Consider the following 69,631-nt stretch of genomic DNA (forward strand, 5'->3'; position numbering starts at 1 on the left):
TAATGGATGTGGAAGAAATTTAGGCTTTGGAGGGGGATGCGTGATGACCTTTTGAGAATAGGTGCTGGAGGAGCAGGAGGGTGTTCTGTTGGGAAGATTTGTAGGAGGGGCTATAAAGTAGAAGGTTGTTAAAATATTCAATAAGATGAGAAGCAGATGGATGGAAAGAAAGTAAATAATGAGAAAGGGCTTTACTGAAGTAATGGGGGCTGTCCATGAAGCCTTGTTGTGGCAGTATAGGCCAGGTAAGTTGCTAAGACTGATGGGTGTCAGGGTCAGACTAAGTGAAAGCAAAGACAGGCTGGGATGAACGATGTAAAGGAATAGTAAAGAAAGCATGTTTGAGATTTAGAACAGAGTAATGGGTTGTGGGGGGGTTGTGGAGGTAGGTATTGAGGCTAGGAGAGTATACGGGTTTGGCACCATGGGGTGGATAGGCAAGACAATTTGGTCGATAAGGTGCAGATCCTGAACTAACCTGTAAGACTTGTCTGGTTTTGGACAGGTAAAATGGGGGAATTGTAAAGACAGTTTATAGGCTTTAGAAGCCTATGCTGTAGCAGGTGAGTGATAACAGGATTTAACCTTTTTAAAGCCTGCTGTGGGATGGGATATTCACGTTGAATGGGGTAAGGGTGATTAGGTTTTAATGGGATGATAAGAGGTGCATGATCAGCCACCAATGTAAGAGTAGAGGTGTCTCATACTTGTGGATTAAGGTGGGGAGATACAAGAGGAGGATGTGAAGGAGGCTGTGAACTGGATAAAAGGGCGGCAATGAGGTGTGGCTGTAGTCTAGGAATAGTCAGGGAAGCAGATAATTTAGTTAAAATGCCTAGACCTAACAAGGGAACTGGGCAGGTGGGGATAACTAAAAAGGAGTGCATAAAAGAATACTGTCTAAGTTAGCTCCAGAGTTGGGGAGTTTTAAGAGGTTTAGAAGCCTGGCTGTCAATACCTACAACAGTTATAGAGGCAAGGGAAACAGGCCCTTGAAAAGAAGGTAATGTGGAATGGGTAGCCTCTTATTGATTAAGAAGGGGATGGACTTACCCTCCACTGTTAAGAAGTACCCAAAGTGTCTGTGATGGCCCAGCAGGCTTCCCAGGTGACTGGGCAACATCAGTCTTCAGCTGCTAAGCTGAGAAGATCTGGGAAGGAGTCAGTCAGAGAGCCTTGGACCAGAGTTCCAGGGGCTCTGGGAGTGTCTGCCAGGCGAGTTTGATAGTCCGATTTCCAGTGGGGTCCCGCACAGATGGGACATGGCTTAAGAGGAATCCCAGGTCATGTGCATTCCTTGACCCAGTGGCCAGATTTCCAGCACTTGAAGCAAGATCCTGGGGAAGGAGCTCCTAAAGGAATGCCTGACTGCTGTGGCTTAGGCGTTTTCAAGTTCTTGTGTGCGGGTGATGTGGCTGGGGTTTCTCTCACAGCAGAGACAAGTAATTGCAACTCTATTATTGTACACGTTGAAGGTGAGGTTAATTAAGTCCTATTGTGGAGTTTGAGGGCTGGAATCTAATTTTTGGAGCTTTATTTAATGTTGGAAGCAGACTGAGTAATAAAATGCATATTGAGAATAAGATGGCCTTCTGGCCCCTCTGGGGTATAGTGTCTAAGGGTTGTTGCCAAACAGGCTGTGAACTGGACTGGGCTTTTATATTTGATGAAAAAGAGCCTAAATGCTAACTGATTTGGGAGAGGTTGGATAAAGAAAAAGGAGCATTAACCTTGACTATGCCTTCAACTCCAGCCACCTCTTTAAGAGGAAATTGTTGGGCAGTTGGGGGATGGCTAGTCACGGAATGAAACTGAATGGACTGGGTGTGAGGAGGGGAGGTGATAAAAGGATTATAGGGTGGAAGAGCAGAAGCTGAGGAAGAATTGGAGCCTGATTCAGCCTGGCGGGGAACGACCTGAGGAGGAGCAGTCTGGGGATGAGGGCGGATTTGGGAAGAGTTGCATTGGGAACAGATACTAGGGAGGGACTGATGTGTAAAAGAACGTCAGGCACCTCAGACCATTTGCCCATTTTACGACACAAATTATCTAGATCTTGTAGGATGGAGAAATTGAAAGTGCTGTTTTCTGGCTATTTGGAACCATTGTCGAGTTTGTATTGGGGTCAAGTGGTATTGCAGAAGAAAATAAGGCATTTAGGTTTTAGGTCATGTGTGAGTTGAAGAGGTTTTGAGTTCTTGAGAACACAAGCTAAAGGAGAAGAAGGAGGAATGGAGGGTGGAAGGTTGCCTATAGTGAAGGAGACAAACCTAGAGAAAAGAGAGGGTAGAGACCTGGAGAGAAGGGGTGGAGGGTACTTGCCCCCCAGGGGAGGTGGTGCTTGCCACCCAGGGGAGGTGGTACTTGCCACCAAGGTGAAGGCACAAGGCAGGCATACCCGTGGTGATCAGACACCTCTGAAACGTGGGTGAATAATCAGGCAGGCATCCCTGCAGTGATTAAACACCAAGGGAAGACTGTCTTCCCGAGTCCATGACTGGCAGCGGAGTTTTGGGTTCACAGATAAAACACATCTCCTTAGTCTACCAGAAAGGGAAAGGAACTGAAATTAAGGGAAGGGAGAGATTGAAGGGTGGTGCCAAAATCGAAAGGAGAAAGAGGTTGAGGCATAGTGAGAGTGGCTGGAGAAGAGAGTAAAAAGAGGCTGCTTACCCAATTTAAAATTGGTGAGATATTCTTTGGGCTGGTTGGTCTGAGGAGGAGAGGTCATAGTTGGATCTTTCTCATGGAGCAAAGAACAGGAGGACAGGGGATTGATCTCCCAAGGGAGGTCCCCCGATCCGAGTCACAGCTCCAAATGTCACATGCATCCATGTGAAGAGACCACCAAACAGGCTTTGTGTGAGCAATAAAGCTTTTTAATCGCCTGGGTGCAGGTGGGCTGAGTCTGAAAAGAGAGTCAACAAAGGGAGTTAGGAGTGGGACAGTTTTATAGGATTTGGGTAGATAGTGGAAAATTACAGTCAAAGGGTGTTGTTCACTTGTGGGCAGGGGTGGGGGTCATGAGGTGCTCAGTGGGGGCGCTTCTGAGCCAGGAGAAGGAATTTCACAAGGTAATGTCATCAGTTAAGGCAGGAACTAGCCATTTTCACTTCTTTTGTGGTTCTTCAGTTGCCTCAGGCCATCTGGATGTGTATGTGCAGGCTTGGGCTCAGAGGCCTGACAGTTTAGATAGCTAAATGTACATCATGTGGTACAAAGAGAATGTATGGTGAGCTAGAGGGAAATTAAAAATGGATTTATTTGCCAATTGAACATAAAATTATAGAAATTTATCATTTTATTTAGATACTAACTACCTTTTTTTTTTTTTAACTGGATCTCTGAGTTCTGGGCAGAACCCACACTGAATCCTGGGTCTCCAAAAAGGGAGAATTATTATGAGGCTAGAACATGTGATGCTTTTATAGTACACTTAAAATATTTTTTTTTTAATCAAAGACATGTCTAAGTGTCTAAACTACATTCTTCCTTAACTCAAGAGTAGCCTCCGTTACAGTAAATATTTTAGTTAAAAAATCAGGTGGCTGGGCGTGGTGGCTCACGCCTGTAATCCCAGCACTTTGGGAGGCCGAGGTGGGCGGATCACAAGGTCAGGAGATGGAGACCATCCTGGCTAACATGGTGAAACCCCATCTCTACTAAAAATAAAAAAAATTTGCCAGGCATGGTGGCGGACGCCTGTAGTCCCAGCTACTCGGGAGGCTGAGGCAGAAGAATGGCATGAACCTGGGAGGCGGAGCTTGCAGTGAGCCGAGATCGCGCCACTGCACTCCAGCCTGGGCGACAGAGCAAGACTCTGTCGCAAAAAAAAAAAAAAAAAAAAAAAAAAAAAATCAGGTGAAACAAAATTCAGTCAACTCAGAAGAAAAAATCTTTTGCTCAAAAAATACAAGGTCCTAGAAGAGAAAAACAAAAACAAAAAGGCCTTTTAAATACATATATGCACTCATGCACACACACACACACATATCTTGGATGATAGCTTTTAATTAAGCTGACATTTAACCATCGAGCTCCTTTTTAAAAAATGTTTTAAAATCTCATTACTATATTTCAGCTAGGACAAATTGCTGCTATTTCAGAAGTACCAAGCATCAAACCAGCAAGGGCTTGATTTAGGAACCAAATGTGTCATAGTAGAAAAAAAGAAGGCAGAACCTTAGCCATCGAACTGCAATGTGGGGGGCAGCCAATTCTTTCAATTTGGGCTGGCTGGCAAAAAGGTGGCCTTGTTATGTAATAAAGTCCCTTTAGTAGTCAAAATAAAAAATCTTTCCTCTTTTTTTATTTCCTTTTATCTTTCCTCTTTTTTTGTTCCCTTTTGCTGGCCATTTTTCTACCCCCACCATATCTAACCTTTTTTTTTTTTTTTTTTTTTTGAGATGGAGTCTCGCTCTGTTGCCAGACTGGAGTGCAGTAGCATGATCTCGGCTCACTGCAACCTCTACCTCCCAGGTTCAAGCAATTCTCTTGCCTCAGCCTCCTGAGTAGCTAGGACTACAGATGTGCACCACTACACCCGGGTAATTTTTATATTTTTAGTAGAGATGGGGGGGTCTCACCATGTTGGCCAGGATGGTCTTGATCTCTTGACCTTGTGATCTGCCTGCCTCGGCCTCCCAAAGTGCTGGGATTACAGGTATGAGCCATCACGCCTGGCCCATACCACGTTTTTGTGTGTGTATGGGTATTTTAGCCACTTTGGAGGCTTGTTACCCATATTTTGGAGTTCCCCTTTGGATTTGACCCAAGTCAGGATGTGTGTTGGACCCAAAATGTGCTGCTTGCAGACCTAGCTTTTCAGGGCCGTTACACCCTGAACCAGTTTGGTCTACCAAACTGTGTTGCAGCTACCTGGCACAGTGTGCCAGGGGCTCAAGGTGCGGGCAGGGTCAGCTCCTTATATGCACCTGCTGGCTGAGATTAGACCCTAAGTATATTCTCCTGAGGAGAAAACCTATTTGAAGCCACTGCAGGTCTTAGGGAGTGTTCCTCCCAGATGCGCTTATGTGATCTCAGTTGCCTGAGAATGCCCCGAAAGGCTAAGGGGAGCAAGGTGCTCTTATTTCTTCAGAATGGAAGATTCCACACTCATGAGCTACAGTGTTTGGAGTTGGTCAAATCTGGTAAGGAAAGGACCGAAACATATATGCAAACAAACAAACAAACAAACAAAAAAACCCAACAAGACAGAAACAAACAACAAAATAGTTAAGCAAAACTAACAATGATCACACAAATTATATGATTTCTGAATGCTCTAAGTGTAAGCAGAAATTAACACCAGCTGGTCGTTAATGCTAACTTTAGTCATTTAAAAATAATTTGCCAGACAGAATCCCAAACCAGTTTCTTACCTAGTAGACTGCTCTCTACAATCCTAGAAGCAGGAAAAAGACTCATCTTCCCTGTTAGAAGCTAGCTCAAACTCCATTAAGGAGTTTCCTGCCTTCCATTATCATGGAAGCAGGAAAACTTGCCTTCCTTGTTGGAAGCAAGTAAAATTCCAAAGAAAAGAGGAGTTGTACAGGAAAATAAACTTTAGATCTCGACCAAATTTTTGGAAACCAGGGATTCTCTGCAGGGGTGCCCTCAGACCTCAGCAAATTGTCCTGTTGGTTTGAGTCATAAAGTTAGCTCATGCTGGTACCAAGCACCAATAGGAGATTTGTCAAAGGTCAGGGGCATCTCCACCCAGAATCCCTTCATGGTTACCAAACTGTAAACCCAGAAAATCTGAGACAGATCTCAGTTAATTCAGAAAGTCTATTTTGCCAAGGTTGAGGGCGTGTGTCTGTGACACGGCCTCAGGAAGCCCTGATGATATGTGCCCCAGGTGGTCGGGGCACAGCTTAGTTTTACACATTTTAGGGTGACATGAGACGTTAATCAATATATGTAAGTTGTACATTGGTTCCATCCAGAAAGGTGGGGACAACTCAAAGCAGAGGGGAGGGAGTTGGGCGTCCAGGTCACAGGTAAGTGAGAGACAAATGGTTGCCTTCTTTTGAGTTTCTGATAGGCCTTTCCAAAGGAGGCGATCAGAATATGCATCTATTTCAATGAGCAGAGGGATGGCTTTGAATAGCATGGGAGGCAGGTTTACCCTAAGCAGTTTCCAGCTTGAATTTTCTTTTTAGCTTACTGATTTTAGGGGCCCAATATATTTTCCTTTCACAAACTCACATAACCTACTCTCCAGCCTCAGTGTCTTGCTGATCCTCTGAGACCTCCCTGAACATGAACTTCAGTTCTGACTCCAAGCACTTCTACCTGAACTCTCTCCGTTTTAAGAACAGGGCATTTTGTTTTTCTGAGTTCTCTCAGTCAAAACAAAGAGGAATTTTTTAAAGTTCCTTGAGGGCATTAGGCACTTATGTATCAAGCAAACTATTCTTTTTTTCTTCCAATTCTCAGTAAATGACAGGAATCAGTGCATAGTTGTGAGTGCCTACTTTGTGTCAGACTCTGTGCAAGCACTAAATATAAAATTTTGCATAAGACACAGTCTCTGCTCTCAGGCAACTTATAATTTAGCAGCAGAGACTAACATCTAAATGAACAACGAGTTGTGTGTTAAGTCCTGATCGAGGAAAGCATTGTACCCTGTGGGAACAAAAATTTAAAATACGTGCATTTAAATTAGCCTGTGGGAAGTAGAGAAATGTCAGTCAGGATAAACCAAATCCTAGTGGCTTAATACACGCTTTTTTCTTACTTACCCTTCATGTCGGATGTGATCAACAGGGGCCCTGCTCTTTGTAGTCTGTTAGAGACCTAGGCTGATGGAGGCTTTAACTTGGCACCTGCTCTGAGTCTAGACCACTGCGGTAGTCAGATACGGTGACTTACTCACTGGCTCTTAAAACTTCTACCTGGAAAATGTGTGTAATTTCTATTTGTGTTTAATTGGCCAAACAAGTCAGGAGACCACATTTAAGTTAAAGAGTGTCATGAAGGTTTCCCAATGGGAAAACAATCAGAAATCTTTGGTGACCATCACCACAGGGATTACCAGATGTGGCTTCAAATATGATTTGAAGGCTAAGGGAGGTGGGGGAAAAGCAAGAGGCAGAGGGGACAGCATGAATTAAAGTGTGAAAATATGAAAGTGAATGTGGTGCTTTTTGGCAATTTATATTTATAAATTTATGCAACATTTATCTGTTTCAAGTGCTCTAAAATATATATATTTTTTGAGACAGAGTCTCGCTGTGTCAGCTAGGCTGGAGTGCAGTGGCATGATCTCGGCTCACAGCAATCTCTGCCTCCCAGATTCAAATGATTCCCTTGTCTCAGCCTCCTGAGTAGCTGGGATTACAGGCATGCATCACCATGCCTAGCTAATTTTTTTATTTCTAGTAGAGATGGGGTTTTGCCATGTTAACCAGTCTGGTCTTGAACCCCTGATCTCAAGTGATCCACCTGCCTCCACCTCCCAAAGTGCTGGAATTATAGGCGTGAGCCACCACACCTGGCCCAAGTGCTCTAGAAATATTGACTGGCCGGGCGCGGTGGCTCAAGCCTGTAATCCCAGCACTTTGGGAGGCCGAGGCGGGTGGATCACGAGGTCAGGAGATCGAGACTATCCTGGCTAACATGGTGAAACCCCGTCTCTACTAAAAATACAAAAAACTAGCCGGGCGTGGTGGTGGGCGCCTGTAGTCTCAGCTACTTGGGAGGCTGAGGTGGGAGAATGGCGTGAACCCGGGAGGCGGAGCTTGCAGTGAGCCGAGACCACGCCACTGCACTCCAGCCTGGGAGACACAGCGAGACTCCGTCTCAAAAAAAAAAAAAAAAAAAAAATTCTGTCCCTTTTAAGGGTTTACGACTCTAAGGGGGTCCGTGTGAGAGGGTCATGATCGATTGAGCAAGTAGGGGGTACGTGACTGGGGGCTGCATGCGCTAGTAATCAGAACAAACAGAACAGGACAGGGATTTTCACAGTGCTTTTCCATACAATGTCTGGAATCTATAGATAACAGAACCAGTTAGGTCAGGAGTTAACTACCAGGCCTGGAATGCAGTGCAGGGCTGTCTGACTACTGATTTCATTTCTGTCTTTTCTTTAAGGCAGAAACTTTTTCTTCAAGGCAGAAATTGGGCATAAGACAATATGAGGGGTGGTCTCCTCCCTTATTGCCCCACTTTGAGAACTTCACTCATTAGTGGGAGTTCTCACTTTCATCCTCATTACCCATGTCTTCTTGCAAGACAGATCAATAGTGATTCATATAGTACACTTGTGCTGAAGCATTTTGGTGGACTAAGGTAGTGATGAAGCTTTTTATCATTTGAAGAAGTACAGGTAGCAAACAAGGGAGCAGTAAAGAGGTTCCTATTACTATTGTAACTCCTATGATAAGAGTTTTAAATCCTCCTAGTGCTGGGAACCATTTTCCAAACATGGTCCCAGGATCAAATCTATGCCGCACTTGCATGGGCACATGTGCCAGGTTTGTCATATCTCTAACTATGTCTTCAGCTACTTGCCCTTGATTATCTATGTGTAGACAGCAATTAGTAAGGTTAAATTTCCCACAGACCCATCCTTCAGCTGCTAGCAAGTAGTCAAGAGACAATCTATTTTGATAGATAGCATTTCTCATCTGAGTTTCTTGCTGGGCCAGAATAGTCAAGGCTCTGCCAGTTTTATTAGTGATTATTTCTGAGACAGCTTGTAACCGTATGATTTGGTTGAGCATGTAAATGGGAGTCTGGTATCCCCATGAGCCATCTTGTGCCCAAGTAGCAGGCCCATAATATTGTATGATTCTCTCAGGGGGGACATTCATCATCTTTCCCATTTCCTATAGCTATGCTTCTTTTTTTGTGGGAAGCATAGACAGGGAAGCCCAGGAGCTCGCCTATTTTTATGGGCAGTAGGAAGAAAGATGGTTTAATAGTGCCAATAGCACAACTACTTGCCCACTGGTCAGGTAATTTGGTGTAAGCTCTATGCCCACATATCCAGTATAATCCAGTGGGGGCTGTCCAGTCCCGACAGGACTCTGGGTGGGTCCACATGGCTTGCAACTTTGGGAATTTACTAAGCAAATTTCTTTCAGTGTGGTTTGAACTCCACCAAGTGGCTGTTTTTGTAGTACTATACAGTTTTTGCCCAAGGTAGCTGAGTCTTCCCAAAGGAAGGGTGAACTCCTTCCTCACCCTTGCACTATTGTCTAATAATTGAGGTTTTTCAGGTCCCAGAAGTTGCCAGTCTCTCAATTTATTTTAAAAACAGTAGTCATAGGGGGCTCAGATGGATTATAGCACACAACAGGCTGGTCACTTCCTGGGCTACATACCTTGTATAGCATTATACAAATAAGTTCCTTTTAGAGTCCTGTTACGCTTATAATAACCATAAAATAATAGGGCTGTAGCAACCTTTTGTTCTACCTCAATGACTTGATGTATATACTGGGAAGGGTCCTCAGTCTGAGGAAGGTCAGTTGAAGTCCTTACTGTACAAGTCCAAATTTTAAGGAAAATGAGTCCCATGATAATTCTTCTCATACTTCAGCCGTGCATGGACCAGTCAGCTTCCAGGTATGACTGGAGCAGGGCTTGTCGTCCTCCTCAGAGTCACTTTGCAGGGGTTGTCCAGGCTCGGTTTTGCCTCCCAGGTTTCAGGGGCTACAGGTTTCACACAGCTGTGGTGGATCCAGGATGGGATTTCTTCTACCTTTACAGCCGTGGGGGTGGTCAGGATGATGGTCTGAGGTTCTTTCTACCGTGGCTGCAAAGGGACTACATTCCAGTCCCTGATTCACAGGTGATCACCTGGAGAGAAAGGGTGAACTGGGGAGAATAAGCTAATGGGACCCCTCTCATTTACCCAAGTTGAGATTGTCTGTGTAATTTTTCCCAAAGCCTGTAGCTGTCGCTGTAACTCAATTTCACCTGACTCTCAGGGAGTGCCTGGAAGTCCCCATAGTATAGAAGGAGGCCTATGATACAGTATTTCGTAAGGTGAGTATCCTGTTTTCTTAGAAGGGGTCCATCTAATTTTAAACAATACCATAGGAAGGGCCTGTATCCATTTTAATCCTGTTTCCTGACATACTTTCCCTAAACTAATTTTGATGGTTTGATTCATTCGCTCCACCTTTCCGGAACTCTGAGGTCGGTAGGCAGCATGTAGCTTCCAAGTGATTCCTAATGCCTTTGCTGTCTTCTGTACCAAGTCAGCCACAAATGCTGGCCTGTTATCTGAGCCAATTCATAAGGGCATTCCAAACCTAGGAATAAGATCTTGAAGAAGCACACGGGTTGCTTTGTAGGCCTTTTCAGTTTGTGTTGGATAAGCCTCCACCCACCCAGAGTAAGTACAGGCAAGAACCAGCAAATACTTGTTACCTCCACATTTCAGCATTTCTGTGAAATCCACCTGAAGAGCCTCAAAAGGAGCTGCTCCATAAGCTTGTATGCCGGGTGGAACAGTGGGACCTTGCCTCGCATCGTGCTGTTGGCAAGTAATGCACCGCTGTGCTACTGCTTTGGCAAGGGCTGGCTAGTGTGAGATGTAGAAGTACCAGCCTAACAACTTTTCAACTGACTCTTGACCTAGATGAGTGGTTTCGTGCACGGCCAGTACGATTGTGGTTCCCAGCAACTGCGGCACAGCTACCCTCCCATCTGGCAGTCTGATCATCTTTCTTTTATTACTTGCCCCACTTCTGCATGGAATGTCTTTTTCTTCCTTAGAATAGGTAGGTACCAGGTCAGGTGTTTGACGGAGTAAGGGGCCTGCTACTGATGCCCAGTAAGGGGTAGATGCTGCTTTTCGAGCTTGTGAGTCAGTTCAGGAATTTCCTAAGGCCACTGAGGTGGAGTCTCGCTGAAGTCCCCTGCAGTGCATGACTGCCCACCTTCTGAGGTTTCCACACTGCCTCTAATAATTGTAGAATTTCTTGTTGATATTTTATGTCCTTTCCCCCAGAGTTTAATGGCCCTTTTCCTTATATAATGCTCCATGCACTTGGAGGATTAGAAAGGCATATCGAGAGTCAGTGTAGATGTTTACAGCCTTACCTTCACTGAGTTCTAGAGCCTGAGTTAAAGCAATGAGCTCAGCCTTCTGGGCTGAAGTGTCCTGTGGCAACGATTTGGCTTCAATGACAACATCCAAAGTTACCACCGCATATCCTGCACATCTTTCTCCTTGTGGGTTGATGAAGCTGCTCCTGTCCACGTATAACTCCCAGTCTACTGATGCCCATGGCTGGTCCCAAAGGTCAGGTCTGCTAGAATAAATTGAGTCCAACACTTCTACAGTTATGCTCGAACAGGCTTTCTGATACTGGAAGCAGGGTGGTGGGATTTAGGGTGTTACAGACTTCAATGATTATGCGGGGATTTTCACATAGCAAGCTTTGGTACTTGGTTAATCTAGCATTTGTTAGGCAATGATGTCCTTTGGTATTCATCAAAGTTACCACAGCATGGGGGGCCTTTATATTCAGGTTTTGCCCAAGGGTTAGCTTATCTACTTCTTGTGCTAACAGGGCCACCGCTGCCAGGGTGCTTAGACATGGGGGCCAGCCTTTGGAAACCCCATCTAGTTGTTTTGAGAGATACGCCACTGGCCTTGGCCAGGGCCCTACAGTCTGGGTTAAAACTCCAACTGCCATTTTTTTCTCTTTCTGACACATTGAGTGTAAAGGGCTTTGCCAAATCTGGTAGTCCTAGGGCTGGGGCCAACGTAAGTTTTTCCTTTAACTCACAAAAGGCTTGCTGTTGTAGAGGCCCCCATTCAAAGGGCTCCCAGTCACCCCCCTTTGTAACCCTGTACAAAGGCTTGGCTAGTACTGCAGTTTGGAATCCATAATCCACAAAACCTCACAGCTCCTAGGAATTCCCTTACTTACCTTCTGGTTTTAGGTTCCGGTAGGCTGCAGGTGACCTGCTTTCTTTCTGACCCCAGGCTACACTCCCCTTTCCGAATAGTGAATCCCAGGTAGCGTACCTGTTATCTGCAGATCTGAGCTTTCTTCCTGGACACCTTATACCCACAGTCCTCCAGGTGCCAAAGCAGGGCATCCATCCCTTTTGTGCACCCGACTGCCATGGAGTGTCCCAGCAGAAGGTCGTCTGCTTACTGGAGCAAGACGCAGCCTAGGTCTTTAGCAGGCAACTTTTGCAGGTCTCAAGCCAGGGCCTCCCTGAAGATAGTAGGGGAGTTCTTGAACCCTTGGGGAAGCCAGGTCCAACTGTCCTGAGTAGTGACACCTGACTCTGGATCTTCCCACTGAAACGCAAACAGCTTCTGGCTCTCAGGAGCTAGTCTGATGCTATAGAAGGCATCTTTTAAGTCCAGACAGGTAAACCAGCTGTCCTCAGTCAGCGGCAACCCTAACAATTTGTAAGGCATAGGAACTGTTGGGTGTAGAGTCACTGTAGCTTGGTTGACCAAGCACAAGTCCTGTACTGGCTATTAGTGCTTGGGGGACAGGCAGGAGTAGGGTGTTCCATGGAGACTGGCAAGGGACTATAATTCCAAAGGCTTTTAAGTGCCTGAGATGAACTTGGATTCCTTCTAGAGCTTCTCTGGGAACTGGATACTGCTTTTGTCTAATTGACTGGGCCCCAGGTTTAACTTCTATGAGTACAGGGACTTGGTTGACCGCCAGTCCTGGAGGATTATCCTCTGCCCATCCTCCGGGCCATCACTTAGCCAGAGTTGGTTTTATCTCTTGGCCTGGCTCAGTTAGAAAAAGTCTCCATTCTTCTTCCCGGGGGACCATAAGGGCCATGATAACTCCTATTTCCAGTAACTTTAGCTGTAAAGAGCCCTGTTTTGTAAAGGAGATGGTGGCTCTCAGCTTGCTAAGCAAGTCTCTTCCCAGCAAAGGCAAGGGACAGTCAGGCATGTACAAGAACTGGTGAACTATTTCACGTCCCCCCACTGAGCAGGTCCGCAGTAGACAGAAAGCCTGCTTAGTGGAAACTCCTGTTGCTTCGATTATATCTACAGTTTTCTTGGATAAGGGGGCAGCCGGGGTGGTCACTACTGAATGTTCAGCACCAGTATCGACCAAAAACTTAATGTCCTTGCCCCCAGTTGTAATCCTGACTGTGGGCTCCTTGGGGGCACTTAAGTGTAGAGGACTATGTGCTAACGAGATGTTCCCGATAAGTCCTGCTCTTGCAAACAAAGCAGGGTGTTCCTTCCCTGCAAACAGGGAGGACAAAGGAGCCAGCTGCAAACAGCAGACCCTGGGGGCTGGTTTATGTGTAAACATCTTGAAAATCCAGAAAGTCAGGGAAAGGTGAGAAAAACAACAATGTGTCTTATGACTTGGCAACATTCCACAAACGACTGTATAAAATAAAGCAGAGCATGTCGTTTGGGGCAGCCGCCATGTTTGTCTCATCCTGTGTTGTCTTGTGTGTTCATTCCTTTGTTTAGGAAACACGTGGACCCCAACACGTAAACCCAGTCCCCTTCAGTCTAATAGTCCTTCAGCCAGATTGTACAAAACTCCCTTGTCTTTATCTGAGGTCTTTTGCTCTGAATCACCTTGCTTTTTCCTTCAGTTGAGGACACTTATCTTTTCAATGTCCTATTTCCTTACAATAGGCACATTGGTTACAATGCAAGTGTGGGCTATTAGACTGCTTGTTCTTCCCAGACCCCCCCTTTCCGTCTCCTTTCGGGGGAATTCCCCTAATGGCCGTGGCCAGTAAGTCGGCGTTTTGCCTGGCCTGGCATTCACCTTCCTTCACGACTTTCTCTGCAGCTTATTGCATCTCTATTCACTAACATTTGATTGGCTATTTCCAGTAACTGCAGGGTATTCATATCCACAAACCCAGCCTGTTTCTGCAATTTTCTCCTGCTGTCTTCCACGCTTTGACTAACTAAGGCCATGTTAATCATGAGCTGATTTTCAGGGCTATTTGGATCAAAAGGAGTGTACATATGGTAAGCCTCACACAGTCTTTCATAGAATTGCGCTGGACTCTCTTTTCCTTGGATGACCTCAGAGACCTTATTTACATTTGTAGTCTTTTGAGCCCCTTTCTTTAGGCCTTCTGTCAATGCCTCATGGTACCATCTTAGCCTCTCTATGTCTGGTCCCTCATTTGGGTCCCACTGGGGGTCTGTTCCTGGCAGCTGAATTCTTATATATTCTTGGGGGTTTTGGTAATCTGCTGGGACATGCTCCTCTAGCCACTTAGTTGATGCCTGGAGCACCCTTCGCCTTTCGTCTGTATTAAAGAGGTACATGAGCAGCTGGTGGCAATCAGCCCAAGTAGGATTATGAGTCTGTATAATAGTTTAGAGCAAGTCAATTAAAGCTTGAGGCTTTTCAGTGTAAGATGGAGTATTATTTTTCCAATTGAGGTCAGCAGAGGAGAAAGGTTGATACACAAAGGCACGCCTTTCCACCAGGTGTCTGTCCTCATCTACCCCAGTATATTGCTGTTCTCTCAGGGGCATTTGGATTCCACTCTTGGGCCATAAGTGAGCTGCCACGGGAGGAGTTTCTCCCACAGCTTCACTTCCTCTTTTGTCTACTCTGGGTGGTCTAGGAGTGGATATCTGGTGGAGATGTAGGTACTGTGGACTCAGGAGTGGGAAGCCCTTGCTCTCAATAAGTAAGGGTCACTGCTGGTACCAATTCCTGCCATGATTCTTCTTTTGTGGTGTGTGTGGTGTGAGTATGGTGTTTTGTCTCAAGGAAATATGGGTCAGGCACAAAGTAAGCCCACCCCACTAGGAACTAAGTTGGGTCGGACAGGACTTTTGGCATTGACTTCCCTCAGCAGGTGGAGCGAGAACCTTCTTTAACTAACTGTCCCTTTGCTACTAGTACTGCTGCTGCCTGTCCTCTTAACCACTGTGGGGGATCTAAAACTAGCTGTAACCAAGAATCTATATACGGGAACTGATCTGGGTGCCCTGGCTTACAGGTTACCCTGTGCAATACCTTCGAGACAAGGGACCTGTCCAGGCTTCCTTCTGATGGCCAACCCACCTCTAATGCTAGCCAGTATATCTCACACAAAATTCTAAGTTTTCCTGGTGTCATAGTAACTCCATAGTCTCCCTTAAATTCCTTTTTGAAAATTTTCAACATAGTTCCTAGTGGGGTGGGCTTACTTTGTGCCTGACCCATGTTTCCTTGAGACAAAACATCACACTCACACCACATGCATACCACGAAACAAAGAATGGGTAAAGAGGGACACACACACTTTTTCAGTTTACACCAAACCAGAATCAAAACCAAAATCAGAGTATCAAGAAATCCAAGTCAGGTCAAAACCAAAACCAAAGTATCAAGCAATCCAAGTCAAGTCAAAAACAAAAACCAAAGTGCTGGTACAGGCACATCATGGGTGATCAGGCCACGCTTCCACTCAAATGGCATGGGCAAGTTCCAAAGACCAGTCTTACCAAGTTTCAGATGTCTGGACCCCAAGTGCCAGTTCCTTCCCGGTGTTCAGCCACTGCGTTGATCCTCCATGGGGGCCTGTCATGTGCTTCTCTGGTGAGGTGTTCCACTGGGGCAATTGCCTGCCCTCAGGGAGCACTCTCAGGATCTGCATCTTTCAAGCTGGCTGGAGTCCCCCACAGGGATGCTCCACAGGGTAGCCTAAGCTGCCTAAGGAGCTGCTTCGACCGTCCATTAATCACCTCAATTCCTGGTCAGAGAACCAAGAAATGTAGTAGGATGAGCCGCAGACAAGAACCCCTCAGACACCAAGTTGTGGAAGGAAAGGGCTTTATTCAGCTGGGAGCACTGGTGGACTCACGTCTCCAAAACCCAAGCTTCCCAAGTGAGCAATTCCTGTCCCTTTTAAGGGCTTACAACTGTAAGGGGGTCCATGTGAGAGGATCATGATCAATTGAGCAAGCGGGGGGTATGTGACTGGGGGCTACATGCACCGGTAATCAGAACGGAAAAGAACAGCACAGGGATTTTCACATTGCTTTTCCATACAATGTCTAGAATCTATAGATAACAGAACTAGTTAGATCAGGGGTTGATCTTTAACTACCAGGCCTGGAATGCAGCGCCAGGCTGTCTGACTACTGATTTCATTTCTGTCTTTTCTTTAACTCCTACTTTTTCTTTGAGGCAGAAATTGGGCACAAGACAATATGAGGGGTGGTCTCCTCCCTTATCATAACAACCTTGTGAGAGAGGGTTCATTTAACAAAGAAGACACTGAGCACAGGAGGCCACCATTTACCTGGGGCAAAGCCAGGATCTGAACCCAGATGGCCTGGCTCTGGAGTCCATGCTTCTGAGCACCATATAGTGCTGCTCCCTTGGAAATTCATAAAGGGAGGACTGGACCCAGTTCTCCAGGACAGCAGGGGGAGGGCACATGCCAAGGATGCCACTGGAAAGTGAGCAGAGGTGAGGTTGTGAAGGTAAGCCTGAGAAGACAGTTTCCTCCCCCGCCCCCCCAGGTCTTAGAAGCCACTAAACATCTTTAAGCAGGGGAGTGATGTGAACAAATTTACACATTAGAAAAATCACCCACTGAATTTTATTTCTTCCCTTCCCCCACCAACCATCTGAACTTTCTAAGTCCTCTTTTTCTGTGTGGCTCATTTGCTCCACCTGTACTGCAGTTGAAGGATAAGGAATGTGCAATTTCTATACACAGTCCAAGTGTTTTCATAAGTGCTTCTTAAACTGGCTTTAAAGGCAGATCTGTGTCCATGACTACACCTGTCCCTCTCTCCCTATAACAGTGAAAAAACTCTAAAACAAACTTTCCTTTAATCACATAAGCTATTTCTTTCTGAATTAGAAATGCCCAGTTGCTCAACCTGCAACAATGAATACAAATGAGTTTCCCTAACACTTTGGGGAACTGCTCCACCAAATCTAATGCACCTGTTTCAAGTTTTCTTTTAAGCCCTTACTGATGCTACTTGTATAAACCCATCACTATTGTGCCTCTGTGCCTTGGATATGCTCCCAGCCACTCCCCTACCTCTGCCACTTGCTTGAAGGCAGCCATTGTGACAGCATTCTTTTCTTGGCCCATATTAGAGTTAGAACTGGGAGCTTATTGAGAACTGGGGATCCACCTCTCTTGTGGAAAGGGTCTGTTCCTCTCAGTGTTCCCTGTTCCCTGCATTCTGGACCAGTAAGGTCCAGGTTTTACATAACTGTTGAGTGGATTTTCACTAACAAACATAATAATTAAAAAAAATTGAAACATGTGATTTGCCTACGTGATCTGTCTATCTGGAATTCATGTGAAATACATTTCACCTGCAGACTTGAATTTTTAAAACTTCTCCCTTGCAAATTGCTCATTCCCTACCTTGCTGCTTTCTCTTGTCATCTGTCTTTCCCGGGATATTTTTCTCACAGGACTGCAGGACCAATCTCCCGTTTCCTTCCTTCTTCTCTTGTGGTGAGCAGACTCTAAGATGACCCCCATGATCCCACCTCCTAGTACTCATGCCCTTGAGTGTGGGTGGGGCCAGTGACTTGCTTCTAATAGAATAAGAACAGGTGATGGGATGTCACTGCTGTGATTAGAATACATAGGACTGTAGTGTTCCTTCTTCCAGGAGACGCCTTTAACTAGCTTTGGTGAAATGGGTGGTCATGTTGAGGAGGCCCCTTTTGCAAGGAGCTGAAGGTGGCTCTAGCTGACAGCCAATGATAAATGGAGGACCTCTGTCCCACAAGAAACAAAGAACTGATGCTATCAATAATTACACAAACTTGGAGGCAGATCTTTCCCCCACTGAGCATGGGGGTGAGATCAAAGCTCTGGCTGACCCACTGAGTGCAGTTTTCAGATGAGACCCTGAGCAGAGGACCCAGTTCAGCTGTGCCCAGACTCCTAATCCACAAAACTTGGAGACGATCAACATGTATTGTTTTAGGCTGCTACATCTGTAGGAATAGTTTAGAAGTCTTCCTTTGCCCCTGGAGTATGGCAAGGTTCAGGCTCTTGTCCCATGACCATGAAAAATTAGGCACATGGACGTGGAGAGTGAGTAGGGCAGAGTAGAATCTACTGGGAAAAAGGAAAGCTCTCAGCAAAGACAGGGGTCTTGAAAGCAGGTTGTCAGTAAGACATCTGTGTTCTGTGTCTTTTATGTGGCAGAAGCCAGGAAGTCTTCTGTGGGTTTTGCCCAGATGGGAGAGGTAACATTTTCTCCTTGGGGTACTATAGCTGTGCATGCCTAAGGTTTGCCAAAGTGACTCCATCTTGGTTATTACCCATGAGTGCCTAAGCAAAACCCATGGGGGTGCTAAAACCACAATGCTAATGTCATGTTTAATGACATTATAATGAGCTGGGTTAAATTAGGGAAATTTAGGTTGATTTATTGTGCCTGCACCAAAGTTGGGATGGTCACTTCTGAGCAACATCCTAGCTTAAGGGTAAGTTCTTACATTTTTCCTGTTAACTGTAGAGGCAGTATAGGGGCTGTCCCATAGCTGTTCTTGTGAACATAGTTCCTTTCTATCCCTTCTCCTGAGACCCTCCCTCTCTATGTGCCTATCCATCCCTTAACTACCTCCTCTCTCAATAGTGTTACACAGCAATAAATAATGCATTCCCTTTTTGATTTCTGGTCATAGCACTGATCTAGCCCCAGGGACATCCTCAATTTCTCTGGCCTCCCTTAAATACACAAGGCCTTTCCTTAAAGCATACCACTCCCTCACACTATGAAAATTATATCAATAGTTATCAGAATGAAAAACTTCTGAGCTTTATACCTCTTCTGGCCAAAGGCTCCCCATGCCCAAGAAACTGGCCTGAACACCTAATCCCTGCTCACAGGGGGTGGCAAAACATGGCAGTTGAACTGTCTGCTTAGCACCTTCTGTCTGTACTATTCCTCCTGACATCACTGGGTATCCCTGCCATTTGGGCCCTCTAACCATCACTAGAAAGATCCTTGGCTTCTGGTCCATAGGGGATGACAATTTGGCCTACAGGCCTGTCTCTGAAGACTATTCGGACTCTGCTCTGTGAACGGAGAGTGGTGCCAAGTCATCTCCAAAGGAGTCAGTGTTTCTTAAGTTTGCTTTCTTTTCTTAAAACTAGTTTCTACTACACAAGCAATGCATAAGTACATTCTCTTAGTTAGAAAAGCAAGTCTTAGCCTTAACTTGGAAATGCCCTTTAACTTCCACCATGGAGTCTGGGCCTTTATCCCACTTGCCTACAGTAAGCCTGTTATGAGTTTGGTGTTTTCCTCCAGACTCTTCTCTATGCCTGGAGATCTTTTTTATTTTTTTAAGAGATAGCGTCTTGCTCAGTCACCCAGGTTGGAGTGCAGTGGCAAGAACACAGCTCACTGCAGCTTCAAATTCCTGGGCTCAAGCAATCCTCCCACCTCAGCCTCCTGAGTAGCTGGGACTATGCATGAGCAACTGTGCCCAGCTAAAAAAATTTTTTTTGGGAGACACGGGTCTCACTATGTTGCCCAGGCTGGTCTTAAAACTCCTGGCCTCAAGTGATCTTCCCACCTCAGCCTCTGAAAGTGTGGTTATTACAGCTGTGAGCAACCACAACTGGCCTGTTTTGGGGATCTTTGCATGTTAGTTCACAGTTCAGTCTCATTCTTCCACTGCCACGTGGTACTCCATAGTATTGACAGGTATTTACATGGTTTCCGCTTATCTGTCATTACAAATAATGCCACAGTGAACATCTTAGTATATGCCTCTTTGAATGAGGTTTTTTATTTTTTTGAGACAGAGTCTCACTCTGTAGCCAGGTTGGAGTGCAGTGGCGTGATCTCAGCTCACTGCAAACTCTGCCTCCTGGGTTCAAGCAATCCTCCTGCCTTAGCCTCCTGAGTAGCTGGGACTATAGGCACATGCCACCATGCCCAGCTAATTTTTATATTTTTAGTAGAAACGGAGTTTCACCATGTTGGCCAGGATGGTCTCGATCTCTTGACCTCGTGATCCTCCCACCTCAGCCTCCCAAAGTGCTGGGATTACAGGTGTAAGCCACCAAGCCCAGCCATGGATGAGTTTTTATAGCATGGAATTGCTGGGTCATAGGATATGATTTAAATTTTAGCAGATGTTGCTAAATTGTCCTCCAAAGTAGCTATACTAATTTACAAGTTGACCAGCAGGAAATGCATATCACTTTCCCAAGCCTTGCCAACACTTTAGAAACTTTTTACTCATCGGATAGAAGGAAATATGGTTTCTCACTGTTGTAATTTATAGTTCCTTGCATTATAAACATCTTTTAGATGTTTTTGGTCACATTTCTACTTTACAAATTATTCATTGATTTTGTCCATTTTTAAGAACTCAGTTGTCTTAATGATTTACAGGTCTTTATATAATCTTTATACTAGTGCTCTTTGTCTCACTTGTCATTTATTGTGTGTGCCTTAGGAAAAGTTGTAGAATTTGACCCTATTCAATTGGTAAATCTTTCCTTTGTGATTTTGTTATTATTTAAAAAAGTAAAAGAATAAAGAATGGCTACTCCACAGGCAGAGCAGCCTATGGTTTTTTCTTATGTCTTTAAAGAAACTTCTCCTACCCCACAATCACAAAAATTCTTACATTTTCATCAATACTTCAACAGCTCTGTGTTTAATGTTGGGCCTTAAATTCCAGATTTTAGTGAATAGTGTCAAGTGGGGGGTCTATTATTTTTAATGAGTAAGCAATTGTCCCAACTCTACTGGCTAGACCACCAGTCTGAAATACTACCTTTATCACACTAAACTCCCATGTGTACACAGGATGGTTTTTGAACTCCAGTTAAGTCCATCAGTACCACAGTTTTACTTCACCCAGTCTTCACAGGGACTCCAGTCCCATTTAACATACCTGCTCTCTCCAACTGTGCAATCTTTTTCTAGTACCCACTCTCAAGGCTTGGGCATGAACCTACAGTGCTTGAACTCAGCTGGGGAGTAGGGGGATGCCAGTGTTGCAGTGATTCAATTCATATCTTGATGATTCTCCACATATTCTTTATCCCTTTTAGCCTTTATACCCAAGAGAAATTCAGCTGGACACCAGTAACCTAAATGCTATTTATTGAAAAGAGCAAAGAAAGAGTGCTGACCCCTTAGGGACAGGATGAAACAAAACAAGCTCTGCAAGTCTACCTCCTGCTCAGCATACAGGCTTGTTGCCCCACTGGGCCATCTTGTTGTTGATGGGCATCTTGAAGAACTGATCAGACTGTATATAGGCAGCGATTTTCTCCAAAGCCTGAAAGGAAAATACACCAAATCTTATAAAGACCCCAATCCAGTCCAACAGATGCATACCAAAACAGCAACATTCACATGTTGCCTATGTCTACCTCCTCCACTTTTTGTAGACAGTGCCTTCAAGGTGTAGAAGTCAGGCTTTTCCCAAGACTTAAAGGTCTAGAGGTGTCCAACCATTGATCCCTTTAGGCAAAAGCCAGGCAAGAATCCACCACAACGGGATCCTACAGGGCCCAGGGAAGCCTGTGAGTGTTTTTATAAGAGAAAGGTGCAGGAAACATCACCTCAAAACGGCACATAAAAGCCTTCAGGTTTGGGAACTCATCCAGGCACTTGGGCTCAAATATACGGTTCTGATCCAAGATATCATAGGTGAGAAAATCCACAAAGGTGAGCTAGAAGAAAAGCAATAAGATGCTTGGATCTGAGGAGTAGTAGACTGCAGAGATAGAAGGTATGCTCTTCTTTTCCCTTCTTCCTACCTTTTCCCCTGCAAACCATGAGAATTTCCCCAGAAACACGGAGAATTGTTTCAGTTGTCCAGGTAGCTCTTCCAAGTACTGAGGCTTCAGTTTTTCCTAAGAGGAAAAAACAGAATGAGAATAGTGGTGATCACTTTTGTAGTTAATCAGGGCACAGGCCAGTGATGGACATTTAGTAGCCCCTTCTCTAGGTGGCTTCTCATTGCCTTCACTTGAGGATGGCAGGGTGGGAAGGAGGAGTTTGGAAAGAGGCACCAGAACCGGAATTACATGACAAAACAAACCAAAAATTATAAGTTCTGTTTCTTATTCTAATAATCTGGGTTGGTGGGAAGGTAGCAGCAGCAGAATGAAACAGAGATAACCCTTGGGTTCCTAAATACCCCTTTTTCTGATACTCCATTCAGCAGATGTGTGCTAAAGAAACTCACGTGCTCAGAGCTGTAACACAGCCTTATCAGTTGTGTGCGGAAATCCATTACTTGGTTTTCTATGATGTCCACTCGAATCTTTTCTTCCTCAGTCTCACCACCTGTAGGCCAAATGATAACAAATCACCCTTGGCATTGTCCACTCTCAGACAAACTACCAGCCTGGGGTCCCTCCCCAGCCCTACCCCACTCACACATGTTGTGCTTGCGAGCGATGTAGCGCAAGATGGCATTGCTCTGGGTGATCTTGTTCTTCCCATCCATGAGGTAGGGCAGCTGAAAGGAAAAGGACAGGCCAGATGAACAACCTACCTCTCTCTTGATTCCCTACCTCTCTCTCCTGGGGAAAAGAATACTTGCAGGGCAGTGAACAAGAAAGAGAAGATGCTGCATTAGGAGAAAAAAGAAAATAAGTAGAAGGCAGCAACTGGGTCCACGAGATTCTAGACAGGGGTTCTTAAATCAGTGTGTGTATGTGTGGGTGTATGTGCATGCCATGGACCTTTTCTCAGAATAAAGTTGTTAAAAGCATGAAGCAAAATATTTACACAACCAAAAAATATTTTTAAAAATTCAAATAGCGTAACATGCCTATTAATGCATTAAATAGTAAGCAGATGTAATGACTAACATAGTCTCAAAGTAAATAACATATGTATATATTTATTTACACGTATATAAATATCACTTAAAATATCTGCAATGCATTTAATAGAATATAAAACTACCTGATTTCAGGCTGGCCACAGTGGCTCACGCCTATAATCCCAACACTTTGGAAGGCCAAGGTGGGAGGATTGTTTGAGCCCAGGAGTTCAGGATCGGCCTGGGTAACATGGCAAAACCCCATCTCTAACAAAAATACGAAAATTAGCTGGGCATGGTGGCCTGTGCCTGTAGTCCCAGCTCCTTGGGAGGCTGAGGTGGGAGGACTGCTTGAGCCTGGGAGGTTGAGGCTGCAGTGAGCTGCGATTGTGCCACTGCACTCCAGCCTAAGCAACAGAGACCCTGTCTCAAAACAAAAGAACAAAAAACACACAAAAAAGAAAATACCTGATTTCTACTAGTGACAAAGTGACAGACATGGCTAATAACCAATGTCACTTATTGTCTCTCTTCACAATAAAAGGAAATCACTGTTGCTAGTGGTTAATGGGAATGAAAATACATATCCATCCAGTTGAAGGACCCCTGAATTCTATTTATTCTATCCAGGTTAAGATCCCCTATTTTGCATCCTTCTGTACCAGGCAGGAAAGAGGCAAGGATGGATACACTTGAAGGCTTTCCCTTCTGCCCGCCACCTCTACTAAAGCCACTTACATTAGGAAAGTCCAGGTCCAGCTTGAATTTCACATCCAGCCATTGGCTTCGATCATAGTCAGGAGCTGTAAGAGACAGAATTAAGTGGGACCCAACCTCCTTAATACCTCACCTGACAAGAGCGAAAGATCTAAAGAAATGACTTAGTCCCAATACCTCAAATTCCCGGGCCCCAAACGCATAACCATTGAGCCTCTGAGCCCTATTTGGTTAAGCATTAAGATGCGGTTGGGCTATGTTAAAGAGAGAACTCCGAGTTCCAGATAAAGGATGTGTCGCTATCCATCCAGACTGGGGCAGACGTCCCACCCGGCCTTGACGCGACGCCACCACCCTCTGGGCCTAAGAAGACCTGGGCAGGTGGAGGGCCAGCTTGGCTACAAGGGCACGCAGAGCGGCATTACCTTCCCCACACGTGTATCGTTTCTCCTCATAGGAGGTATCCGTGAACTCCAGGAGCAGGCGGATGGCGTGCGCCAGCTGGGGGAAACAGCGGTTCAGCGACTGCGCAGCTCCCACCCATTCCCAACGCCCGCCCGCTAACGTCCCCGGCTCCAGGGCTGCCGAGCCCCTGCATCCTGCCGGGCCGGTGGTTAAGCTGCCCCCCAAGCCCGACCCCGGCGTGGTCTCCTCGGCCCCTCCCCACAGGGCCCGCCATCCTAGAGGCTGGGCAGGGGTCGACGTCTGTGGCTCGGCAGCTCGAAAATGCTCCCGCGTAGAGCTGCTCCTACCGGAGACCCCGAACCCAGAGACCCGCCGTCTCCGCGTCCGTCTCTTCGACCGAGCGGCTCTACCGTTGAGACAGCACTCACCCCACGAATATCCCAGTACCCCAAAACCATAGACGACTCGCACGACATGGTGAAGGGTTTCCGAGCCTTGGCGGACTGGGGAAACCGTGAGCGGGAGGGGCTTTATACCCGACATAAGGGGGCGGGGCCCACGCGCTGGCGTCCTGACTCCGCCTCCGCCCCGTTCTCCGTCCCCTCCCTCCGCGGCTCCACAGGGCCGTGCGCAGGCGCGACTTCTGTCGGTGTTGGGGTTCAGGGCCTCGCAAGCCGAGGCGGGACACGGGCGGGAGCGCTGGAGGCGAGCAAGCGGACCGGAGGTTGAGGCTCCTCCCTTCCCCACGGGTGGGAGCCAGACTTCATTCATTAATGGTGTCAGTGAAGACGCGAAAAGCAACACTAGCCAGGCAGTTGGGACCCTAGTTACCCAGGGAGAGCGAGATTCGCGCCGTTTTTACCGAGCCAGCCGGGGCTGCAATGTGGGATAGGGAGACTGGGGCAAGGCGGGAGAGTCGGACCAGCTTCTGACCACACAGAGCAGAGGATTCCCCACAGACCAAGCTCCCCTCTCTGTCAGTCAAGGACCTCTGCAACCTGACCCCAACGCGCTTTTCCAGTCCTATCTCGCCGTCAGCCCCTCACAACTTCATAAGCCAGCCCAACCCAAAAATGCTTGCTGTTCCTTCTACACACACTTGCATTTCCCGTCTTGGAGTGTTTGCCCTGTGATCCTCCTGCCTGCAGCCTAATATCCACAGCCTATTCTTCCTTAGCAGCCTTGCTCAAATGTCTGCCTTCTCCTTGAAGTCTTCTGAGAACCAACCTCTATCCTGGCCAGAAGAGGTCTCTTATCTTGAATGTTTCCTACCTTTGTTTCATGGGCTTAAGTAGTTTATGGTTTCCTTATTATAATTGCCTCCTTCTCCAACCCCTCCCACTTCCTAATGCTCACGCATTTAGAGAAATTAATCTTGCCTCTTTGTGTAGCATGGACTGGAGGAGGAAAAGTACTACCATTTTTCATTCACTCATTCATCTGTCCAACAATGTTTAACATGCCCGTTATGGACAGGCACTGTTTTAGGTACTGGGGATACAGAATTGAACTCAACAGACAAAATCCCTGCCCTCAGGAAGTTTACATTCTAATGGGGAATAAATAAACTAATATATAGTAAATATCTAGTAAGTCAGATGGTGATACACATTCTATAGAGAGAAATAAAATCGAGAAGGGGGGGTCTCAGGGTGGGAATTGGGGGAGTCCTAGTAGGAAGGGGATTTGTGTTTTTAAAGGACATGTTCATAGAAGGCCTCATGAAGAAGTTAATCTTTAAACAAAGACCTGAAGGAGGTGAGAGATCAAGCCACTCTGCTGTAGGGGCCACCATGGGCTGATATAAATATAAAACAGAATAATTGCTGTTCCTTTTACAAGCATGTTTGCTCTGCTCCTGCCTGCACCCTAATGTCCACGGCCTACCCTTCCTCAAGTAGCCTTGCTCAAAAGCTCACCTATTCCTTGAAGCCTTCTCAGAATCACCCTCTATCCTGGCCAGAAGAGCTCTCTCCATCTCTTATCTTGAATCACTTCCTACCTGCAGGAGGCAGGGAGAACTCCAGGAAAAGGGAAACAGCAAGTACAGGAGTGATCACTCTGTAGATTGCGTTTGAAACCAGAGACTAAATGAGATCACCATGGGAGCGCGAGTAGCAGAGATGAGGTCTAAGGGTTTGAGGTGCTCTGGCATATCAACATGTAAAGATTAGGGAAAAATGAGAGTGAATCAGCAAAGTAGTCTGAAAAGGAATCGCCAGGGAGGTAGGAGGAAAACAAAGGGCCTCGGAAGCCAAGTGAAGATGTTTAAAGGGAGAAGTGATCAACTGTGTCAAGTGTGGCTGATGAAGTAAGATGAAGATGGAGAATCAATGGTTGAATTTAGGAAAGTAGAGGTTTTGACCTTGACAGAGCAAGAGACCTGCAGGAGGCCCCTATAGTCATGGGAAGAACTAAGCTTCTGAATTTCAGCAGGGCCCATGCAAATGAAACAGGGCACAGATTTGCAGCAGGGGCAACTCGGGAGAGATAGGGTTCTAGTTGACTGTGGAGGAGTGACAGAGGAAGGAGTCCTGAGCAGCTCTGAGGGTTCTGGCCAGGCCTCCACAGCACAGCCCTCAGGGCACTCTGAGCTCCTAGATCCCCTAGCTTGGGTGTGGGAAATCACATTTGCCCATCAGTTCAACTGAAGCAGGGTTGGGACTTTTAAAAAGGGCATTTTGCTAAACAGAAGAAAGGAAAAGAGTACAAACCACAGGGACAGGTGAAATTTATAATGCCTGTGTCTCTCATTCCCAAGAAAGCAAAAGGCCAGTCACAAATTCACCTGAGGTTTAAGATTAGTGTTTATTGAGTACCTATCACATGCCAGGCAATATCTAAGTGTTTACATATGTTAGCTAATTTATTCCAATTTAAGCTGCACAACTTTAGGAAGTAGGTGTTATGCCCATTTTCTAGAAGAAACTTCCTGGAGCGGTTAGGGGAGTTGCTCCTCTAAGCTTGAGGTCCCACAGATGATCTGGGATTCAAACCTAGATCTGTCTAATAACACAGTTGGTGCTAGTTTCCCTGCACTTGGCCATCTAAACAGCCTCTCGCTGCAAGGCAGTCTTCTTGGGAAGTCTGGGGAACACCAGGTGAAAACACTTTTTTCTGGTCATGAACAGTTTCCCTGCTTCTAGGCTCCTTTAGCTCTGGGAGGCAATGGAGGGTGATGGGTTAATACCTCCTCCCTCATCCCAAGAAATTAACTTTTCTGGGTAACTTTTGCCCTTGACAAGTCACACCCAAAGGGTCTCACCTTTTCTCTCTTTTGTGAAGGAAAATTGTTGCTTTCCTATTCTGTTAACAGCTATGAGAGATGATTTTCTGAGGCCAGGAACTTAAGGGAATGACATAGGCAGTCTAAAAATAGGGCAGTCTGGGGCCCAGACAATGTTAGGGTCATGGACAAATTCAGCTAAGAGAGATTTAAGGGAACATCTTAAGAACCCTCAAATCCATAAGTACATTGGGCCTTATCTGTTGACTAAATCAATACAAGTATAGCTACTGGTATGTAGAGAGGGGACTCCTTTGAAATTAAAGAAAGCTACTTTTACTAAAAAATATACAAAGCTATGGACAGTCCAGATTCTTTGCTTAACCCTTGAGAAAACAGGGTCCCAAAGAGTGGAATGACTTGCTGGAGTTCACCCAGCCAGCTGGTGCAACTGACCAAAGCCCACAGCTGTCGGTCCTTGTGCTCTTTGCTACTGTGAAGTGGTGTGCCTGCAGCTGTGCTGGGTACCTTGGAATATACTGAGAGACGCGTGTGTGAAAAAGATGGTGAGCATAGCTTTATTTTGGAGTTTGTTTGGAAAGACAGTGAGGAGAGCTTGGACCATGATTCTCAAATTCTGATTCCCAGCTCCAGGTTGCTGTGTGAATGTCCACTCACATTCAAACAATCTGGCTCAGTGATGGATGTAGGCTTGCTGCTGTTTTCATGCCAAGTGTTCCAGCCCTTCCTGCTTCCCTGCCTTTGGTCTCCCTCAGGCCCAGAAGAAGCCGCGAGGGAGGCACATGACAAGCTTGAAGATGCTTTTATTGAGAAGGAGAGGGACTGAACAGATTCTTGACAAGCCTAGGCATAAATGCTCCAGGTTTGGGAAAGAGATAAAATAAATAGGTGGTTACTGGGGAGACTCCAACACAGCCAGAATTGGCACTGTTTGCTTCAGCCTCTGGGCCTGTCCATTGTTTTCGCTGTGTGAGCTGGGGCGTGGGGTTTGCTGCAAACTGGGATCCAGAAGAGGAATTCTCGGGGCTCTAATGGGTATCAGATCTGCCATCTTGCATCAGCAGGGCCTGGTTCTTGGAGGTGTCTAAGCTGGTGCCTAAGGGCTTATCTGAGGAAAGAAAAAGATTCAGATGAGGCTGGTGGCAGGTGAGGGATCTGCAGAGCTTATGCCACCAATAAGCTTGGAGCCTCAAGGTAAGCCTGAATGCATGAAGCTAAGCCCCTGGGGGAATATCCTGTGCCCAGCACCCGCCACACTCAGTTCTGCCCCAGGGCTGGGCCAGCAGGCTTGTCAACTTCGCACTCTCTCTCACCCAGGAGCACCAGACAGTCCCAATGGGTGTCAGGACCCCCAGGTGTCCTCACCCCCAGCATCCTTCTGACAGCCTCCAGCCGGGACAGGATTCGTGGGGCCTCCTGTGGACATAGCATCTGTAGCTCCCCAGGTCTCATGTGAAGTAGCTGGCTCCCCGTCAGGGACCCAAGTGTCCTCACCGTGCTGTGAAAAAACGGCAAAAGCCATCAGTGGTGCGCTGGAAGCACTCTAGGCCTGAGCATTTGGGTAGAAAAGGGGCTCTTTGGGCTTGGAGGTTGGAGTTACAGAAAAATTCATGGAGTAGGCTGTCTGGGAGTGAAGGAGTAAAGTCAGCATTTGGCTTCAGCCAATTTCAGAACTTCCAGGCTTGAAAGAAGTGCTCTGGGAGAGAATCTTCTGGCTGGGGAGGGGCGACTGAGCTGGCAGCTGGGGTTCTTCCTGAGTCCACTCCCCTGATCCTTGCTGCCTTTGCCACAGCAGGGTTCCCCACTTAATCTCTAATCTAGGCTTGAACACGCCTCTGCTCTGTCCTCTAACTCAGCAGAGACAGTGCTGGATCGGGGTCATGTACAATGTAGGCCAGGTTGTATGTTCTGGGTCTCTGGGTTTCCTTGGTTAGCCCTTTATTAAAGTTTCTCCCTCCACATCCGGTAGGGCCAGGCACTCACACAACAGAGAAGTTCTCTGCCTGCAGCCAGGCTGTGACCTCTTCAGGCCTCGAGCTAAGTCGAAGCATTGGAACCTAGAATCAGGGGGAACCAGGGGTCAGAGTCCATCTCATCTCACAGTCAACCACAGCCCCTAACATCTGGGTCCCTTCTCTAGGTTCCCATCAAATCACTTCTCTTACTCTGTGGCTTTCTGGTCTGGCGGGGAGCTGGTCTTATTCTCTGCTCTGGCCCCATGATAAAGTTGGCACACACTAAGCATGCAATAATACAGTCTAAATCAAACCAAGACTATCTCCTCCACTTGCCCCTGAATCCTCCTCACCCCCACCTCCAACTTAGGGCTCTGGATAGTCCAGGCTGGGTAGTACCCGAGAGGGTGACCGGTTCTGGGTCCCAGAGGTCCCCGACTGCAGGGGCTCCAGGATGTTGCTGGGAATGTAGCCGCTCTGTCCTGCTTCGTTCTTCACCAGCCACCACCGCTTGCTATGGTCCAGAACCTGCCAAGAGTCACCACCTCAGTCCCCTGAGCCTCTGTCCAGCCAGCCTGCCCTCCCCACACAAGGCTTTCTCCCTCCGGCCCTTTCCTACCCTCCTTCTCCCTCTCTAGGCCACCCACCTTGGCAGCCCCCTCCCTGGACCACCCACCCTTGGCTGCCTGTAGCTCCCACTAACCACCACCTCCTTTTCTAGCCTCTGGCCCAAGCCTCACCTCCAGCTCTTCTCCCTGGACCACAGTCAGTTCCCGTGGGTTCCTAGCTTCAAACTCATACAAGACTTGCATTTTCAGGGCTGACTGGACAGGTTTGGGGCTGGAGGGTCTGGAGTTGGGGTCCCCAGGCTGAGGGTCATCGTTGTGTGTCTTCTCCTGAGGAAAGTGTGAGGTGCTCCCTAACCTATGACTTCCCCTCCTAAGAAACAGAGTCAGGATGGCTGGAGAATGGGGCCTCAGAAATTGAGCCTATGTCCCAGCCCTGAGAGTCCCCCCGGGTATCTCCTGCCTGCAGTCTGATGGTGACTTTTGGGTTTCTTTAGAGTTTGCTGGCAGGTCAATGTTAGGTGGGGCTTGGAGTGGGGCTTTCTGCCGGCAGGAGGGGTCTGAAATGTCATTGATTTCTGAAGACATTTCCGGGAGTGGAATTTTCTACATCTGAGCTCTGCCCTAAGCACTTTATACTTGAGTTTGGGAGATCAGAAACATGTGTGGGTAGTCTCATGAGAAGAAGCTATGGGAGCCTAGGAGGGTAGAACACTGATTTTCCCCCAAGGTAGGAGAGGGATGTCCTTGTACATGTTTGTCTGGCTAAAAGAGACCCTGTTGGCTCTCTTGAAATATAGAGAGCCAGAGATCCAAAGGAACAGCCCTGTCCCTCCCTCCCCAGGACCACACGGTCCCTACTTAGCCCAAAGCATACCGAAGGGAAACAGGGGCCTGGTATCCTAAGGGTGCCTGTAAGGGACAGAACAGAGAGTGAGTAAGAGCAGGAGGCAGCCAGCCTGGTGGGAGGGAGCTGGAGTATCTGACCACAGGCATAAGCAGCTCACACACAGCTGCCTCCTGTCCCTTTTCCTGTCTCCCCCAGTATACAGATACAGGTGCCCACATGAACCCACCCACCCACCACTTGGAGATGGGGCCTCAGAAATTGAGCCTATGTCCCAGCCCTGAGAGTCTCCCCAAATATATCCTGTTTGTAGTCTGGTGGTGACTTTTGGGTTTCCATGGAATTTGCTGGCTTGCCAGTGTTAGGTCACACTAGTTGTGTGACCATGGTTTGGATGGGGAGGGCAGAAATTAGCCAGGGACTAGGGCTGTGGGTAGGGCTCTGTGCCAAGCTCCCCTTACTTGGCTGGAGGGCTCAGGAAGTTGCCAGTCATCTGAAAATATGGGTTGGTAGGGCAGCGGCTCATCGCCTGTCCAGTCGGCCCTGAAGAGAGAAACAAAGCTGAGTTCACATCCACTCTGTGAACTCTGATGCCAGGCTGTGGGATGTGAAGAGGGAGGGGATGACAGGGCCTAGCCTCAGGAATCTTTTGGCTAATAGGTGACATGGTCCATGTGCACAGATGAAAGGCCCCGACACCCACAAAGGAGCAAACAGCTAAGCCTGGACACATCCCACAGAGCAGGTGTCTGGGGGCCAGCCTCACCTCTGCCCGTGAGGTAAAGATACACCACCTCCGTAAGAACATGATGGACGCTTCATTGCCCTGATTGGGCGTTTGGATTGAAGTAGTGGAACTACAAGAGCTTTTGGGCTGGTCAACACCCCAGGGGGCTTGTGCAGTATTTTTCTAGGCTGTTTTTAGTTTCCTGGCAGCAGATCTTTTTCTTTCTAGCTAAATTGTTTGTGGATTTCCACCTTGTGAGTAGACTGCAGCTGAGCTGCTCCCGTTGACTTTGAGATGGGCTGGTCCTTGCCTCTCAGCCTCCCCCTCTCCCACTGCACAGGGCCCAGGAGGACCATGCTGTTTGTGGCCTTCAGGCTTGCCGTGCTTGGAATATTTTCCTCTTGTCTGTCCAGGGAATGCCCATTCATTTCCTTGAAGAAGTTCCCTTCCTTGCTTCACTGGGGCAGAAGTAAATATTCTGCTGAACTTGGTACATCCCTGGGTTATTGCTCTTCTCACACTGCATTGCTCATGATTCTTTTCTCTTTGTTTCTTACTATATATAGATCTCCTTGGGGGCTGTACCCCTAGTACAGTGGCTGATACACAGGAGGCAGCTATTAAGTGTTTATTCAATGGGAACAAAGGAAAGATTCCCTCGTCTGAATCTTTTTAATTGGTTCCTTCTGTGCCTTAGAAACATGCTTGGGTCTTGACCCTAATACTACTCCTTATAAGCTGTCATCCTATTACTTTCTTCTTACCAAGTTTTTTGAGAATATGCCTATATCCTCTGCCTATATATTCTTATCTCTGTTTCTTTCATTATTCCTGCAACCTGGTTTCTACTTCTGCCATTACTTTATTGAAACTAGTCCATTTAAAATCCTGATTGCCAAATCCAATGGCCTTGTATGGTCTCTGTTCTTCTGGATGACCACAACATTCAGTGTTACTTATAGCTTTGGGTCAATTTGCCAAAAATCAAGTTATCTAAATAGAATTTGCCTGAAATTGAACTCTTTTGAGGGTTTTTACATATCTTTAGGTATTCTATTTTCTATGTTTCTTTCATTTATTTCTGGTTATGTTAAGAAATTAGAAAACATCTAAGGGCACATCTGACTTAATATTACATTTAGAAGTATTTATCAATTGTACATCATTTTATGAACACTGAAGTTGTTTTGCATCTTTGTGGGTATTTGAAAAATTATATGTGCTAATCTGTTTTTATAAGGACTGAAATTATAGAAGTAAGGCTGGGTTTTGAAATACAAAATAGTGTGTTCGACATGATTATTCAATGTTAAAGTGGCTGAATGAAGGAATTTGAGGCCCTCTTATTTGAGTCTATTGTAGAACCTCTGTTTTCCTCTCCTGCTAGTGCTAGACAGATACCAGAGCTATTCCCACGGACAGTGAGAGCCCAGCACAGCCCCAAGAGCTGTGAGACTGGCTTATTCAGGTACTCTTAGTCCCAGGGTTTTGGACAAGGGAACACTGGTATGAGATGGGAGGTCCAGAACTGATAAGTAATTTCATTTTAGTGACTGCACAGAGGGTGCATAAAAATAGATTGTTATGGGTGGAAACAACCCACGTGTCCATCAACAGATGAATGAATAAACAAAATGTGTCATATTCATAACAACGGGGTGTTATTCAGCTATAAAGAGGAAGGCAGTTCTGATAGATACTACAACATGGAAGAATCGTGAAGACATTATTTTAAGTGAAACAAGCCACATACGGCAGGATGAATATTGTCTGATTTCACTTATATGAGGTTCCTAGAACAGGCAACATATTTCTCATAGAGACAGAAAGTAGAATAGAGGTTTCCAAGGGCTGAGGAGTGGGTAATGGGGAATTATTATTTAATGGGTACAGAATTTCTATTTGGGATGATGAAAAAGTTCTTAAAGTACTGTAGATAATGGTGTTGGTAGCACACATTGTTAATGAATGTAATGCCACTGAATCAGACACTTAAAATGGTTGAAATGATAAAAATGGTTAATTTCATGCTATGTATATTATACCATAATAAAAAATAGATAGTTTTGAACTATAATTCATGTCTTCAGACAAACTGGACACAAAATTTTGTAAATGGGGCTGAATTGAAAAGAACTGGTCATGGTGGGGTGCGGTGGCTCATGCCTGTAATCTCAGCACTTTGGGAAGCTGAGGTGAGCGGATCCCTTGAGCTCAGGAGTTCAAGACCAGCCTGGGCAACATGGCGAAACCCCATCTCTATAAAAAAATACAAAAAATAGACAGACATGGTGGTGGCACACAGGTGGCACACTGTGGTCCTAGCTATTCAAGAAGGTGAGGTAGGAGGATTGCTGGAGCCAGGAGGTGGAGGCTGCAGTGAGATGAGATCATCACGCCACTGCACTCCAGCCTGAGTGGCAGAGTGAGATCTTGCCTCAAACAAAGTAAAAGTGGTTATTAGGCAAATAACTCCAAGGAAAGATTCATGTCCCTGTTGGCTTTTCTGCTTTTCTAAAGCCTTTTCTCTTGGTTTTCATCCCTCTGCTCTTCAGGTTCTCCTTAACTCTTCTGCCTTCTTAACCCTTTTTGCATTCGCCATGTAGAAGTTTGCCAAGGCCCTTGCCTCTTCTTTCATGGAATAGAACAAACTATGCTTGTCAAGGTACGTTCAGGGGCTCCCTCTGGAGTGCTCCCCAGTAGCTGTGCCTCCAGCCATCACTTCCGTGCATCCCCTCTCAGCTGCCCAGCCACCAGGCCTCTGCGGAATGTTCCAAGGATGCCTCAGATCAGCGTGCCCAAGCTGGTTCCTCCCACTCCCCTGGCTCTCATCCGTTTGGCTTTTTGTTTTGTTTTGTTTTTTGAGATGGAGTTTCCCTTCTGTTGCCCAGGCTGGAGTGCAGCGGGGCGATCTCAGCTCACTGCAACCTCCGCCTCCTGGGTTCAAGTGATTCCCCTGCCTCAGCCTCCCAAGTAGCTGGGTTTACAAGCATGCACCACTACACCCAGCTAATTTTGTATATTTGGTAGAGACGGGGTTTCACCATGTTGGCCAGGATGGTCTCGAACTCCTGACCTCAGGTGATCCGCCCACCTCAGCCTCCCAGAGTGCTGGGATTACAGGCATGAGCCACCGCACTGGCCTCCTTTGGCTTTTTTGTCCAGCTGCCCATCTCACAGTTACCCCTGCAGGGAGTATCTCTTTCTTTCTTAACCCCTGGCTCATTGGTTGCCAAGTCTTACTGATACTACATTTGCAGCATCTCTTACGTCAGTAATTCTTAAATTTGGGGCTGGATTGAGACAAAGTTTTCACTTTGTCCTTGACAAAAATGAGAAAATATTTTAGTAGAAGGTTGCCATCTCCCTTTTCTTGGGAAAAACTGTTCTTTTTTCTGAGATAACATGTTTCAGTAGTGGGTGATGGCAAATGTGCACTTTTCTTTTGTTAATAAACTGTTTGCACTTAGCCAAATAAGAAGTTGGGAGCTCTGTGTAGAGTCCCCCGAGTAGCTCTGAAATGTTTCTGGTTTGTGGCAACGTAGAGCCTGGCCACCTCTGATGTCCTGCCTGATGCCTCCATGCCCGACCCCCAATTCAGTTCAGGCCTTGTCTTCACTCACCGGCTAGTGGTCCAGGCCAGGCCCAACCCCATCCAAAGATTACTCTCAGGTGGGCTTAGACAGGACTGTAGCAGGTTGATGGCTTTAGGGGTGAGGAGGGGTGAGATCACTTGGGCTGCTAGGCCAGCCTCAGGGCACTTGGCCAGGATCTAGGGGAGAGATGGAAAATGTCAGGAAGCCTAGGCTCCCACAGGGCCCAGTGTGGGTGGGAAAGGCCCAGAGTCCCTGGCTTCCCACTTTTGCAATCGTAGGATGTTAATTCCTGCAAGTGTCCCCATCTGCCTTGGGCCTGCTGCTCCTTCCTGTCTCCCTTGGAGCCTTGGCGTCCTTGGCTCTGACCCCAGCCCATCTGGTTCCACCCTGGCCCCTGCTCCCCCGTCCCCCTCCACCAGCCTCCTTTCCTCCCTCTACTCCTTCTTGACTTCAGCCTGTCCCTCTTCACCACCCTGTCCTCCCTTGACTCACGAAGTTCAGGGATTTGAAGAGAATGTGCACGAGCTCAGGGGCACTTGTCTCCTGCAGCCAGGTGGCCAGCCTTCCCTGGGGACACAGGGCAATGCCTGTCACCACCCTTCACCCCACCCCATCTTCACCAGGGCACCATAATTGTTTTATGCCTTGGCTAGAAGGCTGGCACTTCCCACAAGTCCCAAGAGAGGAGGGGAGGTTCTAGGGGGAGTAGATGGAGAAGAAAAAGGCTTGGGATGGTTGAGTCCAGACAGCAGAGGATTAGTGGGGAGGAAGGGGAAGAGGAGAGGCCTGGTGAAGTTGTGGGGAGCCACCTACCAGGAGGTTGAAGCTGTACTTGATTTTCTGGAAGCAGTCAATGTACTGTGCCTGGGTGAGACCTGGGAGAAGGGGCAAGGCAGTGGGCCACAGATCACCCCAAGACACCCTTCTTCCTCTCTCCTGGCCCTCAGTACTCACCTCCCTGGTCCTTGCTTTTTTTCCCAAATTTCTTCTTCTTCCTGCTGGTCTTTGCCTGGACCTTCTCCAGCTTTCCCATGAACAGCTCAATGTCCCTTAGGACATGGTTCAGCACTTCCTGGGCCCCAAACAACGCATGGCCTTGAATGGGCAGTTGGGCCTGCTCTAGAACTCCCAACATGCCTCCCGCACCCCTCCCCACCACAAGCCCCAGCCTCAGGCCGGGCCTGGAGTATAAACAAGCTTCTCTGGCCTCCTGGCCCAGGCCCTGGCCATCCTGGGACCCTGGCCTCCTAGAAAAAGAGGGAGGGTTGGTGTCCTTCCTTTTCCCAGGCCCAGAAAGCCTCAGCAAGCTCAAGACCACCTGCAGTTACCTCGTCCCTCTCTGGGTCCTCGGGGGAAGAGGGCCGCCTTGGAGGAGGCGGAGTAAAGACACTTGGTTCTCGGGCACTGGGATAGTGTGGCAGGGGCCTTGGGGATGGCGGGAGGCCTGCAATGTAAGGGGACCATTCATCTAGATCTTAGATATTTGACTTTTTATCGAAACTTTCTCCTCCACCTGCCCCCAGGCCTCAAACTTACTGTGCTCTAGGGTCCTCTGGTGGGGCTGTTCTGGAGGGAGTCCCCGCTCCAGAGAGAGTGCCTGCTCCAGAGGGAGTGGCCTTTCCATAGGAGGCCCCCTCCATCTGTCCTGGCCTGGGTGAAGGCCTCCAAGTTGGGGTCTGCTGAGGACATGGTAGGGGCCACATCTTTGACAAGGTTCTTGGGAGAGAGGCCCTCCCCACACTTCTGCTCCAGGACCCAGGGGCACCACCACCTCTCTCCAGGAGTCCTACTGCCTGCTCCCTGGTCTCCTTCTGGACCCACCCCTGACTCCACCCTGCCTCATCTGCCTACCCTCTGGGCCCTCTCGGGTCCTATCTCAGTCTCTGAGGACAATCTCTAGTGCCCCCTGGGCCCAGCTCCTTCCCTATGCCCACCTCTGTCCCGGCTCCTCCTCAGTCCAGGCCCAGGTTGGTTGGGCCACAACCTTCTGGGTCCCCCAAGATATGGGGTCAGGGTCTGGCCCTCGAGGCTGAGCTGGGAGGCCCCATAGGTGGGCTGGGCCGAGGCTGCCTACCTTTGCTCCAGCTCTTCCTCCAGAGCCTTCTGCAAGCTGGTCCTCAGTCGCTCTGCCTGGGAAGCAGCAGTCAGGCAGGCTAAGTGTGTGTGTGTGTGTGTGTGTGTGTGTGTGTGTGTGTGTGGTGGGGTGATAGTCGATGAACCCCACCCCTGACCAATCACCCCTGACCACTCACCCCCACTTCCTGGCACTGGAAGAGCAGAGTGCTGGTGCCTGGCAGGCCTGGCTCCTGCACGGTGATGGACAGGATGGAGTTGTAGGAACATGTGTTGAGCGCCACATTCATGGCCTGGATGCTGTTCAGGCGGTAAGAGTCCAGCTCCTCCTGGGCCAGGTGGAGAGGTCAATTGTGAGGCCACCAAGAGCCAGGTGTGGCTTCTGGGAGCTCCTGACCAGCTCGTCCTAGCCCTTTGGTGACTTGGGGCTGGGGTGTCATCTACCTGACTCTTGTGCCTCTGTCCCCTGTCTCTTCCTAGGCCTGGGTGTGTGTTGTATTTGGGGAGGGTGGCTGCCCTTTGGGGCATGGAGGGTGGAGTTCAAGAGCTAGTGTTTGCTTCCCCATAGCCCACGCTGGCTATGGCTGGGTTTTCTGGGAGGGCTGACCTTGGTCTCAATGTCCAGCAGCTGCAGCCAGCCGTCCCTGACCTGAAGGATCAAGTCTTGGCTCCACACCCGGCCCTGCGCATCCATCTCGAACAGCTTCTGCAAGGCATCCTTGGGCCCCTGGACTCTCTGACTCCCCAGCTTGCATGTCATCAAGTGCTGCAGGGAGAGGGGCAGGACTGGGAGAAAGCTCAGAGAGGGGGACCACAGGCATGCTGGGTAGAGAAAAGCAGAAGAGGAAGAAGACGTGTCCTCGGCCCCCTTGAGGTGGGAGGTTCTAGGCATCAGATAAAGCAACTTTCCAGGGCCAATGTGAGGGCCGGTGTCGAAGCACTGGGGCCAGGGATGGGGGCTCCAAGTCTGAGTCTGAGGGGCTGCAGGAGGGGTTTGAGGACTCTAGAGGAAGGACAGGCATGGCCTTTACTAGTCCAGGCCAGGTGAGGCAGCTGGGTGGTGGTGGATGTGCGATCCAGCCACCCAACAAATAGCTCCTCTGGAGGGGATACAGGACCCTCAGATTCTGTCCCTGGCTTCCTTTGTTCCCTTTGGGAACTCAGTCTCAGCCCAGTCTTCCTCCTCACTCACCCAGAATTCCTGTCTCTTTCTCCATGGTTCATGCCTGGAGACATCCATTGTGATCTCAGTCTCTGCTCAAGTCCTTGCCTACTGCTAGGCTGACCATTCAGGAGCTTTTTGCTGTTATCCAGTTTCCTTTGGGAGCCCCTCCCTTCTCCCAGTCAAACATTGCCTTCACAAGGCCCCTTCCACCCAGGCTTCTTGTGAGGGGGAGATGCAGCCTGCCTCCTGCCCCTTGACCCCCACCCCTGCCCAGGGCCCAGCTCCTCTCCCTGTGTTCACACTACCAGCATGTTCAGGGGACCCTGGCATCGTGAGCAAACTCCATCCTCCTGAACATGTCTCCTCTTGCTCTGCCTGCTGGGCCTAAAGTAAGCCTGTTCTCAACCTTCACTTTACAGAGAAGCTGAGTCCTCCTGGCCTCTCCTCAGCTGGCTGTGGGAGCCCTGCCTCTGCTGCCCTGTGGGACCTCCAGACCATCTCCCCAGCTCCCTCCCTGCTTGTTCTTCACTGGAGTCCTAACAGTGGAGCTCTTCTACCCCAGAGCTCCAGCCTGACCCTGTGCCTGCTCTCCCCACCACACCCTTATAGCCTGTGCTTCGCCTTCACCTTGGTGTCGACAGCCCTTCAGGCACCTAAATCTTGCAGTGCCTGCGTCATCCTCCCTGGCAGAGCCAGAGACTCCTTTCTAGCCTTGGAGCAGCCTTGGAGCTGCTCACACTCACCCTGGAGGCTTGGGCCCACGTGGCTCCCCTCTCCAACAGTGGCCATCTCAATCCTCCACAGGGCCCAAAGACCTCACACACTCCCGCCTCCAGCCATGCAAGGTCTTGGGCAATGGAGCAGTGCCCTGGGGACTCGGGCAGCAGGGAGTTGGGAGACAGGTGAGGGTAGGTGGGTGGGTGGTTGCGAGTGCTTCCTATCCCATCCTGCTGCTACTTCTTCCTGTCTGGGGACAGGACACCCACCCGCTCAACCTCCAGCCAGGCCTGCTTTGCCCACTCCGACCACCCCTCCTACTCCCTGACACTGAGCAGATGCTCTGGCAGGCTGCTGGATCTGAATCCATGGGACATGGTTGGGACAGGCTGTTGGCTTCCAGGGCAGGGACTTGTGTGAGGTGTCCATGTTCTGGCAGGGCAGTGGGCACACAGGAACACTTGGGTTTAGTTGGACACTGCCCAGGGCTGCAGAAGTACTCACCTCCACCCTGTGCTGCAGGAGGGTGGGCTCTGTGGTGAGGTTCTGGGAGTACTCCTTCCGGTGCACTACAGGGGCACAGAGCAAGGGGTGGGAAGCAGGCAGAAGAGCGAGGTGAGACTCAGGCAACTGCTGGGGGCAGTTGTTGTGAGGAAGAGGGAGTGGAGGATGGGACGTTCAGGGGGCTCAGTGGGAGGGCAGGGGAGAGGGGCCTGCCAGGAGCTTACAGTAAATGGCTCTGCTGCTGGGCCTTGACATGTTGACGCTGCTGAGGACAGCTCCCTAGAACCCAAAGTGAACCAGAGGCAGCCTTCAGAGCTGGGGAAAGGGGAACCAGGCACAGCAGGGCAGGACAGTTGCTATTGCTCTGACTGGAGGCCTCTGGGACCAGACCCAAAGCCCCTGGCTCCAGGGGCCCTTTCCAGAGCCATCTGCAGCCAGTGTCCTCCACTGAGGAGCCCTCTGTCTTGGCTGGGCCTGGAGGCCCCAGGCTGAGGGAAGGGAGGGCCAGGGAGGCCACAGCATGGCTGGGCCCCAGGGAAGGCTCAGACCTCCCATTGTTTGGCCAATAAAGCTCATGCCAAGGAGCCCAGGAAACCTGGATAGATAGGGACCTGCGTTCAGATCCTGTCTTAGGCCTGGGTATGAAAGATGCTGAGGGTTCTGTAGCTGACTCTGCCAAAGTAGGCCCTCTTGTTCAACCCTGTTACAGTTCTGCAAACTGAGAGGACACTGATGCTGGCTCTTCAGCTGTAGACCCTCTGGGAAGACTGCATGCATGCGTGTGTGTACTTACGATGGCACTGCAGGACTCGCCAGTGAGCTGACCTCCACGAGTGTCTCCCCAGGCCTCCTGGCTCTTTGCTTTTTGTACTCTGTATCCTCTGCCCAGGTCCTCTCCTGGCCCCAACCCTTTAAATTCCAGCTGTGCTGGAATGCTGCACTGGACCTTGTACATATCTCTCCAGCAACGATAGTCATATCAGCCACCACGGTGCTGTGAGCCTGGTGCCAAGCCCCTTACCAGCATCCTATCAGTTCCTCCTCACTGCCGTCCACTTACTTGGTGCCGTGTGCCTAGCACTGTTTTAACAGCTTTATCTTCAGTCACTCTAATCCTCAAAACAACCTCACAAGGCATGTACTGGTATTGTCCCCATTTACCATATGAGGACTCTGAGGCTCAAAGATGGTAACAGGCCTGAGGTCACAAATGAGTGCTTAATAGAGAGCAAACCCAGATCTGTCTGATTGCAAGCTTCATGTTTTAATGGTTTGTAAACATGCCTCTGCCACTGGGCTGTGCGCAGTCACGGAGGAAGTCTAGAGAACATACATGTTGAAATGGAGTGGAATTAAATGTGGTGTGTGTGTGCCGGCTGGGAGTGGAGTTAGTCTGTGCAGGTCAAGGGTATGTGTTAATCTGAATGAGGTTTGTGGATATCCACAGGTCCTCATGGTACACCTCAGTTGTGCAGAGATACTGGAATACCCCGGGTAACATGTAAGAGAGCAACCCACACCCTTGTTTATTAGGACTGTTGTGAAAATGACGTAGGATCTGATAAGATGACTCAGTGTTGAAGGAAATAAGCTGCCAGTGAACAATAAAGGGAATGTGGAAGGGACGGCTGGATCTCTGGTTTCCTTGTTTGAGAGGACCGCTTTTCTCTCCAGGGGTAAGGCTGGGCTAGAAGCCTGCTCCCCTTTCCCAGCCTCCCCCAACCCCCATTGTAACACTTCCTGCTTCTCCATGCTCTCCATGCAGAAGAGGAAGTGAGGTCTGGCCCTGGTCAGCCCCACTCCCCACTCCCTCAGCACCAGGGTGGGCCCTGTAGGGCCCTGTGGGTAGGTAGGTCAAGGTGGGGAACAGCTGCCTCCAAAGATTCCCTACCCCAGGAAGGGAAGAGGGGGCTGGCTTGGCCTGCCTTGCCCCTTAGGGGTAGGGGAGCTGTGACAGCCCAGTTTCCCCCTTTAAGCCCTAGATGTAGGGGTTTGGAGCAGGGAAGGCCATCACCTCACAGACCCTGGGGCAAGCATCCCAGAGGTCCTTCCGGAACCTGGACCTTGCTCTGCTTTCCAGCCCACCAGCCAGCTGCTGAGTCCCAAGCCCCTCCTCGGGCTTGATCCCCTGGGCTGCAGCTGGGAACAGGCTGGAGACTTGGCCTGGGAAGCCACTAAGTTGCCCCCACCTGCCCTGGGATCCCCTGTGACTGGGCTGGGCCCCGATCTTACCTGGGGGCCAGGCCCTTACCTGGGTGCCAGTGAAGACCAGGTGCCTGGTTCTCCCAGGAGGCTGGTCTTGGAGCAGGTGGTCCGGTGCTGGTGGCAGAAGGACAGCAGCTTCTCTGCTAGTGGCCACAGGCAGAGCCTGCCTTTGATGAGGTTACAGAGGCAACCACGCCTGTGTTCTTTGGACTCTGGCGGGTGGGGAGGCCTCCTGGCCACTAACCACTCAACATCAACCTGGACCTGCGGCAGTGTCTGTGCTGACAGGTGTCCCCAGCTTAGCTAGAGGCTACTGCTTCCCTGTTTCCCCACTTCTAGCCTTGGGGTGTGGCCCCCTCTTCCCTCTGCCTTTTGCGTGCCTACTCTGGGGAACAGATCAGCATCAGGCATGGGCCTGGGACCAGAAGGAGAGAGTATGCATGGCCCAGAGTCTGGGTTCTGTGGTGAGGGCACAGGCTGGCAGGAGGTGGACTCCAGGCTTGGGGGAAGCTGTGGGCTGGTGTGTGTGCTGTGCCTGTGCATGGGTGGCACCCATAGATGTGTGATCCTGTGTGCCTGGGTGGTGCCTGTGAGCAAGACATGGATCTTTTCAGAGAAGATGGGAACTGGGGCACAGAGCCACATGGGGCATTACATGGAGGACTTAGATTCCCTCCGGCAGGGCCCTCATTCTGTCCCTACTGCTGTCCCTTCCAGCAGGAGCCCCTGTACCAGCCCATTCTTGCTCTTCTACTCTCTTTCCTTCTCTACCCCATCTTGTGCCCAGACCCCTGGTGGATGCCTGGCCGGCTTCAGCAAAGATGGGAAACAGAGACCTGCGTCTATCTGTAGTCATGAACCTACCCACTTCCTGCACTTCATGGTATTGAAAACTCTTTTTTGGCACTCAGGGTGGGCCAGGCTCCCACACCCTCTGGGAACTCACAGTCTAACCAGTGAGGCCAGGTGTAAACAGAAAGCAGGGAGCAGGGCAGGAGGGGAGGCAGGGGCAGGGGATTGTCGGTGAGCCTTGGACTGTTGTGAGCAGAGTGCAGGGCCCCAGTGCCGGGCCCTGTGATGGAGTGTGCTGTGGAGTCTGAGGGCTGGAGCACTCCCGTCTTTAGCTTCCCTGGAACTATCCCAGGAGATCTCAGCCTTCTCTCCCATCACCACCCAACCAATGCTGCCCTGGATGGCCTGGAGTCCACAGGTCAGTTCCTAGGGAGATGCCTTCCCTGCCTGGGCTGTGTGTGTCCCTGGGAGAGTCCAGCAGGTAGCCAGCTGCTGGGGCGCAGGGATCAGGTGCCTGTGAGGCTGGCACCCAGCCATGGCCCCATGGGAAGCAGTCCTGGGGTTCTGTTCCCTGGGTCTCCATCTCGTGGCCCTTCACTTTCTTTTGGGATACATAGCCTGTACCCTGGTTGCCTCCCCCAGCTCCATGAAGGCCACAGTCATATTTCACCCCAGCCCTAGCTTGGGGTTCAGGCAACACCTCATTTCTGCCCAGCTCAGGCCAGGCCTGTCCTTCCCACAGGCCCCTCCTCAAGTCAGTGTGAGCACAGCAGGGACTCCCATGGGGGCCCTGGGTCAGGATGGGCAGGGGCATAAAAACAATGAGTGGCATTCGCAGCATTTCGCTGTCTGCAGTGCCCTTTAGGGATGCCCCTGGGAGCAGTGTGGGTCTCCTCAGACAGAAACACTTTGTGGCCTGGGTGGGTCTGGGGCCTGGGGCCAGGTATTGGGGACTTCTGCTTCTGTGGAGCCCCCTCAGGGAACAGGGAGAGGCCAAGCTTCCCATACCTGGGGACTTGGGGCCATAACTAAAGCTTCTGCACAAAGCTCTGGGTGCCACAGCAGTTCTTCTGCAAAGGAGTTCCAGCGGAGGCACCAGGAAGCAGGACTCGAAGCGCATATCCTTGAAATTGTGGGGTTAAAAGGCTGTGGGACCACATTCGTTCATTCATTACACAGCTTCCTGTAGAATTGAGGGCTTTCTGCCTGCTAGGTACGGTGAGAGGTGCTAGGATCCCTCTGGAGGGCTTACAGACACCTTGGAATTCAAGCTAGTTCATTATTTCTCAGCAAACAATCTCCCCTCTCATGCTCCTATCTCAGGGAAGGCACCAGCCACCAGCCATGTGTTCCAGCAGGGAGCTGGAGTCCTCCCTGAGTCCTCCCTCAATCCTCACACCCGATGGACTACCCTTCCTAGCAGACCCAGCTCTGTGGTAAGCCCTAAGGGTCCCCCCTCCTCTCCACCCCACTGCGACTGTCTTCCTCAGACCCCATCACACCTTCTATCTTTGACCCTGTGGCAGTCTCCTCACCCACGCCCTCGCCTCACTCTTTTCTCATTGATCCTTCCCGGTGGCTGGTAGGGAAGCTTTCTTAACTGGAGATTTGATTGTCCACTCCTCTGCCTAAAACCCCTCACTGACTTCCCACTGCTCACAGGACAAAATCTAAACTCCTTCTCAGGGCAGTTAAAGTCCTTGATGAACTCATGTCTCCTGCTTCTGAGTCTGGCCTTATCTTCCCCCCAACTCCCTGCCCCTTGTACTTTATACTCAGCTTGGGGCATGGCTTGTAATTCCTTGAAGAGTCACGCCCTGGTACCTGGCTAGCCACTGTTCTGTGTCTGGAATGCCCTGGGGGAAACATTATGCCTTTATGTCTCCAGTAAGCCTCCTTCAGTAGCCTTCCACTGCCCAGAGCTGGTGGAGCTGGCCCGTGGCTTCCAGACGCCTTGTACATGAGTCCCTCTGTTACTGCATGTATCACATTGAAGGGGATACCCCCATGAGACTAAGGTCCCTGTGGGGAAAAGAAAGAGAGATCAGACTGTTACTGTGTCTATGTAGAAAAGGAAGACAAAAGAAACTCCATTTTGATCTGTACAAAGAAAAACTGTTCTGTTTTGAGATGCCATTAATCTGTAAATTTAGCCCCAACCCTGTGCTCACAGAAACATGTGCCGTATTGAATCAAGGTTTAAGGGATTTACAGCTGTGCCTTGTTAACAATATGTCTGCAGACAGTATGCTTGGTAAAAGTCATCGCCATTCTCCATTCTCTATTAACCAGGGACACAATTCTCTGCGGAAGGCCGCAGAGACCTCTGCCCAAGAAAGCCTGAGTATTGTCCAAGGTTTCCCCCCTCTGAGACAGCCTGAGATATGGCCTTGTGGGAAGGGAAAGACCTAACCATCCCTCAGCCCGACACCCGTAAAGGGTCTGTACTGAGGAGAATTCGTAAAAGAGGAAGGCCTTTTTGCAGTTGAGATAAGAGGAAGGTCTCTGTTTCCCGCATGCCCCTGGGAACAGAATGTCTCGGTGTAAAGCCGAAGTCGTTCTATTCTGAGATAGGAGAAAACCGCCCTGTAGCTGGAGGCGAGATATGCTGGCAGCAATACTGCTTGGTTACTCTTTGCTACACTGAGATGTTTGGGTAAAGAGAAACATAAATCTAGCCTACGTGAACATCTGGGCACAGTACCTTCCCTTGAACTTATTTGTGACACAGATTCCTTTATTCACATGTTTTCCTGCTGACCTTCTCCCTACCATCACCCTGTTCATTCTACTCTTCTGCTGCGCTCCCCTTGCCGAGATAGTGAAAATAGTAATCAATAAATACTGAGGAAACTTGGAGACCCCCGCCGGTGCAGGTCCTCACATGCTGAATGTGCGGGTTCCCTGGGCCCACTGTTCTTTCTCTATACTTTGTCTCTGTGTCTTATTTCTTTTCTCAGTCTCTCATCCCACCTGATGAGAAATACCCACAGGTGTGGAGGGACAGGCCCCCTTCAGGTCCCTGAGGACCCAGATTGTTTTCTGCCACTGTCTAGAGGAGAGAAGGCCTTGTAAACACATGCACTGTAGTATGCAGGCAGAAAGAACCCTACTCGGCTTGGGGGTGTCAGGAAGGACTTCTCAGATGAGGGAATGCAAGGGCTGGCCCTTCAAGGACACACAGGAGTTCAGCCAAGAAGTGGGCTGGGAATTGCAGGCAGAGGGACTGCAGTCCTACTGGATGAAGCAGCCTGGGGAGAAGATGGGTATGGCGTAAACTGTGTGTATGCACGTGTGTGTGTGCGTGTACACGTGTGTGTGCGTGTACATGTGTGTGTAGAAGGGAGGTGGTGGCAGATGACAGCATATGTATGCCCTCATCACCTGGTGGTGAGTAGAGCCATTGAATGGTTTTGCACGGAGAAGCAACAAGAAGGCTGCTGGGTCTTCTGTCTTCTGGAAGACCCTGCTGCTTGCTGGTTCTCAACATATACAGAGAAAGGCTTCTGTGGGGTGGGGCGTCGGATGGACCCAGGTGCACAGGCTTTAGGTTAAGGGGCCAAGGAACCCCTCCCACCACCCTGGCCTGGGCCAGGAAGCAGGGTGGGTTCCTTGGAAGCTCCAGAGCAGGCCCTGGTCAGAGCTGGGAAACTCTGGAGGGCTCTGGCGAAAAGAGCTCCGTGTTCATGGATGACCATGCAGGAGGTAGGGCAGGGCTCTGGCATTCAGAGGTAAATGGTTGCCGCCTCACCCGCAGAACCAGACCCCAGAGCAGGGTCCAGCCAGAACCTCTTGCTGGTGGACTACGTGGATGAGGCACAGCCTCAATGTCAATCAGGGGCTGATTGACAACCCATCTTCTCCCCAGGCTGCTTCATCCAGTAGGACTGCAATCCCTCTGCCTGCAATTCCTTGCCCACTTCACCCCTTGACTGAACTCCTGTGTGTCCTTTAAGGGCCAGTCCTTGCATTCCCTGAGTCATGGTGGTCCTATCCAGGGACTGACACCTGGCCCTGGGGCTGCTGGGGAATCACAGAGACAGCCCCCATCCCTGCCCCTGCTTTCCCCAGCCCTGGCACTGGGTAAGTGGCTTCTATGAGCCAGATGGAGAAATAAACAAGAGAGATGATGTCCTCCCCTCTGGAGCTAACGTGCCGAGGTAGAAGAAACAAATGCATCTGAAGATAATCAGGGTCCTGACAAGTGACACAAGAGAAATAAAGAGAGTGAAGTGGACGACGGCATGGGGGTGGGTGTTTTGGAAGCATGATGTCGAAGAAGGCTTCTCTGAGGAGGGGAGCTTCAAGCTGAGCCAGGGATGGGAAGGAGCCTGGGAGAGGAGACCATCTATGTAAAGGGCTTGCAGCTGGGAAGGAACGAGCTGGCAGAGAGGTGACCGAGATGGGGTGGACAGGGCCAGAGCACACAGGGCTCTGTAGACCATGGCCAGGAGCCTGGCTTTTATTCCAAGGCCAGTTGGAAGACACGGAGGGGTTTTAAGCAGAGGAGTGGCATGATTGGATTTGTGTTCTAGTCACAACTCTGGCTGGAGTGGGGAGAATGGGCTGTGGTGGGAGTGGGGACAGACTCAGGGAGACCACAAGCAGCTGCTGCAGGGAGGGCGGTGGGGCTTGGACACAGCAGGGCCGTGAGGATGGAGACTTCGGTTGCAGGTGGAACGGACAGGACATGCTATGGATTAGAATGGGGGTTGAGAGGGGAAAGAGGACCTATTAGGACCCAGGTTTTTGGCTTGGACAACCGGGTGGGTTATGGTGACATCTGGTGAGATGGAGAAACCGAAGACGAAAGGGATTGGGAGGCAATTGGAGATGAAGAGTTTCTGTTCCATTCTGCACGGCCTTAGTTTGAGAGGCGTTTTGGGCCTCTGGGTGGAAGTAGCAGGAAGGCCAGGGCAGGTGTGAGTCAGAAGCTCAGCAGAGTGGGATGACCACCTGCAGGCATTCAGAAGCATGTAGAGAAAGATGATTCAATGATGCGGGGAACGTTTGCAGTGTAGAAAACAGTAGATACTTGACAGCTGTAAATACATGAATAACATTCAGAGACCTAAGACTTGTGAGACCACATGGGCAAAAGTGTATAGATAAAGAGAAGTGGGCTCACGACTCAACCTAGGTGCTCCAACATTAAGAGATTGGGAAGGACAAGGGGAGACCAAGGGGCCGCCAGTGAACAGCAAGGAGAGCTGGGAAAAGACAGTGTTTCAGGAAGGAGCCTGGGCCAGGTGCTGCTGGGAGATGGAGGCACGGCTACCATCTGTGTGTTTGTGGTAGGGGCTGGAGCCAGCTGGGACGGCTGAAGAGTGTGAGGGCGAGGAGGTGGGCTGTGAGTGAGTTGCCGAGTGTAGACAGAGGGCATGGGAGGCTTTGCTGGGGATGCGATGGGCCAGGGATGAGATACCAGAAACTTGTTCAGATGTGTTCAGGATGGAAGACATCTTGGCATAACGGCTAGTGGGAACAACACGCTACTGCAGAGACAGATGAGACAACAGAGATCCTGGGTGCATGGCAGGAGGGCAGTCTGTGTGGGAGGGCAGGGGAGAAGGCGGGCTTGTCTCTGGAGACTCTGGTCAGGCCTGGGCTAGACTCTGCCATGCTGCCCACCCGTCCACCTGCCTGCCCTGCCCGATAAAGGCAGACGAAGCACGAGTGGGTGATTTGAAGGCAGGTGGGTGATTTGTAGTCCCACAATTACAAGAGGCTCAGTGGCTTGAGTTTTCAGGAAAGAAGGCCAGGCCTCACGTGCTTCTGGAAGCTGCTCTGTCTGGGGACGGACTGGGGTTGGGGTCTCAGACCCGCCCCCATTTTCCTAGCTCTCCTGGGTGCCTCCGTTTGTTTAAACCCCAAACCTGAAGCCAGTGCTCAGGGCTCTGAATTCTCCTGCCTTTTCCTCATTGCCCTGGCAGCTGGTGTCGGTCCAGATGTCTCTCAGTTCCTGATTCTGGGCCTTGGTTCTGCACCTCCCCAGCCCTGGATCCCCTTGGTGACTTCTACACACGCCCCCTCCTCTTTCCCTCTCTTCTGCATCCCATCCCATCCAGGTAGGCAGTCCCAGGAGCCTGGATTACCCTGGCCCCACTGCCCTGACAGCCCTGGAGGAAGGGACCTCAAGGACATCTGGAAAGCCCTTCACCAGAGGCCAGCCTTGGGTTGGGATTTGGAGCAGGCTTCTCAGGAGAGCTGGGCTGGAGAGGAGGAGAGGAACCCAGGGCCAGGCTGGGAGGTGGCTGCTGAGGAAAGAGCAGCCTCTGGGAAACGCAAGCCCTTGGGGATCTCAGGGGAGGGGCTTAGTTGGGCCCAGCTCAGTCTGTGGGGCAAGTGGGGAGAGACAGGGAGAGGCAGTCCTATCACCACGCAGGACCATGCCCTGGGCCCCCTTCCAGGAGCTGGTGGCACTGAGTCTTCTTCCTGGGCCGGGCCTGGCCAGCAGCCATGGGTATGGAGGGGAGAGGGCCTGACCAATGCTGCCCGCTCCCTCAGACACTTCTGCTCCTGCCCCCAGTTTAAACCACTTCCCAAGACCAACAGTGCGGCCATTCAGATCCATGTAGTGAAGGGATGTTCAGTGATGTGGAAAAGCTCCCCATTAGCAGTAGATGAAAAAGACAAGTTACAAAATGTAGATCTTAGTTTTGTGAAACAAACAAACACACAAACAAATGGGGAAATTGAAATCATATAAAATGAAACAGAAAAATCTAAATGAAACCTGTAATCATAGACATCTAAACAGGAAACATTGCAATTATGTAAATACCCAAACATAGAAACGTTTATGATGTAGTATATGGTGAAACAAGCTTCTTACAAGTTGGTAATACTCAATTTTGTTAAGAAAAGTTGTAATGAAAATCTAAACAGAAAATGTTAACCTTGTAAATATAAATATTTATCCAGCAGTTGCTCAGTGACAGACACCCATCTAAGTCTTTATATCAAATGCTCACAACCGCCCTTTGAGATAGGCACTGTTATTTTCATCTCCGGTTTACATATGAAGAAACTGAGGCACAGAGATGCACAGAGAGGTTAAGTAACTTGTCCCGGATCACACAGCCAGAAAATAGCAGACCTGTGGTTTGCACCCAAGCAGCCTGTCTTGAAGAAGAGACAGGAGCAGAAAGAATGTTAGTTATCTTTAGACGTGTGTCTGTGTTGGGATGAGGGGACTTCTTTGTGGTTTTACTTTCTTTGTGCTTTTCTATATTTTCCAACTCTTCCCCAAAGAACATGTTATGCTATTTTTGTAATCAGTGCATCTCCATTCCCACGTCACCCCACACAAAATAAATGGTAATTTTTCAAGTAAGAAAACAAGACAAAAATGTCCCAGAAAGGAACTCCTTCTGCAGCCCTGGGACTCTGTCCTGCTCCCGAGGGGTTGTCAAAGGGTGAGAACAGTGGCCCCAGGACTGGGAAGGCCAGTAGGAGGGCTCAGCTCCCCTCTGTCTGATGTGTGGCCTCTTTGTGGTCCCAGAGGCTCTGGGCTATGTCCCTGAGGAATTCCTAGGTCTCAGGCCAGAGCTAGGTGTCAGGCCAGAGCCAGGCCTCATCCCGGTTGGTACTGAGTTTTCCTAGCCTTCCTGAGCTTCGGGGAGGTGTGTGTCTGCGTGTGTGTGTGTGCGTGAGTGTGTGTGTGTGTGAGTGTGTGTGTGCGTTTGTGTGTGTAGGTGTGTGCACAAAGCCAGCATGGAGGAGTCTGGGAGCCCCTCCTTGGTTTCTTGGCACCACACCCCACACATATTCCCAGGTCAGCACAAAGCAAGACTCCCCCTGCAGGATTCAGCTGTCGAGGAACCCTGCTAGGGACCAGAAGCTCATCACCTCCGCAGCAACGCAGGCCATGGGGAGCGCTCTCCATCGCGCAGAGGAAGCGGCTCAGCGTCAGGAACACAGGGTGTGAATCCTATCTCTGGCTCCTAGCCATGTGGCCTTGGAACCTGAGTTCTCTGAACTTCGGGTACATCATTTGTCAAAAGGGCTGATGATGACTGCATGGTTTACATAAGACAACTTGGTCACATGTCTGGAGCAGGGGAGAGGCTCCATAAACAGGCTCCTGAAAGTCGACCTCCCTGTAAAGCCTTCCTCTGCTGCCAGCCGTCCCTGTGATGCTGCCCAGAATAGATCTGATCCCTCTGAGGCACCTCTTCCCCACGCAGGCTTTCCCCCGGCTCTTCTGCCACCCCGGATAGCAGGCTGCCCAGGCTCACTGCATCTTCATCTCTCTAGAGTAGTTTCTCAAATGCCTGGCTCCATGGGACTGCCTGGGAAGCCTGGTTGAAAATGCAAAGTTCTAGACTTGATCCGTGGAGAGTCTGATTTAGGAGTTTCAGGAAGGAGCTCCAGATTCTAAATTTTTATAATCTCCCAGTGGTTCTAATGGGAGCCCGTGCTCTACCGCCTTCCAGTTGGCAATGTCCTGCCTTAAGTGTCACCCAGAAGTGACCAGTGCCAGGCTGCCGCCCAACCAGCTTGAACCTGAGAAGTCATCCCTGCAGCTGCCCCTGCTCTCCCCACCCAGCCTCCTAGGTGCCCCAGGGGTGTGCTGTGTCACAGCCAGGCAGTGTCACTCCAGAGACTCTTGCTCTACAGTGCTCTCTCTGAAAGTGGGCAGCAGCTGGAGCCAGGAGCCCTGGCCTCCCCCACTCTGCCCCTCAGTGGATTCTGTGCCAGAAATATGTGTCCATATAGAGGCCTGTGCAGACAGCCCAAAGGGCTCCCAGGAGGAGCTGGTGAGCTTGGCCTGTGACTCTGCTGACCTTCCCATCAGGCTGAAGGGGTCCCGCCCTGTGAAGAACATAGGCCACCAAAGATCTTGCCCTGAGAGACCTACACAGAATTCCAGAACTGTCCCCAGTGGAAGTAGGCAACTGTGGAACAGTGGGTAGGGGACCGCCCCTCTGCCAGTGATCTGAGATCCAGAGGCCCTCAGAGAAAATGCTGGGCCTCTCTAGCCCCGAGGCAGCTGGGAGACCATGGGGAGGGCGGTGACCTCTGTGATTCAAGGCAGGCATCCACTGTGTCTGGCCCTTCCGTCCTCTCAGAATGTGACCTTCTGGACTGGAGGGGGACAAAGGAGACCCACCATCCCTCAATTCCCAATGCCCTGAGGCCATTCCTCAGACAGGGTGCTCACAGCCAGCCCAGGCAGGCCCTGTCTCAACTGGCAAGCTCTGACCATTAGAACATTTTTCCTTAGGCCAAGCGCAGACCTGCCTTCCTGGAGCGTCCCTGCAATGTGCCCCTCTCTGATGGTAAGCCCTTCAGATATTTAGAGATGGTATCACACCCTCCTGGAGCCGCCCAGAGCACCATCAGAGCCAGAGCCCCCGGGTTCAAATTAATCTCTTGGAACCTCAGTTTCTTCATCTATGAGATGGAGACAACCATGGCCTCTATTTATGGAACACGTGACCTGGCCAGGCATTGCACTAAGCATGTCACGTGCCCAGCACATAGATGTTTATTATGGCTTCCAGATCCTTGGCCAGACCAGCGGCACTGGTTCCTGGCTGTCTGCGGAGAGGTGCGGGCTCCCTCTGCTGGAAATGGTGAATCGCAGTCAGGACGGGAGAGGACAATGTAGAATTGCAATCTAGGTGGGAGGGACCTCAGAGATGACCTGACCCAACCTGGTGTTTTACAGATGAGGAAACTGAGGCCAAGGGTGGCCGCCTCACTGGATGACCTCTTTGAAGTGTGCCTGTGTGGGTCCCAGATTGGGGCACTTTCTCCCGCCCCCCAACCACACGCTGCAGAGAGGAGCTGGGCAGTTTGGTTCTAATGGGCGCCCTGACTTCTGAATCTCACTTTCCATTCCAACCCACCTCATCCCTCTGGGACTACTCGGTGGAGTGGTGGGAAGGACACCGCCAGGATGCAGGCACAGGGCAGGGGCAGAGGCTCCAGCTGTGCACTTCCTTCCCCCAGCAAGCTGCAGTTCCAGGGAAGGTCCTGAGGGCAAGGCAGGAGGTCAGGAGGGCGGGGGATCAGGAGGGCTGGGCTATGGCGTCCACCCACTCACACCATGCCTGGGAAGGACAGAGCCCACAGAGCTGGGGTCTCCCAGCCGGTGCCATTCAGGGAAGCAAAAGGGAGCTGCACAGACGTCTGGGTCCAGCCTGCATTTGCTCATCCAGCTGGTAATATGACTGATGGATAGAGAGGTCCAAAGGTACTTCCAGTGGGGACACTGGCAGACTTGGAAGATTCTGGAAACTTGTAGCTTCTCCGTGCTTGTTGTTCATGGTAGTAGCTCTCTGCTAGGAGCTATGTGATATGCTTTATGGTTATCATTTTTGTTTTCTTTTTTGAGACAGTGTCTTGCTCTGTCACCCAAGCTGGAGTGCAGTGACGTGATCACGGCTCCCTGCAGCCTCCAACTCCTGGGCTCAAGTGGTCCTTCCACCTCAGCTTCCTGGGTAGTTAGGACTAGAGGGGTGTACCACCACACCCAGCTAATTTTAAACATTTTGTAGAGACAGGATCTTGCTATGTTGCTTAGGCTAGTCTTGAACTCCTGGCTTCAAATGATCCTCCTGCCTTGGCCTCCCAAACTAGTCCATTTCATGAATGGGGAAACTGAGGCTTGGAGACATAAGAAATGGTCAGGTATTTAGAAGAGCTGGCATGAACCCATGTCCTCTGATGTGAATGGCTTTCCACTAACTGCATTGCCTCTCATCTGTTCTTGTCTCTGTACCCTCAGTGAATAGCCATGGAGCTCCTAGAAAGAATGGGAGCTTTCACTTGACCTCCCTTCTCTCCCTCGCCTACTGCCCCTCAGCGAGTGCTTCGGCTACAGTCTGGGAGCCGAAGATGCCTGTGTTGATGCCTCCAACACCCTGTCTCTGCATCTCTAATCCAGCTACATGACCATCTCTTGCCCACCTTTGGCCATTGTCCCTAAGACATTTCAAGTGCATCATGCTGCAGACTGGGGCTGCTGTCTCCACAACACCGCGCTTCCCTTGTGTCCCCATCTCAGTCCTTGGTCCCTCTATCCACTCCCCACATGCAGCCATTGAGTCCTCTATTTTTGTTCCTTAAATCTCCAGAATGTGCTGACTGTTTTACTTCTCTGTTGTTATTGCTTTAATTCAGACCCCCCGCCACAATCCTTTGCTCCTTATTCCCCCACACCCTCTCGAGCCTTTCCCGCCATCTCCTTTCCAGGGGATACTCCCTTCTGATCTCTCTCCAGCTTTGCCCAACAGAGTTTTCTAAAATTCTGATCTGTACATGTCACTCCCTGGCTTATAAATCCTTCAGTTGCTCCCATGCTTTAAAAGAAAATCATACACCTTGACTTTGCACATGGCATTTGAGCTCTGCCTCTGCTGCCTTACCAGGTCTCACCTTTCTGCTGCAAACCCAGACGCAAAGACAACCCAAAGCTCCTTGAAGGCACCTGCAGCACTTTGCCTCTCCACACCTTGCTGCTGCGTCGGCCTCCCTGCTTTCTTTGCTTGGCCAAAACCTCATTTTCCCTCCTATCTCACCTCAATCATCTCTGCCTCTGGAAGGCTTCCTGGACTCCCCTCACTCCTCAGCTGGTTCGGGGGTTGTGATCTGAGACAGCACACCTCTTCTTACATCTCTGTCCAAAACCTTAATGTAAGACATTGGTGAATACCTTAATTTTCTCTTCCACTAAATGATGTTACTTTGAGCAGGTTTTATGTTTTTTGTATGTGATACCCGCAGTCAGGCCAGTGCCTGGCACCTAATAGGTGATTGCTGACTGAGTACATAAGTAAGCAAATGAATGAAGAAGGTAGAAAGGAAACAGAAGTTAGGAGAGCAGAAGTGGCTGGGAATGGAGACAGTGGCCTGGAAACCTGGAGGAGGGGTCAGCATCCCTTAGACACAAATTTCTCTCCTACCTGGCTGCACATTAGGGGGACTCTCCGCTCTTTCCTGCCTCTCCGTGGCAGACCAGTGACTCCTGGACACCAGTACTGGGAGGGCAAGGGGCCTGGAGGCTGGTCAGAAACCCACACAGAGACCATCCTTCTCCCTTCCCAAGGGACGCTGCCAGCCTCTGCAAAAAGACTACCCAAAGGCTGGTGGATGGCATGGAAACATGAGTGCTGGAATGCGATCACCTTTCCTGCCCAGCACTGATTATGCACCAGCTGTGTTCTGGGGCCTGTACTGAAACTCCGAGGTTGTGCACATCCCAATGTGACACCATTCTTTGGCTTAGTTTCAGATGAGACTAAGGTGGGCCCAAACCACAGGTGGCTGGAGTGAACTCTGGGCAATGAGTGTCAGGGGACAAGGGTGAGGATGCCAGGGCTGCACAGTCAGCAAGGAGGTGGAACTTGGACTGGGTCTTGAAGCAGAGTGGAAAGGCAAGGGCATTGCTGGCAGGAGGGATGACCTGTATAGAGGCTGGAGGTCAGGACACAGGGACAAAGAACAGCTGGTTTACTTGGACCTGAGGCTTTGGGATGGAGTGGTAGGAAATAGATTTGGAAAGAGGCATTGGAACTGGGTCCTGGGGGAATTTGTTAAGGCAAAGAGTTTGAACTTGAACCAGAACGATGAAATATGGGGCTGGGGTGGATCCCACGGGGCCAGCCAGGCAGCCCCTGGCTGCTTCTTCCCCGCCTCTCCAGTTAAGGAGCCATTCCCTACAGTGACCAGCAGGGGGCAGGACACACTCACGTTCCCTTAGCTCAGGCCTTCCCGTCAGGGCTCAGTGTCCAGGGAGAGACCTGGGTTGGGTGTCTCTTGGAGAGTGGGGAGGAGCACCAGGCACAGAGGAAACAGGCCAGCTGTGCATAAATGGGGGACCGGGGAAGGTCTGTGGCCACTGAAGCTGCGTGGTCTGGTGACCTGACCTGGACAGCCCTGGGGTGGGCATACACCCTTCCCTGGCACTAGTGCTGCTTTCCAGCTGTGCCCCCTTGCCTTTGCTTTCCCAGCCCCTCCTTCCCAGTAGAAGAACCCATGGCACCGTGAGGTGAATTGGGCCTTCCGGCACCCCAGCTCCTTTAGAATCAAACCAAATCCAGGAATGTGGCTAAAGAGAGTCTCTTTCCTCTGCTCACTCCCTTCCCTAGAGAGAACGAGGAAAGGTTGTCGGGCTGATGACAAGGTATGCATGTTGGTACTTGACTGGCATTATTCAGCAGCTCCTGTGCTAAGAACAGGGACATGAAGACAGAAGAGCATCAGGCCAAGGCACCATTACACTCAGGGTCCCCAGGCCACAGAGTAAACAACTCCGTGACTCAGCTGGCAATGGCTGGAAGGTGCTATGAACACAGTGCCGTGGACGCCCCGAGGAGGAGGGAACACCCCTGCACAGTGTGGGCTGCGGAGGCTTTGACGAAGCTGCTGCTGGATCTAGGCCTTGAAACATGGGTGGGATTTTACCAGATGGGGAAGAAGAAGGGGCATCTCCATGCAGGAACCAGCGTGAGCAAAGGCACAGGAGTGGGGCTGTGTTTAGATAATATCGGTGAAAAGATACAGCTCTATATGCTTTTCCATGACCACTTGTCTTATGACAAACATTGTGCTATGATATTTATATTTCCAATTTTCAAATCAACCCTTAAGGTGTTATGATCCCCTCTTTACAGTTAAAGCATCTGAGGGTCAGAGAAGTGGCATGAGAGCCCTGGTAAAGAGCATAGAAGCTGACATGCTAGTCCCGGTCCATGTGACTCCACTCTGCCTCCGAAAGATGGAAGTTAAGGAGTGTGCAGGGCAGGGGTGGGTGGGAAGGGCTGATAGTGCCACAAAGACCAGTAAAGTCCTTCTCTCCCAGGGGACTCTACCCTTGGCCCTAGCATCTCTGGCCAGGCTGTAAGATCTTCTGGTCAGAAACCTTTTCTCAAACAGCTCTTTACCTTTTCACTTTTCCTTTTAGGAAGAAGTTCTTATGCAAATTTTATTCTTGCGGGTCAGAGATTTTGTCTAGGTCTGGGTCACTGACGAAGGAGGGGCCCTGAAATAGGGTGAAAGGAGGAGGGGCTGGGCCAGACCCCCAGGGGGCATCACCCTGCCCTTGCAAGCCTTGCACTGGTATTTAAAGGTTGGCTTCCGGCCAAGTGCATTGGCTCACGCCTATAATTCCAGCATTTTGGGAGGCTGAGGCATGAGGATTGTTTGAGGTCAAGAGTTTGAGACTAGCCAATGAAGAGAGACACTGTATCTACAAAAAGAAAAAAATTAGCTGGACGTGGTGGTGCATATGCTTGTAGTACCAGCTACTCAGGATGAGGTGGGAGGATCACTTGAGCCCAGGAGTTTGAGGATGCAGTGAGTTGTGATCATGCCACTGCACTCCAGCCTGGGGGACAGCAAAGGATCCTGTCTCTAAAACAGATACATAAATAAAAACAAAGGTTGGGGTCTTTTCCCACTCTCCATTTGTCTCCTCTGTCTAGGTGGGATGGAGTAGCTGAGAGGGCAGACCTCCAGCCATGAACTTCCTCTTCCAGATGGAAGAGAGGCCTGCTCCTCCAGGGCTCCCCTCCTCTGCAAAATATCCTCTGAACCACCTCCCTTTCCTGGTCTCAGTAAAGCCATTCCCACATCTTCCAGAGGTCCCTGCGTTAGTCTGTTGAGGCTGCTATAGCAAAATAGCATAGACTGGGTAATATATAAACAACAGAAATTTGTTTCTCACAGTTCTGGAGACTGGGAAGTCCAAAATGAAGACACTGGTAGATCTGGAGTCTAGTGGGGGCCTGCTATCTAGTTCATAGAAGGCACTTTCTCACTGTGTCCTCACATGGTGGAACGGCAACACAGCTCTCTGGCATCTCTTTTATAAGGGCACTAATCCCTTTTATCAGAGCACTTACTCACCTCACAAAGGTCCTATGCCTAATACCATTGCCTTGGGGTTAAGATTTTTTTTTTTTTTTTTTGAGACGGAGTGTTGCTGTGTCGCCCAGGCTGGAGTGCAGTGGCGCGATCTCACTGCAAGCTCCACCTCCGGGGTTCCCGCCATTCTCTTGCCTCAGCCTCCTGAGTAGCTGGGACTACAGATACCTGCCACCACACCCGGCTAATTTTTTTTTTTTTTTTTTTTTTTTTGTATTTTTAGTAGAGACGGGTTTCACTGTGTTGGCCAGGATCGGGGATTAAGGTTTTAACATATGAATTTTGGGGAGACACAAACATTCAGACCATAGCATTCTGCCCTGGCCTGCCAAAATTTATGTCCTCGCATGCAAAATATACTGATTTCATTTCAATAGTCCCAAATGTCTTAACTCATCCTAGCATCAACTTTAAGTTTAAATCCAAAGTCTCATGTAACTATCATCTAAAACAGATATAAGTGAGACTCAAGGTATGATTCATCCTGAGGCAAATTTCTCTCCAGCTATGAACCTGTGAAATCAAGCAAGTTATATGTACTCAAAATACAATCGGGGAGACAGGTGGAGGATAGACATTGCCATTCCGAAAGGGAGCAATAGGAAGGAAAGAAGGGATACCAGGTCCCAATCAAATCCAAACCCAACAGGGCAAACAACATGAAATCTGAAGGCTGGAGAATAATCTCTGGCTGATGCTCTGCCCTCTGGACACTGGGGTGGGGGTTGGGCCCTCAGAGCTCCGGGTGGCCCTGCCCCCATAGCTTTGCTGGGCACTGCCTATGTTCCATCTCTCACAGGTTATTGTTGGGTGCCCGTGGCTCACTCAGGCTGGAATTGCATGCTGATGGGTCTGTGGTCTGGGATCTTGGTGTTGGCCCACCCTCATGGCTCCATTAGATATTGTCCTGGTGGTGACTCTCTGTAGAGGCCCCACCCTTGCCATACCTCTCTGCCTGGGTCACATAACTGAGGCTCCTGGAGGCTCCAATCTTCAGGATCTAGGTGAAGGTAGCCACGCCCCCATAGCTCATGCACATTGACAGGGATGGCACTTCACGGAGCTGCCAAGATTTATCACCTATGCCCTCCAGAGGGGTGGCCACCTTGGCTTGTGTTGTACCTAGGCCCACTGGAGCCATACCTGGGGTGTCCAACTAGTACTGTGCTAAAGTGCAGGGAGTGGAGCCTTGAGATCATTCTGTCCCCCAGGCCCTTTCACTCTGAGCCTGTGATGGGAGGGACAATTCTGATAATCTCCAAAATGTTTTGGGGGACAGCCTTCCATTGCCTTCATCAATAGCACCTGGCTTCCCTTGAGATGGCCCATCCATCCCAATCCCTTTCTCAAATCACTGTGGGGCCACATTCTTGGTGTTTTCTCTGAACACACTTTCTCATTCTTTTCAATATGGGTAGGTTGAGAATTTTCCAAAATTTTAAATTCTGCTTCCCTTTTGATTAACAATTCTAACTTCAGATCATCTCTCTCTTCTCAAATGTTACTATAAGCACTCAAGAGAAGCCAAGCTGCACCTTCAACGCTGCTTAGAAATTTATTCATTCAAATATCCCATTGCATCGCTCACGAATTCTACCTTCCACAAAAGCACAATGATGCAAACATAATGCTGCCAAGTTCTTTACTACTTTCTAATAAGGACCGTCTTTCCTCTAGTTTTCAATAAAACATTCCTCATTTCTGAGACCTTATCAGAATGGCTTTTATCATCCATATTTCTACCAATAGACTGTTCATGACCACTTAGGTAACCTCTAAGAAGATTGAGGCTTTCTCTACAACTCTTCACGCCAGAACTGCTCTTAACAGTCCATTCATGGCAATGGTTAGGTTTTTTCTAGAATGCACTTCCAAACTCCTTCAGCCCCTACCCATTATGCAGTTCCAAAGCCACTTCTACATTTTAGGTATTTTTTACAGTAGCATCCCACTCCTGGTACTAATTTTCTGTTTTAGTCCATTCAGGCTGCTATAACAAAATGCTATAGACTAGGTAGCTCATAAACCACAGAAATTTATTTCACAGTCCTGGAGGCTAGGAAGTCCACAAGCAAGGCCCTGGCAGATTTGGTGTCTGGTGAGGAAATGCTTTCTTGTTCATAGATGGTACCTTTTCGGTGTGTTCTCACATGGTCAAAGGGCAAGACAGCACTCTGAGGTCTCTTTTATATGGTCACTAATCACCTCACCAAGGCCCCACCACCTAATGCCATCATCTTGGGCATTGGGAATTTAACATACGGATTTTGGGGGTAGGAGGACACAAACATTTACACCAAAGCTGACACCTTCTCAGCAATCATCCAGTCCTTTTAAATTGGGACACTCACCTTTTTCTTGCCAGCAATCATTGAAAAAAAGCAATTTAAAATAATAAAAATTATAGTAAATACCATAATAGCAGAGAAGGATATGTAAAAATTAGAAATGTTCTACCCTTTTCCCTTGCCTCATCTTATTCCCCAAGGAACCACTCTTAACAACTTCTTAGTTATCCCTAAGATATTTCTATATATATAGAGAAGCACATATAGCTACAAGTCACTGTATGTGCTTTGTAAAAAATATATACAAGTGGGATCATATCATAACCATAATGTAACCATGTTATTTTGCAGCTTGCTTTTTTCACTTAATGTCAGATCTTGGACCTCTTTTTCATGTTGATATCTGTAGATCTACTCATTTTTTTTTTTTTAGTGACTACAAAAAGTTCATTGTAAAGATATGACTGACCAGTTCCTTTTTTAATGGAGATTTATGCTGCTTAGGTTTTGCTAAGGCAAACAGTTCTAAGATGACAACTATGTTTGTAGATTAATTGCCAGCTGACTAATAATGTGTGTATTTAAAATGTGAACATGTGTTCCCAGATTGACTTTCAAAAACACTGTAACAATTTATAGTTACACTAACAGTGTATGAAAGTGCCCATTTCCTTATATTAGCACCAACATTAATACTATCAAACTTTTAAATCTTTGCTAATTTGACAGATGAAAAATGGTAAAAATTTTTAAATTTTGAAAATTTAAATGCCTTTAAAAGTGAGGGTGAGCATTTAAAAAAATATATCTTGGCTATTTAAACTTCTTTTTCTTTCTTTTTTGTGAAACCCACGTGCAGAGGGATTTTTTGAGATGGCTAATCTTTTTCTCATTGATTTGTAGAAGCTCTTTGTGTATTAAGGAAATGTGTTTAAAATTCATTTTCTTAGCTCTTTCATTACAAATTCTATGTTTGAAAAGGTTTTGTTAAGTAGCAGTTGCCAAGTTACTAGTTCTTTTTCTGTTTTCTCCATCTGATCCATGTATACTTAACCTCAAATATTTATCTGCTCAGATAGCCAATGTTTCTGCATTGAGTTGATGTAACTCCAGCCAAAAGCAAAGCACTGGAATTTTTGTTAATCCCAGAAATCTCACCATGGCTAAATGTAGAGTATCCATTGGTTTTCTGAAATATTTTAAGTGGTTCAAGGAACCCTAGAGGCCTGGGGCCCTGGAGTGGGAGCCACAGCCTCTGATTTAGCCCTTTTGCTGGCACTTCCTTGGGCCAGCCCAGCTCACTTGAGCCAGCAGTGTGGTCAGCACCTGTGTGCACCCCACTGTCCAGCTGTGGATTCTTCTGTTCTGGTGAATGGGCCGGGTGTTTGCATATTTTCCCCTTTGTTTATAGGCACTTATAGGTGTGGGTCCCTTTTCCCTTTAGCAGATGGTCCCTGAGGCAGCACTGAACCTGCCCTAGGCCAGGCCCAGTGGGACTTCACTGGGGGTTAAGGAGGAGATGGAGGAGTACAGTGTGGGGCAGACAGAATGGGGCTCACCCTTAGAGCTGCTCAGCTGGCCCACACCCCCGCTGCCCATCCTTCAGCCTCCTTACTTCCTTGAAGAAATGTTGCCAGACCCATGTTCTATTCCCTTGAGGGTAGGTGTAGGCCTCCAGGCAGGTTGGGAGGGGGTCTGCAGAGCCCCACATTGGAGAGTGGAGGGCTGGACACCACTCTTCAAATATGGGCCTGTGTGTCCTAAGTAGGAGTTAGAGCCATAGATGGGTGGTGGGGAGGGGGTGTCCTGGGGAAGGGAGGTAGCTTTCGGGCTTCTGGACACTCACCCCCAATCTAAAAGCAGCTTCACTTTGTTCGGGAATGTGTGTGGGGTGAGGGTGGTAGTGCTGAGCTTGCAGGTGTTGGGGTGGGAGGAGAGGGAGAGAGGCCGGAAGCCTGCCCCTGATTCCTGACCTGTCTGAGCCTCTGCAGCTGACTTAGAGGCTTCCAGGTTTATTTGTTGTTTTAACCCAGGGCTGCCTTTTAAGAGACTGCCACATTCCTAAGGGATTGGCAAGTGAAGGTGATGAATGGGGTTGGCAGGAGGCAGAGTCTGAGGAAGTCAACAAGAACTCGAAGTTGACACCCGGGAGCCCAGGTTCCCAGTGCTGTGGCCACGCGTCCTGTCGGAGGACTGGTACCCCCGCTGACCCTAGTGGGTGGGGAAGGAGACCTTGGGCTCTGAAAAATCCCCTTGTCTCTAACCATGAATATCCTCCAGCCTTTCTGGTTTGCCCTGTTCTCTGCCTCAGGGCACAGCTCTCCTGCCCCATTGGGGCAACCCGAGCCTGGGAGTGGGCACAGAAAGGGTAAGGGCTGAGGCTGGCAGACCTGGGTCTGTCCCCTGGAAATATGCCTCAGTGGCAAATGACTCCCCAGAGATGCCTGAGCTTTTTTTTTTTTTTCTTTCTTTTTTTTTCTTTGTTTTTGTAATTAGTATCTTAAGGAGACGATACATTTCAAGAATTGCTTAAATTCTGATACCCGGATTTAAGCATGTGAACACATGATGAGACTTTTAAACATGCAATTAAAGCTATTCATCAGAATTTGTTATACTACCAACATTACAGTTACTTTGGAGCATAAGTCAAATGATTTAAAGTAATCCTGTAACATACCTAAGGAGCACCTTCCTATATTACACATGCAAATTACTTCTCCATGTAAAGGTCTTTTCACTTTAATTTCTATGTTACTTTTTCTTTAAAGCAGGGCTGGTGAGATGACATAGACAGTGCCTGCTCTGACTTCCACGAAACCTTATTTCATTGGCTCCATTTGCCCCGCCTGAGCCCAAATGGAGTCTCTGAGAAGGGAGCAAGAAAGAGCTGCTCCTTCTTCCAAATGTTCTGCTTTGGTCTGCAGGAAAATTGTCTCACTAAATACACAAATCTATCTTGACAATGCAATTGAATGGCCCTCCCATGTACAGTGCGATGCAATAGGTGTATTATTCCCGTTTCCTCTATCCTGGGCCCTGGCAAAACCATCCCAGCCAGACCGAGGGAACACCAGTCCTGATATTTGGGACATGGTAGTGAAGAATGTGGCTTCTGAGCCAAGCGGATGAAGGGCAGACTTGGCCACACACAGGAGCTGGCTTCATGGACTGGTTCCCCATCTGTAAGTGGGAACCGCTCTGCTCGGGTTGCTGCAGAAATGAAGTTCCAGCAGGTGTACCAGTGCTGCAGTCAGGAATGGCTCAGTGCCTATGCTCTCACTCTCCTGGAGGCCCTTCTCTCGCCTCCTCTGGGAGCTAAGTCCTTCCAGCCAGGCCTGACCATCAGGCCCCTTTAGATATGACGTGGCTGACCTTCTTTCCCCTTCATAAAATACTTGGGTCTTGAAGTCCCTTTCAGCTCTGAAGTTTGATCACTGACTCAGGCCTGGGTTGTCCAACTTCATAGTTTTGCAGGCTGGGTTCAAGGAGTAGGCTTATGCCGAGAACTCAGGACACAGTTGTCTTGGTAGGACAGGGGTCGGAACAGGCTTGGAACATGGAAGAGGTGTGGGCCTCCCGCTGGGAGTGAGAGAGGAGGAGGTGCTTGATGGTAGTTGACATGGGGTGTGTGTGTGTGTGTGTGTGTGAAGTGAGAAGTAGTCTTTCAAAATAACATTTGTCTCGTTTTCTTATTTTTCTAGAGCTGGCTGGATTGAAGCAGGGTTTGTCTTAGGACTGCCAGGAGCATGTGTGTGTGTGTTTGTTTGTGCGTGCTGAGGGTAGATGTGACAAAACGTAGCCCTTGAAAAAGCCATAAAACAAAGGCTTCTCAATTTCTCTGGGGTTATTTACGGATATTTTATGCCTCTGCCATCCACAAAACCAAGGGCATCTATTTAATTCATTCTTTCAAGGAATGTATTGAGCTGGCCCCAGGAGGCCGTGCTCTACATCCAGAGGCTGGCCCTGTGCTGGGTACCAGAGATAAAGTAAGAATAAGACGTGATTCCATGCCCCCGAGCCCACGGCCCCGTGGTGCAATGCAGAGTGTGGGGAGTCCTATGCCTGGGTGGCTGTGGGGTTGGGGGCTGTGGTGGCCCAGAGAGGAGCTGCAGGAGGCTCCACTGCTAAGGAGGGCTTGAGCTTGCACCAAAGACCAGGTAGGCACCAGTGCAGTCCCCACAGTGGGGACAGGCACCACAAGCCATAGCGCTGCTGGTGCAAACACTCAGAGGCATAAAAGAACACTGGTGATTGGAGAACCAGATGTAGCATGGGGTAGCCAGAACCTTGGGGACAAGGACAGTGGGGAGAGATGAGAAGCTTATCCTGAGGGTCACCACTGAAGCTTTGGGGGCCTGACTGAGGAGTTTGGATTTTAGCCTGTGGGCAGGGGTCCTAAACTCAGCTGTCTGCAGGGACCAGACTAGGAGGAGAGGCATGAAGATGCCAGTGCAGAAAGAGGTTACCCTGGGGAAGGCAGGCCTTGTCCCCTTTGTTCAGTCATTGTCGCAGGTTGGGGGGACAGGCCCAGAGTAATATGTCACCTAACTAGCTCTTACAGAGAAGCTGGCAGTCTGGGTTTTTACATAGGCACATTTATTTTTCAACGTTAGCAATTAATTCAAATTTAATATATAACGAAACAAAACACATGGCTCAGGCCCACCAGGAAAGGTCTGGGTGTCTCATTCGGCGCCCAGGCCCTGTGTGGCCACTGCCTGTGATGGTGGGGGATGTGTCCACAGCTTCCAAGTGGGAGTGGGTGGGTTAGAGTTTGCTTCCTGTGGTGGGCATTCTGAGGAAGGCTGTACAAACAGCTGGATGGACAGAGCTGGAGAGACCAGTACAGAAATTATGGAAAAATCTCATTCTTCATTCATTCATTTAACAAGTGTTTATTGAGCATGTGCTGTGTGCCAGGCACTGTGGTAAGCAGGTGCTATTAAAGAACACCCAGCCTGTTTCCAACCCACAGATCAAGGTCCAGGCTAATTCTGCCATGCCTTCCCAGGCCTCCTGTCCTTTCTTCCCAGGCTCTGAGGCTACACTTCTCAGTCCCAGGCCAAATCTGCTCTCTGCAGGGCCTCCTGAACTCCAACACAGCCTTTTTTCTGGGTTTTGCCCCCACTCCAGTCATGCTCTGTCCTCTTCTTCTCTGGCGTTTATTGCTCCTCACAGCTCTGCCCTCTGCACACCCATCCTTCAGTGCCTGGGTGTGGCAGAAGAGGAGCTCTCCTTTCCCCAGCTCTCCTGCTCTTGTCATCAGCAGGAAATTTGCAGAGCTTTTACTCTGGATCCAAACAAACACTCATGTGTTCATGCACCTAGCTGAGAGCCCAACCTGGGTGTGGGCTGGCCTGGGAGCCTGCAGGATGCAAGGGTCTTTGTCCTCAAGGCACTCCCAGGTATAGGGGAATAAGCCCTGTCTACCACCAAGAGCAAGACCACTCAATACCTGATGGATAGTCCCCATGAGCCAGTGGGGGCTGTGGAAACATAGAGACCCAATTCTTAGTGCTGCGTGCTTAACTTTTATGGGCTCATGGGTGCTTCACCTCCGCCCATTAAAGCCAGCTCTGTTATGGTACTATTTCACATTTGAGGAGACTGAAGCTCAGAGAGTTGACTAGACTGTCTGAGATTGCTTAGCTGTCAGAGGCAGCACATTGGTTTGACCCTGGGGTGGTTGACTGCAAGCCCACTTAGTGCACGGCCATTTCAGGAGTAGGGTGTGAGAACTGGCAGGGATGGGGGGTAGTGGCTGGGGCACATCCCCACTGGACATCTTCCTGGACTTTCTCCAGGACGGGGAGTGATTCTGCACTGGCTGATATGGGGTGTGATGGGCCTGGCTGCTGGTGTGTGGCCCCGTGGCACCCCCACCCTTTGCTGGGCTCTCACCCAGCCCCCTCTCTGGTCTCCGACTCTGTGGCACGTGCCTCTCTTCTCCCAGTTTATCCCCCCTCCTCCTCCTCCTAGACAAAGGTAGCCTGATACTGTGAGTCAGCTTGGATTGGGAGCCAAGGTCATTAACTCACCTGGGCCCGTCAAATGGGTGTAAGCACTGATTATCCTGCAGGGATCTAGCGGAGCTCAAACCTTTGAAGACTACAGAAGGAAACTACTATAAATATTTAGAGGCTTGAGTCATTCATTCATTCAGCAAGTATTTATTGAGGGCATACTCTGTGGCAGGCCCTGCTCTGAATTTTAGGGATATTGTCCTAAGGAAGACAGCCTTAGCTCCTGCATGCATGGGGCTTACAGTCTAGAGTAGGGTGGGGGGCAGACATTCAGTAGTCATGCAGATGAACACATAGGTACAAAGCAAACTGTGTTCAACAAGATTGTTAACAGGGATGGAGCATGGGTCCACAGGTTTTCCTGAGTAAGCGGGATTTCAGCTGAAGGATGACCGGTCAGCCTGCACAGGGCAGGGCAGGGCAGGGGCCCCCAGGTCGTGAGTGCAAAGCCCTCAAGTGGGGGACAAGCCAGAGGCTTGCGACAAGGCAGCATGAGCCAGGGCGGTGTCGGGGGAGGCTGGGGGGCTGAATGGCCGGACAGGGCATGGCCTTGCAAAAGAGAGCTATTGAAGGATTTAGTTTAAGTGGCTTAACAAAAATAACCTCTATCTCTTTGACCTGGGTCCCTAGAGCTTCTCCTGCCTCCTTTGCCCTCAGTGTCCATTCTGTGTGGTGAGAAGTTGAGCTGGGGGGAGGTCTCATCCCCCATCCCCTTTTCGGGCAGAAGGGCAGCTGATTGAAAGCAGATGTCTCGCCCTGGTGGGGCCCAGCCCAGCTCCCCAGTGCTGACCTCAGACCTGCACCGCTGGCATGTCCAGGCCGCAGACTCTCTGTCAGCAAAGCCGCATCCGTCCTGCAGAGAGACGGTCACTGTGGCTGCCCACACCCCCAACCCAGCAATTTCCCTACCACGGTGAGAAACCTCCCATATTCCGGGGCTGGAGCCCAGCCTCCTCCTTTCAATTGCCTGGGGGAGGGAGAGACACCAATTAGGTTATTGGAAAGGAACTAGGTTAGAAGAGGTGTCTGTCACCCCTGCCCAGTTCCTCGGCACACCTGCACCAGCACAATGCCAAAGGAGGCCGCTATTATACTATTCAGCATGTCCTTGGCTCTGTGCTAAGTGCTTTATGTTTTCCCATTTAATCCTCATAAACAGCTCCATGAGGCCCAACTGTTAAGGCAGTGTGTGACTGAGGCTCAGAGAGGGCACCTGGTCACACGGCTGGTAGGTGCAGAGCTGGGATTTGAGCCCAGGTCATCAGGTCTGAAGTCCGTGACCCCAGTAGTCCTCTGCAGGGGGCACTGGCTGTTGCTCCTGTGCCTCTCAGACACTCCATGTGCCCGTTGCTCCTGAGGAAGCCCAGGTCAGCTCCAGGCTGCTTATGCCTCCAGGGGCCTGCGTCTGGGCATAGGGCACCAAGATGGGCCCAGAGAGTGCTGGTGCGGCCTCTAGGTGGTGGGAACCTGGGCTCTGGACATTGTCAAGGGCAATGTGCTTGCTGTTGAATCAGTTTGGACCATACCCAGTGGTCTCTTCACAGAGGGAGTTGCCATATTGATTTTTGCCTTTGAACTCCCCCGGGGACCACCCCCCATGCACCTGCCCTTCCGGTGCTGCTACATCCATAAGGCCTCTGCTCCCCGGCCCCCACTGCGCACCTGGAGGCATCCAGCAGGTTCCACAGGTTTCCCAGAGATGCCTCTGGTGTCCTGCAGCAACCCTAGTGGCCGCTTCCCTCACTGCCCCTTACTCTCAGGCCACCCTAGAACTGCACCCTCTTTCCTCTGCTCCTACAAGGCTGCTCCCGGCCCTTCTGCAGACCTATCTCCCTTACCCCTGACCATTTCCCTGGTCTACTTCCCCTTCTCTGCCCATCCCAGCATCTCCGCCTGATCCCACCCCCTCAGAGAGATCACTGTGCTTTCAGTCAGTCAGCAAGCATCCATTGAACTGTAGAGACATCCTGGCTGAGAGCTAAGGCTCTGAAGCCTGACGCCTGGGGCTACAGAAATGAAACCCTCCCATCCCCTGCTCACCTCTGGTGCACCTGGAGCGTAAAGAGAAAAGGCAAAGACTCCACTGCTGGATGCCGGCTTCACTTTGGCTTCTCCCCGCTGCCTAGTTACCGAGAAGAAAAAAATACGGCAGGACGCCCAATATAGACCATTTTTTTCCCCTCTGTTCTGTGCAAGAGTTACCTTGGTAGTCCTCAGTTAGGTGACTCAGCACTGGGGTTTACTGTGGAGGGTGGGTCTGGGGGTGGCAGAGGGGAGCAGCTTTCTGGGGACTTTCAGACACAGGCGTGTTTTGGGGTCTGTAAAGAAGGAGCCCCAACCCCAGTGTGGATCCTGGGGAAGGAAAAGGGACCCAGACTCTGACCGCAAGGGGTGGACCCAGAAGCCCCAGCAAACTGTCAGCCATCCTCAACCATCCTTGGAGTCAGCCCCCAGAAGATGCACGTGGCCTGTGTGGTGCTCTGGTTGGCACGGGACACTCCGCCTTCTGACCACGTGGGAGCAGTTATCAACAGGTGCCACCTCAGTGGGAATGGGTCAGCGTCCTTGTTCTTCTGGCCGAGGTGCAGAAGTTGGAGCCTCCACCTCCCCTTCCACTTTTTGAGTACATGAGACCTGGAGGTTCTTGGGCAATTTGAAAAGAGAGGAAGATTCCAGAGGAAGGTATGTTTTTCTTTCAAGTATAGTAAATTAGGTCTGGATGGTTTTAATTAAAATTATACAAATCAAAGAAATGCAATAGTATTTGTACCTCCAATATCTGCTGTCACTCAGTGGTCACAAAATCATCAGTTCCTATTTATCAAAAGCTTGTGGTGTGCCAGGTACTGTGCCAAATCTCCCATTTACATTGTTTTATTTAATCTTCATGACAAGGTAGGTACTTTCTGTCACCATTTTACAGATGAGAAAACTGAGGCTCTCTACAGAGAGGTTAACTAACTTTCCCAAAGTCACACAGCTAGCAAAGCTGTGAATTGGGCTTATAACCCACATTATCTTTCACTCCAAAGTCCTTCAACCACAAGTTTCACTCTATTGCTCTGTCTGGGGGTTCCCTGAATCTATGGGGACTCTGGAAGATATGGACCCGCAGGGAGAAGCCATGGGATCTGGAGGCCCAAGGCCTAAGGAGACCGTAGGGCCTCCTTCAGGTAACTGTCTTCGGCAGCAGCTGGATCCCATTACACTGTGGACAGCAGTCTTTAGAAAGCCACCTTCTCCCGGGCTGCAAAGGAACAGGGTGACCACAGCCTATGAACCCTTGGGGCCCCTTGAATTCCTACTGCCTACCCAGCAGTGTTTCACAAACACATTGACGTTGACAGGGCAGCCTGTGTGGAGGGTGCAGGAAGCCCGGAGGCCTGTGGCTGCCAGCATTGCTCAGAGTTTCCGCTGAGCTCTTCCTGCAGGGCCCTCCTCAGGGCTCTGCTAGCCAGCGCCCCCTGTCTTGAGGCCTTCGTGGGCCCCAGCTGGCTCTGAGAGAAGCTCAACTGATTCCAGGGCCTCTGAAGGGCCAGGAAGGCCCCATTTTCTGGGTGCCGAGCCTTGGGTTAGCTTCAGAGGCCCTGGTGATAGCCTCAGGATGTCTGAAGGTTCCTTAGGACCAACGCCACCGGGTGGGACAGAGACAGTGCTACTTCCAGTCAGAAGATCCAAGTTCCACTCTCAGATTCAACACTCGCTGGTTCTGCACCCTCAGGCGCGTGTCTCCCTCCCCGAATTCCCTTCCCTATCTACCTCACAGGGCTGTTTAAAACCCTGGGCAAATAGGAAAACACTCAGCCAGTGTTGGTGGCCCTAGTAAGGCTGTGGGCTGACTGTGGGCCTGCCCCTAATTGGTCTTCCCACCTGGAAACTCAGCAAAGAGGCTGGATTTATGGGTTCCGGAAGAGGGGAAGGCATTCCAGGACGAGGGAGGGCTGAGCCCAGGCACAGAGTCCAGAACACACAGGAATGGATTGAGCTCTGTGCCAGAAACTGTTCTAAGTATTTTACACATAGTAACTCATTTACCTCTCTCATCATTCCCATGAGATAGGCATTACTTCACTCCACTTTACAGATGAGGCAATGGAGGCACAGAGGGGTAAAGTAACTTGCTCAAGATCACATCGCTAGAAGTGGGGAGCCAAGATTTGAACCTGGGCAATCTGGGAGGAGACCACGAGTGGA

At 49.6% G+C, this 69,631-nt stretch overlaps 2 protein-coding genes across 6 annotated transcripts; both read right to left on the reverse strand.

Annotated features, from left to right (window-relative positions):
• Positions 1–18,014: 18,014 nt before the first annotated feature.
• GSTM3 (glutathione S-transferase mu 3) lies at positions 18,015–25,077 on the reverse strand. Of its 2 annotated transcripts, XM_025380425.1 has the most exons (9): positions 24,992–25,077; positions 24,278–24,548; positions 23,870–23,945; positions 23,466–23,530; positions 22,337–22,418; positions 22,143–22,243; positions 21,712–21,807; positions 21,514–21,624; positions 18,015–21,227 (listed from the first exon to the last, which is right to left on the reverse strand). In XM_025380425.1, the coding sequence occupies exons 2-9, from the start codon at positions 24,323–24,325 to the stop codon at positions 21,129–21,131; spliced, it is 678 nt and encodes a 225-aa protein (XP_025236210.1). In that variant the 5' UTR covers positions 24,326–24,548; positions 24,992–25,077; the 3' UTR covers positions 18,015–21,128. The 2 variants fall into 2 exon arrangements, with proteins under 2 accessions (XP_025236210.1, XP_025236221.1); XM_025380436.1 differs by lacking the exon at positions 23,870–23,945.
• A 2,804-nt stretch (positions 25,078–27,881) lies between these two features.
• EPS8L3 (EPS8 like 3) lies at positions 27,882–41,703 on the reverse strand. Of its 4 annotated transcripts, none has more exons than XM_025380406.1 (19): positions 41,498–41,703; positions 39,471–39,525; positions 39,247–39,311; positions 37,468–37,626; positions 37,040–37,189; positions 36,862–36,917; positions 36,324–36,463; positions 36,116–36,231; positions 35,742–35,859; positions 35,601–35,662; positions 35,280–35,354; positions 34,815–34,963; positions 30,926–31,007; positions 30,495–30,529; positions 29,792–29,900; positions 29,451–29,579; positions 29,080–29,153; positions 28,462–28,594; positions 27,882–28,204 (listed from the first exon to the last, which is right to left on the reverse strand). In XM_025380406.1, the coding sequence occupies exons 2-19, from the start codon at positions 39,499–39,501 to the stop codon at positions 28,193–28,195; spliced, it is 1,695 nt and encodes a 564-aa protein (XP_025236191.1). In that variant the 5' UTR covers positions 39,502–39,525; positions 41,498–41,703; the 3' UTR covers positions 27,882–28,192. The 4 variants fall into 4 exon arrangements, with proteins under 4 accessions (XP_025236191.1, XP_025236181.1, XP_025236176.1 ...); XM_025380396.1 differs by having other exon boundaries at positions 29,792–29,990; XM_025380391.1 differs by having other exon boundaries at positions 29,792–29,990; positions 36,324–36,466.
• Positions 41,704–69,631: the final 27,928 nt, after the last annotated feature.

Source organism: Theropithecus gelada, chromosome 1 (genome assembly GCF_003255815.1).
Source record: "Theropithecus gelada isolate Dixy chromosome 1, Tgel_1.0, whole genome shotgun sequence".
Taxonomy (NCBI): Eukaryota; Metazoa; Chordata; class Mammalia; order Primates; family Cercopithecidae; genus Theropithecus; species Theropithecus gelada.

Excerpts from the sequence above, each read along its gene's own strand:
- GSTM3 (XM_025380425.1), bottom strand. The coding sequence starts at position 24,325 with ATGTCGTGCGAGTCGTCTATGGTTTTGGGGTACTGGGATATTCGTGGG. Across the intron at positions 23,946-24,277 it reads GGTACTGGGATATTCGTGGG|CTGGCGCACGCCATCCGCCT; the intron begins GTGAGTGCTGTC and ends TGTTTCCCCCAG. Across the intron at positions 21,625-21,711 it reads CATGGTTTGCAGGGGAAAAG|CTCACCTTTGTGGATTTTCT; the intron begins GTAGGAAGAAGG and ends CTTTTCTTCTAG.
- EPS8L3 (XM_025380391.1), bottom strand. The coding sequence starts at position 39,501 with ATGTCAAGGCCCAGCAGCAGAGCCATTTACT. Across the intron at positions 35,860-36,115 it reads AGGACCCAGAGAGGGACGAG|GAAGTGCTGAACCATGTCCT; the intron begins GTAACTGCAGGT and ends TTTGGGGCCCAG. Across the intron at positions 29,991-30,494 it reads CAGGCCCCTGTTTCCCTTCG|GAGGGGAAGTCATAGGTTAG; the intron begins GTATGCTTTGGG and ends TCTGTTTCTTAG.